Raw genomic sequence first — 72,089 nt, forward strand, 5'->3', positions numbered from 1 at the left:
CTCCCCAAGCTCCTCCCAGTTCCTTCCCACCTTCTTTCCCATCTGAATCCACACAATTTCTGTCTCTTCTTAGGAAATGGGCATCTAAAGATAATAAGATAAACTAAACAAACAAACTAAAGTAGGACGAAATAAACAAAAGGGAAAGAGTCAAAAAAAAGCAAGTGAAACATATAGACACAGAGACATGTCTTTATACACGCAAGAATCCCATAAAAACACAGAACTGGAAGCATATATATCATATATATGTGTACTATATATATATATATATATATATATATATATATATATATATATATATTGCATATAAGGTTAAAAATCATTTTAAAACACGGACAAAACATTGTGAGACAAAGACGTCAGAGTTTATTCTGTGTTGGCCGTCTACCGATGGGCATAGGGCCTGCCCTCAAGAGTGGTGTGTATCGTCAGAAATGGTTAACCCTGACAAGATGAAAAGTTTGCTTTGTCCTTGCTGTGGTTAAAAGAACATGTCTCGACTACTTTCAAATGTTATTTCAAGGTGAATGTATTATACCTGTCTTACTTTGCTTTTATTTTGATTTACCACGGTTTGTTCAGTCATGTTTTCCTGAATTGTCAGGAGTAAATTTGAACAAAAACCTGTGAATAACCTCCTGTAAATGTGTTTTATAACAAGAGTGTGCTAAACTATTTTCTAAAATTACTTGTGCACTTTGGGAATCTTTCTGTAGCTTTGTGTTTTGTACGCTCTGGATTCATAACTGGATTTTGGCAAGTAGTAAACCTGTTATCTTTGTTAAAACCTAAAATTTAAGAGAAAACAGCAGAAATAAAAACAAACAAGAAAACAACAACAACAACAACAAGAGCAGTGTGTGTCGGCAGTAAGATCAGAGATGGAAGTTTGTATCTACTTCTCCTCTCAGCACTGGGTCCCCATCTGGCTTAAATTCATGCAGGTGTGTGCATGTGAGTTCCTGTTTGTCAGTCCTGTCCTATTGATTTAGCAGGCCTTGTTTCCCTGATGTCCTTTGTGTTCTCTGGCTCTTACAATCTTTCTGCCTCCTCTTCCACAGGGTTCCCTGAGCCCTGAGGTGAGGGATCTGATGAAGACATGGCGTTTGGACTGTGCTCTGAGGTCCCTCACTCTCTGTGCATCATCCATCTGCAGGTCTCCGTATTTGTTCCCATCTTCTGTTGATGGCTGAGCAAGGTACTGACCTGAGTATAACAGAATGCCGTTAGAAATCATTTTATGGCCGTGTTCCTTTAGTAGAACAGTAGCATTTGGCTTTCCCTAGGTCCCTGATCTATCTGGTCTCGGTTCTTAGTCACCCAAGCTGTGTGAAGGTTGGGTTTCATCTCATGGAGGGGAGTTTAAAACCAATCGGATATTGTTTGGTTACCCCCAAATACTTTGTGCCACTACTGCACTAGTGCATCTTGCAAGCAGGTTATCATTGTAGTGCACAAGGTTTGTAGCTAGGTAGGTGTTCATCATTTCCTTCAGTAGTGGACCATGAACACTCATCCATGGGGTGAAGGCCCTAGGTAGGAAACAGCTCAATTTCTCCATGTTAAGAGTTGTATAGATATCGCCTTCAGCAAATAGGGCCTTACTGTTAGTTTTTAGAGAGCAGCCAATAGCCTTGGCAATAGCCTGGGGTTTACAGGGGCAAAACAAAACAAAACAAAACAAACACCTTTTCTCAGAGTCCCTTGGTCACCCATTAGTCCTATAGACAATCTCTGTCTCCTTGTCCATATTCTAGCTCTTGTTGCGTGCCCGTGATTGCACAATTATGCTCCAGGAAATTCTTCCAGAGTGTATGGGTTCCTTAAGGGCATGCTTCTGTGTGTGTTTATTAATAAGATCAACCTGAGTCAATTTGGAATCTTCAGGTCGGCTACTGCTTTTATGGTTTTTGGCACTTCCACTTTTAATGGTTTTTCCTGCAGGCTCTGTTATCTGTGGTCTGAGGTAAAAACACAGGCCCTTTCTACTGAAAGGAAAACCGAGTCATGAAGCTAAATGCTTCCAGTTTTATAACAAATAATCAACCTCTGAACCCAATGTAAGGAAAGACTGAAAGTTATTCAAAATATGCATTTGACTCTAACACCAAAACTCCCAGATGTAGCAACCAGGGGTGAAGGAAAAAGTTCTCTGCCAAAATGCCAACATTCTCTCAGGAATGCCAGCTGAGGGGTGATGCTTGGGGTGGAAAGGGTGGTAAGGCTTGGGGAGACAATGCTGAGATTATTGGGAAAGCTTACATCCTCCATCCTTTGAGTAATGCACAATGAAATAATATCAGTTAAGACTGTGTAGCTTTAGACTTTTCGAGATTGTTCTAAGGAGCTACAGATCTACCTGTTTGCACAGAAAAATCACATTCCGCACTTAATACTGTTGTTTCACAGCTAATTTTACCTGAAGTAACTAAAGATTATGTTCTTCCTCGCTTATCTAAAAATAACATTGAAACTCAAAGGATTACAGGTGTAGGGAAATTCTGAATTTCTAGGAATGGTCACCCTGGTGAAAGTTTTAATGGACATAAAAGGTAACTAAAACCCCACATTGTCAGAAGATAACAACTGTAAGAGAAGAAGTCTGTGTCCATAGAGGACTCCCTGACCAGGCCTAGGGGATCTCAGTGGGGATAAATACAGACAAGAATATCTAAATGGAGACTCAAGTTTCTAACAGTACCTGTAACAAAGCAGCAATCACAGAGATAGATGCTCTTGCTTTTGACAGTTAACCTTATTTCATGGTTCAATCCGAGGCTCTCCTATCCATTAGCACCATAACAAAAGCCCTGCAATGTTGAGGTGAAGAGACTAGACCAAGGTCAAACAACTAGCCAAACTTCCAAATAAAACTGATTTAATACACTACACTGTCTTTTTGAATCAGATTGTTTAATAGTTTACAGAGTGGGTTAAGCAAATAGAGAAGTAACCTATTGAGAAGAATCATCAAATGGCACTACAATTTAAAAGCTGATCATATGTTGTATTTTCCTCTTTTTTTATTTATTCTTCTCTCATACAATACATCTGGACCACACCATCTCTACACATACGTATCTTCTCCTTCAGATCCACTGCTCCTCCTTTTCCCTTCAGAAAAGATCAGGCCTCCCAGGGATATCAACTGAACGAAGCAGGGTATTCTACTATACTCATAGATCAGTGCCCAGTTGTCATTAGAGAGGCTTCCTCTGGCAGCCAACCATTATGTTGTGACTTAAGTTATTATTGTATCTAGAAGTCCTTTCCCTTCTAGGTTTTCACGTGACCTTTATTCCTTAAAATTACTAATTCTATTGTTTCACTCTGATTCCTTGAGTTATTAATAAGCACTTTTAGAATGACAGGTCCCTCATCATTTTTCCTATTGATGAAGAATTGGGAGAGAAAAAACTAAAAATTATACACCTTTGTGGTCTTTCTTGACTCCTATATAAAGCATTTTAGACAGGATTCTGGCACATATCACGAGACGTCTTACTCAAACCACTTTCAGCAGGAAGGGTAATTTATTGACTGTTGTCATTTTTAAAAAGAGGTGCTCACACAGCTTGAGTCTGGACTCAAACAATGTGCCACTTTTCACTCTTCATTGCTCAGCCCTTCACCAGTGGTGTTGGTTCCAGATCTGGCCTCCAGGTAGATAAAAAGATAGCATATATGGTCTGGTCCGAGGCCCCTGATGCATATATAGTAGAGGTCAGCCTGGTCTGGCCCCAGTGGGAGATGTGGCTAATCATTGAGAGACTTGAGGTCCCAGGGAAGGGGGAGGCCTGATGTGTGGTGGGGAGCACCCTCTCAGAGGCAAGGGGGAGGAAGAATGGGATGAGGAACTGTGGGAGGGAGGACTGGGGCTGGGCAACTACTAGAATGTAAATAAATAAAATGATTTTAAAATTTTTAAAAATGTATTTAAAAGATAAAGAAAAAATTTCTAATAGGAAGTCCCAATAGGAAGGAGTCCACACACCCCACAAGCTTTTGGAAGAGTCTCATGGGGCATTTTGGCTCATTCTGCATGCTCACCCTTGAAGCAGTCTTTGCTGATAAGGAACAGTGAAAAGCTGGCTGACTTAGAGAATCTTTGCCCACACTGGGACCAGCCCTGCCCATGCCACATAGGCTAAACAAAAGGAAAGCACACAGCAATTGGAAGCAGCATAGGCATCAGAAGTCTAGGCGGTAACACTAACAAAGGCCCACCTCCAAAGAGTCTCAACCATCTCTTTATCATGACAGCTTCCAGAAGAGAAGTGGCAGTAGCTAACAACCCCCAGAATATTCCTGCAGAAAGCATTAGGATTAGAATTGGTGAGCAGTGCTGGAGTGCACTCCAGAACGGCCCCCAGGGAAGTGGAGTTTCTTTCTCATCGAACAGGAATTACATGGCTTCAAAACAAACCAAGGCCCTAGAGGGAAGTTCTCAGCCCCAAATGAAGAGTTATGTTGTTTTAGGCCCGTGTGTGGAAACTGGACCGTATGAGTCATTACTAAAATATTCATAGTGGCCTCAGTGGGCAACTTAGATGAACATTCAGGCTGTCCTCTCTGCAAAAAAAAAAAAAAAACAGACAAAAAGTAAAGTCATTCCAAAATAGAATAATGTCAAGGAGAGAAAAGATGTATCTAGAACATCAGAGTTGCTGTTTAACTAAGGGCTCCCTGGTCCTGAGACCAATGGCAGGAAGTCATCATCCTCAAAGGAAGGCTGTTCTTGCCACACAGATGGCATCAGGATTGGAAAATCTTCCTTAGTGAAGAAACGGTCCAAGGGCTATGAATAGAGACTGTATCCTTGATGGTTGCAAACTCCACCAATTTTAAAGATTTGGAATGCCTTTCAGTCCCTTGAGATAAGATTGAGGTTGTGATGTTTGAGACAGACACTTCTGTGACACCCCCAACACACACACACACACACACACACACACACACATGGATCGATATAACCTACTAAGAGGAACCACAAAACAGCATGTTTGAGATAATGACCTCTAAGCAGAGTGAGAGACCGCCTACAGGACCAATATTTAAATGGAAAGCCAGTGACATATGGTAGGAAGAAAGAGAACCAGAGGCAACTGTGGATTTTAAAACAGGAAATTAGTCATGGGTGAAAAATGAAAAGTTGGGAATTTTCCCCTCAGTGAATGTATAGTATGAAGAAAAACACAAGAGAATGCAACATACTCTAATCTAATCTAAACTGATGACCTTAGGCAAGCCAGCTGGTCCTCCAATTGCTTCATCTGTATAAAATTATATTCGAAACACCCTTCTAAGGAAGAACCACTATGTTCTCTGTAGCAGAGAATCTAAGTTATGAATTCTGTCAGCCATATTACTTATGTGATTTTGGTCAGATTTGAGAGTCATTTTCAAGATGTTTGTTTTTCTAATCATCTTTTTATATTTAGTAATAAATACTTGAATGTGAGACTTGGGCTTGTGTTTGAATTAAGGGAGAAATATGGAGAGGAAACAGAGTAGAAATAACACTAAGGAAAGAGACCAGTGAGTGCTCTGACATTTGTTTTATAAGCACAGAAATGTTGGTACTTAAATTGATCAGATGACTCTCAGGAGAATCTAATAAAAACACTTGCAAATAAATTTTTACCCTAGAATAGCATTAACAGAAACATAAGTTCTAGAGGCTCTGTGCCCCCTGGAGCAAAGCACAGGGGCAGATTTTCTGGAGCTTCCTACCAGTGATGGAAGAGTGCAGTATGTTCATATTGCTTGTCATGAGATACAGGCCTCCCCCACCATGGATGCCCTCCCAACTGCTATGCTTTAAATATAAAAGTGTCCTGTGAAGGTTCACGTGGTAAAGGCTTGGTGGCTGGATGATGAACTTTTGAAATAACTCTTAATTTCATTAATGGATACAGTGGTAAGTTCATAGTTTAATAATCCTCTTAATTGATACATTTTAAATACTCATACCCTTTTGCTTACAAATGAATGGGTTTGGGGGTGAAGGAAGTCTGACATAATCTATTAACTTGCTCTCATTTTGTAATGTTTGCTTTAAATATATACAAAGGCAAGGCTAATATAATGGTCTCCCTTACAAGACCAACTCATTTTAAATCTCAGGCTTGCTACTGGCCATTAACAATTATGTGGACATGGGTAACATGCCTGTATTCTCTGTCTCCACTTCTTTATGAGTATAATGAGAGACAGAAGCAGAAACAAAAATTAAAGTGTCCAAGATTAAAACTGTTAAGGTACCATCTACTAAAAATCCTATAGGAACTACCAACAAAAAAAGACTTAGCAGGTTCTATTACTACACACATGCACACTCATGCATGCATATATATGTAACAAATATAATCAAAGAATATGAGGCTATCAGCTTGAAGGGGGAGCATGGGAGGGGTTTGAGGGAGAGTTACTGGGGGGCTGGAGGAAAGAAATGATATAAGTGATATGATTCCATTTTAATTAGAAACATTTAAACGTTATACTTAACAATGATACATAAGAGGTACTGTATGTAGTAACTGGGGAAATACCAAAGTCCTGAGGTTTGCTAACAAAATCCTTTAGAATTTAAAAAGGTAAATTCAGCTTTGAAAGGATGCTGAACAAATAGCAAGTTTGAAAATGTAAGTGAAGTTTTAAGGTGGAAGCCTGGGGTAAGTCTACCACCCACTGTGACTTCCAGGACAACTGAACTAAATACAGAGCTTCGGCTCACCACTCATACACCCAAACCCCAGTCTGGGCAGGCATCTTGTGCCAATGCAAGAAAGACACCTTGGACAAGCCTTTTTCCATTTTTGTTTTTTTTTTTTTTTCCAAATCAGTGTTGTATCTGTCTCTTTAGCATCTTTATGTTAAAAATGAACTCCAAGAGAGAAACAAGAAGCTTACTACATTTTAGCCAAGCACCATCATTTAACAAATACACATTGAGGTTCTTATAGGTCAGACCCTGTGGAGGACACTAACCTAAGGGGCAGTCTCCATGTGTGACAAGAGCTCGAAATATCGAAGGTGGAGGTGCACTGGTGCTAGGCACAGTCACCCTTCTTCCTCACTTACGTTAACACGGGTCCTTCCATTTTTTCCAGGGCCACCATAGGACAGAAAGCCATGGAAAATCAGAGAGTACTTTGGTGGGGAGGATGAAGATATTTCTGCATAAATCCTCCTTTTTACCCCCTTCCCCCATATGGTGGTTTGAATATGCTTGGCCTGGGGTGTGGCACTATTAGAAGGTGTGACCTTGTTGGAGGAAGTGTGTCACTGTGGAGGTAGGCTTTGAAGCTCCACCCAGTGTGGAAGAAACAGTATGTTCCTGGGTTCCTTTGGATGAAGACGTAGAACTCTCAGCTTCTAGCCCCATGCCTTCCTTTCTGCCATGATGATAATGGACTCTCTGAACCTCTAAGATAGCCCCAATTAAACGTTGTCTTTTATAAGACTCGCCTTGGTCATGGTGTCTCTTCACAGCAATGGAAACTCTAAGATACCCCATTTGGCACTGAATGGGTCACTCTCTGGGAGACACACTTCCCTAGCAAGGACTGAGTAGGCCAGGGTTAGTGAGCACCAAAGTCACTGGAAGGGCATATGTTCGGAGAAGGCAGGTGGATTTTTGTAACTCATGGTGTTTTAACCTACTTTTCCAGCATGTAGTCCCCCTGTTTCTGTTATATATGACCGCCCTTCTCCAGACTCTAAGATTTGCTCTCTTTCAGGCTATGTCCTCCTGACCTCAGTCCTTAAAGAGTCGTCTCAAATGCCTCCCACAGGCATTTCCAACAACTAACTGCAATTTCAAGTTTCCCACTGGAGTTCTCACAGTGCTGAGTCGTCTGTGTCAAGTTAAAGAATCTATCATGTTCTAACTTAGAACAACTAGGGTACTCCTTATTCTCTTTCTTCCGTAAACCAAACTGCTCAGAATACATCTGTGTTGCCTTTGTCTTCTCTCAGTGCATAGCCCAGCAGAAGCCAGGCTAGCCCATATTATTAACTTCATCAAATACTCACTGGACATAAACTAGGTGCCAGATACTGCACTAGGAATTGCACTAGTAACTATAAATTGTTCCTTTGTCTCTGTGGAATTTATATTCTCGTGACTACATAATCAATGACTGATAAATGCCAGGTAAATTAAAAAGAGTGACATTTAAGGACACGGATCTCTCTCGTGAAGGCCAATCTTCTCTGTTTTCTCTTTTAATTGTATCTGAACAGCAACGCTAGGCTTCCTACGTATGTGAAGAAAGACCGACAATGAAGACTCTGACTTAAGACGAGACATACCTCGTGCTTGAAGTACTACAGTTTACTGCAGTTAGTGGTTAAGAAACATGTTTACACCCGACGCTTTGACATTTATGAGCCCTCAAAGGCAAGAAATGTATTCTCCCCAGTGTCTTGTAAAACAGTAAGACTTTGTCTAAGCAAATGATTCTCTCTTCATAAGGAGGATAATAGTAGTCATACATAGGTTGCCTTTGCTGGGCATTTTCCCACCCACAGAAAATACCAAGAAACTGAACATTCTTATAATGGGCTAGCATCAGACAACAACCAGATTAGGTTTAATAAGGAGGCAGGTTAGGCTTTCTCTCCACTCACTCTCCTCAGTAGGAACCTTTCTAAGGCTGGTCCTGACTAACTACCCATGCTCACTAGGGTTGCATCTCTCACTAGCGTTGCATCTCTCACTAGGGTTGCATCTCACACTAGCGTTGCATCTCTCTCTAGGGTTGCATCTCTCACTAGGGTTGCATCTCTCACTAGGGTTGCATCTCTCACTAGGGTTGCATCTCTCACTAGGGTTGCATCTCTCACTAGGGTTGCATCTCTCACTAGGGTTGCATCTCTCACTAGGGTTGCATCTCTCACTAGGGTTGCATCTCTCACTAGCATTGCATCTCTCACTAGGGTTGCATCTCTCACTAGCGTTGCATCTCTCACTAGGGTTGCATCTCTCACTAGGGTTGCATCTCTCACTAGGGTTGCATCTCACATCCTCCTGAGTTATTTTACACGGTTGTGTATAAACTGGAGGCTCCTAGATCTCTATCTTCAGTCCTCCGTCCTTCTGAGAAAGGATTCTATTTCCAGTTGATGCTGTCCTCGCTACCAGGCACAGCACAGGACCTCCCCAGATGGAATGTGTTGGGTTTCCTTCCTCTTTCCTCTCACCTCCTTATCACGTCATTCTTCCCTAGGTTTGGTCTTTACAGTATCGTGTTCTCTCACCATCAGCTACTGGAAGCACTTTCCCAGTCTCAGCCAAAGCTCACCAAAGCCCAGTCTTCTCTAGAATGGTACACGCACGCACACACACATGCGCGCGCGCACACACACACACACACACTATTGAAGACAAAAATAAAAAGAGCTGGATAGTCCTTCTCCTTGTGGCCAGAAATATGCACCAGATTCTGTTCGAGCTCTCAACATGCTGCTCTGCATCTGTGAGTTAATTAACTAAAACTTACTTAAAGCAGCAGTTCCCACCCACCTGCACAGTAGAATCACTTGGGGAGTTTTAAAACTAATAACACATGAATCCTGCTCCACCCCTCAGTTCTACCTCTGAATCTAATTTACTTGTTCTAGGAAATACTGAACAGTGGGGTTTTTTTTTAATATTCACAGATGAATTATTGTAAGTGATGCCTTCTGGGCTTATAGATAATTTTTGCCTGCTTATCTTTGTGTGTTGCATAAGCTAAGTGCTTAATAAGTATTAGTTGAATCAATGAACAATTACAGTATCCACCCTGATTGCACAGTCCTTGTTGGTAGTTAAGTAAACATATATTATGGGATGGGATGATTAGAGTAATGATATCAAGACAAATGTGAAGACTATTTAATGGAAGGATCTACTTGAGGTAATAGAATGGAAACGGACACTCTTGGGAGAACCTAGACTCCTACTGTACAGAAATCTGTTCCCAGTCACAAGTAGCCACAAGCAATGCTATTAGAAGATAGAAAGCCAAAGTCAAGCTTGACTAGCTAATTGTGCCTATGGCCTCTGTTCAGATCGGTTTTTGTCAGCCCAATGCTCCTTACATGAAGTGAACTTCTCCTTAACATAAACACTCTTAGACTTGAGTCTGAACCCATGGGATGTGCATAGGGAAAGCATTGGTCCCTCCATGTTCAAACTGATGTCTACATATACAAAATTAAGTTGCTGCACTGCAGGAACAAGAATTTAAGACTTGAATTCTTTTATTCTCACTTCCAAATGTGTCAAGCATCCTATGATTTGATGAGCAACTTTGCACTTGGGAAATGCTTTCTTCCCAAAGAATAAGCAGAGATGCCTGTTTTTCTAGCACTGAACTAGACAGAGTCAGTCTTACTTGTAGGTGCATGTTTTATTAGAAGGGCACAGGAGGAGTTAGCCCAAGAAGGGTGGGTCATCTTGCCTATAGCACTGGCAACTGGCCTGCCCAGCATGCACCTTTCTATTGTTTTACTTCCTGTCCAGATTCTCCAGGGAGCTAATTATAAAAGAGTGTCTGTGATGATTACATGTTAGGTGTGAACTATATAGTCAGTGATAATTGTGAGGTATTGAAGTGATCATTTGGGTTGATTGACAAAATGCTTGCACCTCTGTGTAAAGCCCGGAGTTTTCCCTGGCATTAAACACTCATATAAGCAAGCAGTGTATTTCTGAGCATACAAAAGAAAGTATGTATAATACCAAGACCTGTCTTTCTGTGGAAAGAGAGGTTATCTCTCCATGAGGTTGTACCCAAGACAGGAGATTTAGGCATGAGAGTCATGGAGTAGGAGGAAGCTCAGACAACTAAGAGTTGTGTTTCAAAACAATTACTAAATTCTCTAAATCAGCTCTGATCCCACTTGAGCCTACAAGGAAAGACAGACAAATATTGCCAACTCTAAAGAATACCCAGGGGAACCAGTGCTCATCTTCTGAAAGTAAATATTAGGAGCTCATTTCTAAACATTACCAAGCATTAATTGTTCAGTTACAAATATTTGAAGGGCTGTCAGTAAAGAGCTTGCCTCACAAGCAAAAGAAGCTGAGTTCAGTTCATACAACACATTTGATGACGTGCCCCTAAAGTCTGATAGAGACAGGTAGATCCTTAAGCTTGATAGCCAGCCAACTTAGCCCACCCATACTTGTGAGCCCCCATGCTACAGTGAAAGAACTCGTTTTGGGTAGCAAAGTAGACAGTTCCAGAGAGACTACACTCAAGGCAATCCTTTGGTTTTTAAACAGACATGCTCATATGTACCTGCATGCATGCAAATACACACACACATACACACACACACACACACACACACACACACACACATTAGATAGTATTCGGACCTATAACTATACATCCAGGCATACAGAGATTATACCACAATAATGACTATTCTCTATAACCTTCACAATAATAAGAAAAATTAGTGTTGTGACTTCCAGGCAGATTCATTATCTGCGATATGGTTCCATGATCAATGCCAATGCAAAATGAAAATAAAAGTTTCTCTCTATGCTGGTGTTTTCTGGTGGCACAGCGTGACACCTGTAGGTGGAAACTGCAGACTACTTGACAATTTCAACTTTGTCCATCATCCTTGCTCATCGACCTTGGTTTTCACCAAATGGTTGTAATGTGGTCTTGTGGTTTCCTAACTTTAAAATTAGAAACTTGAAAATTAGAAAGGAAAAAAAAAGGAAAATTCCCCCGCAAATTTTGCTTCTGCACTACCACTGGGTAGATTAGTTATTTGAACATTATCTACAAAGTTTGTTCACGGTGCTGTGCTACAAGTCACTGTTGCTTACTTCAATATTCTTCCATGAACATAAAGGTCTTGCTTGTTTGTGACTGGACATTCTCATCAGAGTTTCATGAAAAAGGGGCTTTGCAGATCAAAAATACTAAACTTTATACCTTCGTAAATGATCTCTCTTTACCCCCTACCCAAAAATTAACCCTACATGACTACCAAACTGCCACTTCCAAACTAGAATCTCCTTGAGGTTGTGGGAGTGAGATGGGGCACCAGTGTGTACCCCAAGCTGGCCTTGAACTCATGATCATTCTGCCTCTGCCTTCCAAGTTCTAGGATGACTGGCATGTGCCATCGTGCCCAGTCTCTTTCCAGTAACGAGTAACTCTTAAAATAAGCTGTATTCTGGGCAAAAGGTGGGTAAAAAGTAAGAAATTGTACATGCTAGGACATAGCTGAAGCCATCATGATGGAGCATTGTGGCCAGATGAACAGGAAGGCCTAAGCCCAAAGTCCAAATATTCTATTAACCAGGCACAGGTCACCACAATCAGCATTTCTGTCCTTACATTTTCCCGTTTTCAAAATTTCGCCTCTAAATGGAAAATCTCTTACCCATCATTCTTTGACACCTGAGAAAAGAAGAAGTATCCTCAGAGTGGACGTCCATACCCTTCTGGGAACTCATCTTTCAGGTTTGTAATTGAGAATTCAAAATTTGATACTTTCTGTTATTTCTAAGACCTCTTTGGAATTTGATGGCACATTACTGGGAAGGTGTCACCCGTGCCTTCAATGAGTGACATGAAAGAATAAAATAGAAGTCTGTGGTCTAAAACACAGGACTGGTTTAAGGTATAAATCTGCTTAGCAGAACAGGGGAAGCCAACCACACAACAGAAAGAACCTCAAAATCCAGTCATTTTTGTATGAAATCCCACATGCAATTTTTAATGAAGATTTTTTTTTTACTTTTTAATTCATTTTTTGAGAATTTTATACATAAGTGCTGTGTTTACATCATCTCCACCCCATACTCTCCCTACGATCTCCACTCTCTCAACTTCATTACCTCTTCTTTCCTATCAATACATGAGTGCACACATACATGTATGTGTACGTCCATCCTGCTGAATCCATGTGGTTTTTTTAAAAAAATTCTGTTTAATTTAGAATTAGTAAATTCTAAATTCCCTGGGATTCCAAGTTTATATGTGAGGACAATGTCTCCACAGATGAAATGTTGTATCTTAAGAAAGCTTTCTAAACTTTCTATACTGGCGACAGCAAGTGTCAGCTTGTTACGGGTGCTGGGAGCTTCTCTTGATGTTTCCATTATGTAGACTCTAGCTTCTTGTGACGTGTTTGTGAGACTGTTTCAATGGTTCCAATGGTGATGATAGCTGTTCCAGACACCATTCTAAAAAGAAGAGGTGGAGGCAGGGGGAGGGAAGAAGGAAAGAATCGTCATTAATGCAACTTGTTATTCAGTAAACTGACATCCAGATCTAAAGCTGATTTTATTTCTTTTATTTTTAATTGATTGACTTTACATCCCACTATCAGCCCCCTCCTCCCAGTATGTCCTCACATAGATTCTCCACTCTCTTCCTCCTCTTTTTGAAAAGGGGGTTGCCCCGCTAGGTATCCATATCTCACGTCCCACCCCCAAGCCCCCACATCAAGTCACTGCAGGACTAGGCACATCTTCTTCCACTTAAGCCAGACAAGGCAGCCCAGTTAGGGGAATGGAATCCACAGGCATGCAACAGAGTCAGGGGTAGCTCATGTTCCAGGTGTTGGGGACCTGCATAAAGACCAGCATGCTCTTCTGCTATGTATGTGCAGGAGGGAGGGGTTAGGTCCAGCCCATGCTCCCTCTTTGGTTGGTGGTTCAGTCTCTGAACTACCCCCAAAGGATTCTCACAAGGGTCCAGGTTTGTTGACTCTGTTGGTCTTCCTGTGGAGTCTCTGTCCTCTTTGGGTCGTCAGTCCTTTGCCCAACTCTTCCACAAGATGCCCCAAGCTCCATCTAATGTTTGGCTGTGGGTCTCTGCATCTCTTTCCATTGGTCCTAACCCTGAGCCTTTCATAAGACATAGGGTTAGCTGTCTTACATGAGATGGGTCTCAATTTGGGGCAGTCATAGGTCAGCCATTCCCTCTGTCTCTGCTCCATCTTTGTCCCTTCTCATAGGCAGGACAATTTATGGGTCAAAAGTCTTGTGAGTGGGTTTGTGTCCTTAACCCTCCATTGGGAATCCTGCCTGGCTACAAGAGGTATCCACTTCAGTCTTCCTATCCCTACTGCTAGGAGTCTCAGCTAGAGTCACCCTCATACTCCCTGGAGCCTCCCCAATCCCAGGTCTCTGGCAGGTCCTTGAGATTCTCTACCTCCTGCACTCCACCTGCCACCAATTTCTGTTCATTCTCCCTATCTTCTCTCCCTTCTCCCCCACTCCTTCTTCTCCCTTTTCAGTGATACAGGATTGAGCACTTTATTATGTCTTCTTAAATAATTTATTTTATTCTTTGAAACTTTTATACATGTTTACCCTGCAAGTCATTTTGTTCTGACCGTTGAGAAGCATCTCACTATGAAGACAGGGCTCACCTCAATCTCATCCAGATGAGCTTGTCCCCTGAGTGCTTGTTTCTCGGATTAAAGGAAAGCCCCCACCACACCCAGCATATACATTTCTTAATCATATCTACCTATTGCCTCCCTCCAACTCTCTTTTCCTGTAACACACCTGCATCCCAACTTTCTGTCATATGATGATAAAAAAATAAGTCCTTCACATACAGGAAAACCAACAAGAAGCTCCAGCTATTGCCTCTTAGTCAGTTGAGGGTCTACTATTCCAGATGAAGAATGGAGGAGAACTGAAAACAATGAGAATCAGAGGTTCTAAACTTTAGAATGGCCTGATTTCAACACGGGACAAACCCCAGAGATAATACAAATGGAAGGGTTTGTTTGGTTGACTGTTGTCATTGGTTGGTGGTTGTTGCTGTTGTTCACTGTTGTTAGAAAGAAGCTAAGGGAAGAAAATGGGCCCAGGGAACAGACATGTGATGTGCTCATTGCTGACTTTGATATGGCTGAAACTATGAGAGCAAAATCTGATAAGAATGTTATTAGTCTATGGAAGGAAGGAAGGGAGGAAGGAAGGAAAGAAAGAAAGAAAGAAAGAAGGGAGGGAGGGAGGCTATATTTTAAAAAGCTGAAGAAACTAGGAAGTGGAAAGATATATCTGGTTTATGGCTTGAGATCATTCCTGGTGTCAAAATGCCCGTATTGCCAGAAGCAATCTACAAATATATTGCAGCTCCCTCAAAATACCACAAACACCACTCATGTTCTTCATGGGGGGAATAGAGGGAGGGGAGGGAGGGAGAGAGAGGAAGGGAGAGAGGAGAAGGAAGGGAAGGAGGAAGAGAGAGAGAGAGAGAGAGAGAGAGAGAGAGAGAGAGAGAGAGAGGATTGTTGCTGGAACTGTAGAAAAGGGAGCCCTCTGGCACAAAAGAGGAAAGTTAGACAATGTTCTCACTCGATATAATATAGAGATGTTCAAGCTTTAAAAAAAAAAAAAGTCAGAGGCCTAAGGGCAGAAATTACCTCCTGAAGACCTTAGCATGTACTCCAGCTCAACACCCTGAGTTTCTATTTGGAGCCGGATCATGTAGGGAATCAGGGAGAGGTGCAGAGGATACATGAATAGCACTCTCAGTACAGACTTTCTCTACCTTCAGCTGCTCTAGCATCCTGATGTTACAAACCCAGCTGCCATCTGAGTGAAACACATAAGGATGACCGTCCAGATGAATCAGACCCAACGCACTGCATTGTGGGAGAATAATGACTCTTGCTCTTTCAAATTGCATATTACAACAATTTATTACAGAGCAACATAAAACAAATACAATATCCATATGAAACAAATAATAGATTGTTGTCTACATCTTTTCTCCATACAGATGAAATAATATCAACATCATCAAATGGAAACAATACATTATTTTCAATCATTCATTCATGGAACACAGAGGCTGAATAACCAATATAAATAGTCTTTTTGAAGTTTCTCATAGCTACTAATATTTTTCTTCTACAATGTTTACATATATCTATTTGATGTAGTAATGTATGGCAGAGACTACATAAGTTCATTACATCCTGTTTGACTTTCTTCCCTGGCAGATGCTAAGACATCCCTCAGTCTCCTTTATAGACAGGCAGTGGATGATGTGTCCACCCACTGAAGCATCTGTTAGATTAATACTAACCACCTCTGAGCCTGACCCAGGAGAAACCTTTCTCTTCTCAAATGAGCAGCCAGAGGCAAAGGCTCCAGAAGCATTCTCCAAAGCTGAGTGTGAAGGGAGAGCTAGTAGACAAGTGAGCATGGTCCACATGACCACAGGAGCTCCACTCCGCCACACCCTCCCTCAAGCCTAGATTTTATCATGACATAAGCAGGAAAAAAATTTGCACTGTGTTAAGCCATTAAAGCCTTGGAGCCACCCACCACAGCAGTTACCTTGTCCTGACTAATAACTGGAGGTGGGAAAATTGCTGAACTGTACTTCCTCCTGTAATAAAAAAAAATATCAGGAATACCTAACAGGAGAGGCTGCTTTGACTTCAACTGGGCATAACCCTGAGCTCTGCGGTTTAAAGACTCATATAAATATCAGGATACAGCCATTAGGTTGATATTCTAGTTTCCCAAGGTCCCCAATTTCAAGGCACATACTAAATATCTTTTCTTACCCTCCAAAGGTAATATTTTCTCGCCTGTGTTCATATTCTTTTCTTGAATTTATTTCCCTCTTAAATGGGACTCACTTTTCTAAAATAATAATTAGCTTTTCAATTTTTAAAATATTTGACAAAGACCACTGACTCACCTATGTCAGGATTCGGGTTGGCTTGGCCTTGTGTAGGTCTTGTTCAGGTAACCTTGGCTGCTGTGAGATCATGGCCACAGAGCCAAGGCACAGCCAGAAGTCAGTGTTTCATTGTGTGCTTCTCTATCTTCCCTTCCTCAATATTTCCTGAGCCTTCGCTGGGGTTGGGTTTTATTAGTTTCCTATTCTCCATACTTTGACCAGATATATACACACACACATCCATATTAACTGCTGTCTACTGTGTAAAGGAGCCTCTTTGACCAAGGCTGAGAGGAGCCTAGGTCTGTGGATGTAAACAAATATTTAGAAGGCCATTGGCAAATGACCATTTAGTAAACTATGAATAGCAAATTCTACTTTAGGGTATATGACCTCCCTAGCCTTGGGCTTTTGCACAAGATTACAGTACCAGGCATGAAATTCCCTCCTATGAAGCAGGCTATGAATCTAATCAGGAAATGGTTACCTCATAACAGACATGCCACCATTGTACCAGTGGGCACATCTATCCTGACAGGTCATTATTTTAGATGCACGATCCAGCACTAAGTAAGACCACTGATGTCTCTTCTTCCCAGCATCTTTCTGGAATTATGAAAGCTAGTCATCAGGGAGGAAGTTCTTGATTGGTTTGAGATTGATTTCTTTATGCCCCACAGCCAAGGTGTGTGGCATCTTTAGTATCAGGGTGTGGTTAGTTGTGGTGGGTAGTCAAGGCTGTGTTGTTTCATAGACCTCTGGGGCTTCCCTGACTAACACTTGTAGGGAGGGATCCAAGACTCTTTATTCACGGGTCTTCTAGGATCAACCTTCTCCAGTCATGCAGAGTAATTACATTCAAACTTGTTTTTTTCTTTCGTTTGTGTTTTAAAAATGTGTTTATTAACCAGTGTGTTTCCATAAAGCTTTTCAAACATTCATAGTTCTGGGTAACCCACTCATTACCATCTTCCCTCCCTCAACCCCCTACCCCTATCCTGGATTATTTCAACTCATCCTCCCTCTTTCTTTTCACATGTGTTCTAATATCCCTTCCCTGTTGCTGCTGCTGCTGCTGCTGCTGCTGCTGCTGCTGTGTGTGTGTGTGTGTGTGTGTGTGTGTGTGTGTGTGTGTGTGTGTGTGTGTGTTAGTAGGTTTCCATATATGTCATCATACTCCCTCCCTTGGGTTCAGTTCTCCCCTTCGGCCTTTCTTTCCTCCATCCTCCCAATCTCTCTGCTCAAGCATTTCCACCACCATTATTCCACTTCACTATCTTCATATTAGCTTCAATCCACTGTCTCCCCTTCCTTAGCTGGCCTTCCCCAAAAAGTCTCCTTTCTACTTTCCTAGTTTCTCCTTGTGCTCCATGTTAAATACACAAAATAAAAAATTTCAAGCTGGGATCTGTGGATAAGGGAGAGCATACGGTATTTGTCTTTCTGGACCTGAGTTCTTTTACTCACTTTAATTTTTTCAGTTCTATCCACTTACCAGCAACTTTCATGATTTCATTTTTCTAGCTCTATAGCTGAGTCAGATTCCATTGTGTATATGTGCCACCTTTTCTCACCCATCGGGCATCTAGGCTGATCCTATTTCCTTGCTATTCTGCATGGAGCATCAGTGAACACAGATGTGTAAGCATCTCTGTAGTGGGGTATACATTCCATGGGGTATAGACCCAGAAGTGGTATAGCCAGATCAGATGAAAGTTCTATTTCTAGTTTTATGAGAAACCTCCAGTCTGGTTTCCAAGCTTTGGAGATGATTCAACTTTTAGAACCAGTCTTTGAGAAACTTGTTACTGCTATCATGAGGAAGATGCCCCAGCGCACACACCCATGTGTAAATAATTGAAGCCATGGCAGCCATCTCTTCCTAGCCTTTCCAACGTTTATTTTGAATTTGTAAGTTGGTGACATTTATATAAAAACTATGATTATAATTTGAAAAGAGATTATCATTGTATGAACATGTCCATTAAAGTAACATAATGCAGTGCTGATAAGTGGGGGAGGAATTCCTGCACATTTTTGAGGGCTTAGTGATTAGAGAGACGCTTTTGGAACCTAGCCTGTGGCGATGGCTGGTTTATAATGTGTGTGCTCTTCCCATACATCCGGATTTTTTAAATGCCTTATAAAATGCCTTATGATTTGGGAAAGATCGTGGTTGCTTATTCTCAAGACCCTTCACACAATAAACTATGTTTGGCTCATTCCGTGGTGCTGCCTTTTGCCTTTCCTCTTTGTTTGAAGACTCCTGCCTGAAGCAGGAGACTAACTCATAACTGCACTAGAAGTTTTTAAATCTCAAGTCTTCCTGGTTTTCTTATACTATAAAACCAATTCCATAACACAGAAAATAAAATCAATATACACTTATGTTTCCCTGAATAAATGAAACTTCAGGAAAACAGCATGGTAGCATATACCTGGAATAGCAGAATACAAGAGGTGGAGATAGAAGGATCAGGAAGTGAGTGTGTATGGGGGGCGGGAGGAGGATGGTACACGTGTATATGGAGAAGTAAACTCATACCTACCCAGGCAGGGGCTAGAGGAGGATGTTGGATGTCTTTCTCTATTGTTCTGCACCTTGCTTTTTGAGACAGGATCTCTCTATGAAGCTTAAGCTTGTCACTTTGGCCAGGTTGAGTTTGCCAGTGTCTGGTCCCCAGTGTTAGAATTATAGGCAACCACTTGTTTGGCTCTTGTCCTCAAACACGAGGTTATAGAAACACATATCTATCTTTTACATGGGTGCTGGGGTTTGAACTCAAATCCTCTTGCTTTCACAACAGGTGTTCTTGCCCACTAAGTATCAGGAATTTAAGACTAGCTCCATATATGTAATGAATTAGAGGCAAGGGTGAACTACATGAGATCTTGGAGAGAAAAAGAGAGAGAGGGAGAAGAGAGAGAATGATAGCTAAAATCAGGAAGATGCTGAAGGTCTTCATCCAAACAAGCCTTAAAGGGGAAATTATCTCTGACAAACTCCTATAGAACTGGCTGATTTTTAATCAGTTGACACTAGTATGTCCAGTTATTTAATGGATGTCAAACCTTTACTAAGTCAAAACTATTGGAATTTTTAATATGGTTTCTAATCACTAGATTTTAATATGTGGTTGAAGCCTACCCTCATTGCTACTCCTGCCCCTGTGCAACACATACCTCTGCCTCTCCAGGATTCATAGCTCCTGGCTGTGTATCCAAAGATTTGAACAACACTGAAACGAAAACATCACTAAGAATCCCATGTGTGTTGAATGCCTACATTTTTCTTGTAATTTTGCCCTAAGTGGCACAGCACTATTTAAATACCAGTCCCATCCCATCGCTTCAGATGATGTGATTGTGTTGTTTGCTTAGCTTGAGATGACTTCAAGTATGCAGGATGTCAGGTCTGGATGTGAAGTGTCCTCAAAAAGAGCTCATGTGTTGAAAGCTTGTTTCCCAGCTGGCTATTGAGATCCATGATTGAATCATGAACCTGTCAATGGATTTATCCATCATTGAGTTCACAGATAAATGGGCTGTGGAGCCGAGAGAGAGGAAGTAAGTCACTAGTCATATAAATTTAAAAGGCAAATCTTGTCCTCAACACCGCACCTTCCCTTCCATCCCTACTCTCCCTTCCCCACCAATCACCTCCTCTCTTTTTTTCCCCTCCATTTCTTCCAGGTTGCTATAATATGAGGGGGCTTTGCTCTGCCCCACTTCTGCTAACAAGCAAGTAACTTTCTCACTACAGGCCCGGAAACATGGAATAAAATGAGCATGAAACAGAAGCTCTGAATCCATGAGGCAAAATCAACCTTTCTTCCTTTGAAGTTGTTTTACACAGGTATTCTCGTCACCGGGATGTAAGTTGGCTGACACAGAGGAGAACCAAATGGAAGAAGACAGAGATGTTCACCATTTTCCCACCTCTGTGAGGCAGGAGAGATTTAGTAACCACATGAAACACAAAATCAGAAAGACCCAGATCACAATACTAGGAAGGGTGACTCTCCTGTAATGGGAAAGAGAAAAAAAAAGAAGAAGAAAGAAAGGAAGCCCAAGCTGTTTTCACAACCTCAGAACTTGGCACCATCCAAGCCTGCAGTCGGGCAGACAGAAGACCTAGAACCTCCATTTTTAGCAGATTCACAAAGCGCCACAGTTGGGAGCCCTTCTAAGGAGGGTCCTGCAGACCTGATCTTCCTTAGAGATCAGAAGCCGCTGTGTGTATCTTACCATCCATCAGCAGCCTCTCAGCTCCATTGGCGCAGCTGAAAATGCTTTTGTTCAAATGTTTCTCAGCCATTTATAATTCATATTTTGAAAATCCTGTTTTATTCCTTGTTCCACGTTTTAATTGGGTTGTTTCCTTGATGCTTGGTCTTTTAATTCTTCATATATTTTAGATATTAGCCCTCTGTCAGATGTATACTGGTGAAGTATTTTCTTCCCACTCTGTAGGCTGCCTCCCCACTGAAATGATGATGCTCTTTGCTTTAAGGAAGCTCTTTAGTTTCATTTTTTAATCGGTAGTCCCAAATGTTTAATGGGGGTCCTGTTGAGAAAGCGCTTTTCTTTGTCACTGAGTTCAAATGTATTCTCTGCTTTATTCTCTATCTGATTTGGGGTATGTAGTCTTATGTTGAGGTCTATTTGGAGTTAGTTTTATGCAGGGTGAGACATAAGGACCTATTCTCATTCTTCTCCAAAGAGCTGTCCAGTCTGACCAGCTCCTTTTGTTGAAGGGACTATCTTTTAACCAATGTGTCCAGTTGGTCTTATCAAAACTAAGGTGGCTGTATGAGTTGGGACTTACATTGTGGGTCTTCAGTTCTATACCACCGATCAACGGGTCTTGTTCCATACCCTTGACAGTGTGTGCAGTCCTCTGAGGACTTAGATCTTAGCCATTCTGATGGGAGTGAAGTGGAATTTCGGAGTCATTTTGATTTGCATTTCCCTGACGACGACGGATGTTGAACATTTCTTTAAGTGCTTTTCAGTCATTTGAGATTACTCTGCTAAAAATTCTGTTTAACTTTTCTATTTTTTAATTAGGTTATTTGGGTTGTTGGCATCTAACTTCAGAATTCTTTAAATATTTTAGATATTAGCCCACTGTCAGATGTAGGGTCAGTGAAGAACTTTTCCCAATCTGTAGGCTGTCATTTTTGTCCTATTGATTGTATCCTTTGATTTTTAAAAGGATACATGAATTCCAAGGAACACATAAAAACAACTGAAGGAGTAAGGGAGACAGTACATATTATAAATGAGAAATTCAATGATGAAATAGAGCTTTGTAAGAATAACCAAAACATATCTTAGAAAATAAAAGTTTAATAAATGGAGTTAAAACATCAATAAAAGCTTCACCAACTGATTAAATTGAGTTGAAGAAAGAATTCACAGATGACAATTCCAATGAAGTATCAAATTTATATAGTGACTATATTTAATTAATTTTAAAAATGCACTCAAAATATACGGAACCTCTAGGATAAGGCTAAGATACCAGCCTTAAAAATAATAGGTCTAGATAAGAAAGTTTTCTTCGGTAGGGCTTTACTTCTATGAACAGACACCATGACCAAGGCAACTCTTATAAAGGACAACATTTAATTGGGGCTGGCTTACAGGTTAAAGGTTCAGTCTGTTATCATCAAGGCAAGAATATGGCAGCATCCAGGCAGGCTAGGAAGATCTGAGTTTCTACAACTTCATTCAAAGGAAGCCAGGGGCAATCTGTCTTCCAGCTAGGAGGAGGGTCTCAAAGCCTACCCTCACAATGACACACTTCCTCCAACAAGGCCACACCTACTCCAAGTCAGGTGGTAAGAGGTGGGTTAACTCAAATTAGGAATGCCTAAAGAAGCTTTATAAAAAGTCACTGGTTTTTAAGCTAATCAAAAAAAAAAAATAGTTTGAACAGAAGTATCCTGCATGGTTGGATAGTGCTGTTCTCAGAAAATATTAAGTGAAAGTTTCAGTGCCAGCCATAGAAACTCTCTTTATTGATGTTTTGGCCAGGAAAGTGCCAAGGGCACCCAAGACAACACAAACTATTGCTGTTACTTTTTGTGGCCCATCATAACTAGATGGTATGGTTTTGCTGAAGAAGGCACTTACTTTGGATGCAGGACACAGAGAAATCAACACTGTACTGACCAATAAACTCTCTCCCTACTGGCTAACTTACATAGTGGCAGAAGGTGCTATGTGGACTGCTGGGGGAGAAGAGACATTAATAGTTTTACCCAGAAATATGACTGCTCCATCACTGACTTACCTGATAGTATGTGTCTAGTGGTGTAAATGTGGTATGAATGTTAAAGTGATAACAAGCCACTTTCTGTTTGAATATTCGACTTATTCTGCAGAGGAGATTTCATGTTTGATACTGCAAATCTGGTCAAAAGCCTATAACTTGGAAGATCATAGGCCCTAGAGGGGAATATATTATTGTTATATTAAATAGTCAAGCTGTCAAGTGGCCTTCTAAATATTATGATTACACCCAGAGATTTATGTTGCTCTTAACATTGTCAGAAGAATCATACTACAGTGGGTAATGGTTGATGCACAGGCCAGTAACCATTCAAAGTGCCAAGCATGTCTATGTATTAAGTGCTCATTTGTGGATGCGTCACCTTCTCTAACCTCTCCCCACCCAAGGCTCAGGGAACAGGAAGGAAGATTAGGTAGAAAAAAAATTAAAAGCCAGCAGCTGAGGAGGAAAGCAGTAAAATGCTGACTTCTGCACAGATAGCTGTTCCACACAAATCAAAGCAGCCATGGTTACCTACACAAGACCTGTACAAGATCAAGCCAGACAGAATTCCAACATGAATACGAGATGGCCCCCGAGGCCCTACCACTGGAATATGAACCATTAAGAGTTGATAACTGCTGAGAGAGAGAAAGTCACTCTTCTTTGGGAACACGGCTGTTGGTGCCTAGGAGAATAGCCCCACACCCACGAAAGCATGGGCACCACTAACTGGACTAAAAGGTTATTCAAAACAAAAAAGGAAGGTGGAGGCAGGGTTTGGGGTGGTGGGGCAACTGGAGTGAGGCAATGGTGGATAGATATAATTAAAATGGAACTGGAATGCATTTTGTAAATGTCTAAATTTTTCAAAAAATGAATAAAAACACAATATATTTTAAAGACTTGCCAAAGCCTTGGGAATAATATAAACATCTAAGTATAGGATACATTTATAACTCTAAATAGTCATGGCCAAGGGGGGGGGAAACCTCTCCGTGTCATATTAAAGTTAAACTTCTGTGAGTCCAGAACAAGGAGCGAATATTGAAATATGCAAAAAAAAGAATCACCAACTTATAATGCAAACCATTCGGAATAACTGCGAACTTCTCAGCAGAAATATAATAACTTACAATCTAGATGTGCTGGTTTGGATATGAAATGTCCCCACACTTTTGTGTAGTAAATGGTTGGTTGTCTGTCAGCTGGTGGATCTGGGAAGAGGATTAGATATGAAGGATTCAGTCTGAACAATTCTTATTCCCATGATGGACACGTAATTTGTTAGTATGATTGAAAGACGATGGAAAATAGGAAGTGGAGCCATGTAGGAGGAACAAATACATCACTGGGGCCATGCTTTGGAAAGTTCTATCATTTCTCTGTTTTCTCCTCTCTCTCTCCCCTTCCCTCCTGACTTCTATGAGGCAAATATATTTGTTTCTTGCCACATCCTTCTGCAATGATGATGTATTTTACCACAGCCCAGAAAAAAGCAAAGCCAGCTGACCATCAACTGAAACCATGAACCAGAAGAAATGTTTTCTTTTTTAAACTATTTCTGTCAGATATTTGGCCACAGTGCTGAAAAACCTGACTAGTACACACAAAATTGCTATATCCAGTAAGACTACTCTTCAGAGCTTATGGAAAAATAAACACCTTCCAAACTAAGCATGAAGTAAAACAATACATGACCACTAAGCAGCATTATGGAAAATATTTAAAGGGGCCTACACACAGAGGGGAAAGGATGAAGACAATATCTTCTGAAGGTACCTGCATTCACATAAACATGCACACATATGAACATATGTACATTAGGTTAAAATAAATCTTTAAACAAATATATATGTAAACAAAACAAAAATAATTGGTAGTTGAATTCAGAATAATTCTTAGTGAGGTTTACAAAGAAACTTGAAAATAACCCACATTCTTGATGCTCATAAATCTGCAGAACAGACATTGCTAGAGACCTGAATATTGCCTGTCACTCATTGTATGACCATGGAGTTTTACAGTTTGAGGAGTATGGACTCTGGCCTAAGCCTTCCTGCTGCTCATATTCATTGGGATTGCTTCTACACAGACCAATGTCATAGATCATGAAATGTACATCTAGGCCAGTCTGTCCTCCAGCGAACATTTGTAGCTGTGAGTTGGGGACCCATAAGTCTCCCCTGTGCTCTTCTCTCTCTGGGGCTTGGATTGTCCAGGTAGAGCCTGCAGCTAGCCTTCCCATGCTGAATATCTGCATAAGTTAGGGAATGTCCTTTCTTTAAGCACATTATGGTAAACAGAGGCTGTTCTGCTCACTTACTAGACAGACAGACAGACAGATATTAACAGTAACTGCCTTGGCCTACGTAGCTTTAGACTTGATCTCCTGATGGGAATAATGGGTAATGACGAAATGACAAGCATCTCTACAGAAGAGCTGGGACTGGAAGCATCTGATGCAGATGCACAAGTAGCCTGGAAACAGTGCATTTACATATACACAGCTGAGTGAAGACACAGACTTATTGTATGCAGATGAATAAGAGGTTAGCTCATCCTGGTAGGTGTTCTCTATTAGGCTACAGTGTCTGAAGAATCCACACTCATGTCAATAATACACATACACTTGGGACTGAATCTGCTCCCTACAGATACCAGTGGAGCACATATGACATACTATAAGTCTTACCTATGTGAATATTTCAATTCATGGAGAACACTGTGAGTAAAAATGTCCACTGTTTTAAAAAAAAAGAAACTGAATCACAAGGGGACATTAGTAGAATCCCAATTCTCTAGGAGCTAGGTAGAAAGCCCAAATGAGCAGAGAGAGCCCAAGGTGTCGGAGTGACGGCTAAGGCTTAAAAAGCAATATCTAGATTAGAAGCTTTTTTCTAGATTTGACCTTATCATTGTCCGCTGTATAAAAGGACGTTTACAATATAGTGCTGTTATGCTGTACTGGGTACAAGGTAAAGAAAATATTCCAAGGAGCTGATTAAAGAATTCATTTAAAACAATGAAGTAAATGATTTTCTGGGAGAACAAAGCCCCACTGTTTGCCTGCATTCTTAGCCTTGTGAAAATTGCTGTTACAAAATATATTTTTATTAACGATATTATCAAGTTACCCATAGACTCTCTTTATCCAGTCACTGCTAAGGAGAATTTGTGTTCCCAACCGGAAGTGAACTTTAAAAAAAACAGATTTATTTTTATGTATATGTTTTTGGGGCTGTGTTTGTATGCCACACGAGTGCAGGTGTTCATGGAGACCAGTAGAGGGCATCAGGTACCCTGGAAGCAGTTACAGGTGCTTATGAGCCACCAGATGTGGGTGCTGGGAAGGGAACGCATGTCCTCTGGGAGCAGCAAGTGCTCTTAACCACTGAGTTATCTCCCCAGCTCCCAAGAGCTTTTTTTTTTTTTTAAATCTACTCATTTGTAAATTTCTCAGACTATGGCTTTGGTAATACTGAAGTGGAAAGGCCTTTCTCAAAGCAGCTAGGCACTCAGTAAGGAAGTCCCAAGAGTGCATCTGGTCCGTGATAAATAAATGTGCTTTAAAAACATTAAAAACAGTGATCACTGCAACCGTTCCTTATCTTGTGCATCTAGTTTTAAGATCATCTGGAAGGCTAACGTGTGGTTAAAACTCACATAGATTGACTAAATTAATAAAGCAGCTGTTGTCTTTAAAACACAGCAGAGATTTCAATCGCGTGGAAGGCTTGCTTTCTGCCACAGCTAATAAATTTTCTAGCTCACGTATCATCAAGCTTTAGCTGAGATTAAATAGCAGCTTCACCGTTGTTGAACTAAACACGCTTTGGACATCACCTTTGAACTCCTGCCTGGAGAAGTCTGTTCCAGCTGTAGCTTAATCCCCCATTCTTGTTCTTTGCAGTATTGATGTACTGGGAGGTACGTGGGACGAATAAGAGATCTGTGCTCCGCTCAGTTCGCCATGTGAGCATTCAGAAGAAACAGACATGGAAGCTAGGCAGCCATGGGAATGAGCACTGTATTCCCTAGCAACGTGTCAGTCACCTAACTGCTGACTCAAATCGCAATACCGCTTTGCAAGATTATGACCTTTCGTTTATGCTGGAGATCAGCCCAGAAGTATTCCCTCACCTGTGTGTCAACCCTGAATATCTCCTCTACTGCGCAGCCGCCTCCCCTTCAGCGCAGCCGCCTCCCCTTCAGCGCAGCCACCTCCTCTTCAGCACACCTCTTTTTGGTACAACCTGGCTAGAAAACAATGGAAAAAATACTTAAGTGTGATGCGTAAGTAGCATAGAAGGTTACTGGTAGGGTAAAGAGATTTCTGTTCTGGGTGTCTGATTCCATTACTAGCTTGTTGCTGGTAAGCACTTTCTCACAGGTCTTATCTGGCCTGGGGATTTTCTGTGACTTCAGGTTCCTTCCCTAAGTCCCTTTACAAGAAGTATCACAATTACAAAATGATAAATATGTCCCCCAAGGAGTATTTGAATATAGATGGCAGATTCTAAATTTGGGGTTTTGTTGTTTTCTTGTAAGTTTTTCATAGATTTCTGAACACTCGGGCCCTGACAGGTTTAAATGCTTGAAGTCCTGAGATTGCTGCCAAAGGAATGGTTTCTCCATTAAATTTGGGGTCTGGACACATAAAGGCCACCGATGTCTATTCTGAGTTAAAGACACACAGAGAGTAGTTTAAAAGTCAAACTACTTGAGTTCATGTCCTGCTTTGTTCCTTGCTAACTATGTGCCTTTGAGAAAACCAGATAAGCCCCTTGTTTAAAGGCTGTGACAGGAGCAATTCTGCAAAGAGATGTTTCAGGTAGGACAATGTTACTGAGAAAAGATTTTAGGTGGAGATTTTAGCTGGCAACAGCAGGCACCCTCTGGTCCCCTTCAGTATGCCACAACTATCACAGGATTACAAAAATTTTGTAGCTCTCCACTCCTTCATCCTCACAGTACTTCAAAATCCACCCCTCCCCATTCCCTCTCCTTCCTTCAAACCTCTGAACTAAAAAGTCCTAGAATCCTTAAAACGTCGCAAATCATTCATACTTTGGTGTGAACATAGGTCTGTCCTATCTAAGACGTATGTCACTTTATCAAAGGAAAGCTCACTAACCAAATAACCCAACTGTCAAATTCAAGAGGAATTATATTAGCCAGAGCCCTGTGAAAGAGTGAAAAAAAGGAAATGTTCAATTTAAGGTAATTAAGAAAGAATTCTTCACAGTGGGACCAATTACAAAGCTGTGCAAATGAACAATTAGACCCCCCTGGGGTAACAACTGAAGGGCAGCCACCATCCCTAGGCCCAAAGGGACAATGGAAAGCAAAGAGTCTCAGAATCTAGAAGGAGTCACATAGGGTCAGCTTCTTCAGAGGATAGAGAGCAAGCTGCCCGATGCTAAGCCAGATCATCCAATCCAATCCAACAACCTGAGATAGAACAACTTCCTTCCTCTTTTCTTCCCAAGTTCCTAATGGTTTCCCACTCCGCTCTTTGGAACAAGAGGGATCCAGAGCCCATCCTTGTAAGCCAAACAGATAGCCTTGAAGCAGAAAGCAGACTGCAGAAGGTGAATTGGGAAACAGCTTTTTAAAGGGGACTGTTTCTACCAGGGGGTTAGGGTTAAGTGTTCTTGGGTTGCAGCATTTATGTATCCTCCCCACTTCTTGTATTTCTGCCCTGTCACAGCTCCCAGTGGGTTAGAAATCAGTGCCCTTCCCAAGAATTCCGGAAGATTTTGAGTTCCCATAAGAGTAAAATCCTGCACACCCTCCCCTTCCCCCTCCCACCATGCACCTTCCTCAGTGCTTAAAAAAAGAAACTGGTTCCGAACATCACGCAGGCAATGTAGCTGGGCAACACTGCTTTCAAAGGTATTTCCTACCCAGACCTAGGTCTGCAGCCTTTGGGTGGGAACAAGGAAACAAGCAGAACATAAATTTAACAGAGAAAAGGAACCTGAGAGCCTGACTCAGATCTCAGGAAAAGGAATTGGAGACCCGTGACTCACACTTCAGGCAGGATATGCAAGTGGAGAAAAAGACCCAACTGGAGCACACACCATGTAAATCCTGCTTTACTGTCAGTTCACATGGAAAGGCCAGTGCCAAATGAATTTTGCACACAGCACACCGTGAGGGAACAATGCCGAAGGCAAAAGAAAGGAGTTGGCAGCCTGCTCCTTGCAGCCGTCAGCACTACCGTTGTGGAGATGTGTCCCCAATGTCCTGGACTCACAGAGGCACAGAGGGTAATACAAGCACCCTGTCCTTGCAGGAGACGAAGCTAATCATCTGAGCCATGGCTGATGTGCCTCAGTGCAGGGAGATGAAGCCTCCAGAGTGCAGTGAGGCTGAGGCCTGAGGAAATGAACAAAAAATGTTTTTCAAAGGCTTCAACATTCACTGGGTATGAGAGACAGTGAAAATGCATTGGTATTCCTAGAAAACTGTTCTGTTAGGGTATATTTGTTTATTTCAGCTTCTCTGATAGGGCAGAAAATAGAAAATTATATAAATGTAAAATATATGTTCATAATCTAGAACAAGACCGACACATCGTGAATCTGTGAGCAGCATTCAAGCTCCGCTTGGACATTCTCTGTTTCTTTTTGTTGCAGGTTGCAGTGCTACAGAGGGATATACATTCCCAGAAATGTGAGTCTCAGACAGTCTCACATTAGAGAGACTCAAATTTCTTGAATTGTTCCTAGGAATATTTGTATTTCAGTATAGCAACAACAACAGCCCACAACACTCATTTGAGATAAAGCACCCCAGCGCTGGGCATGGAGACTGGTAGATCTTGTGAGTTCTCTGGCCCATCATCCTAACCTAACCTTAACAACACACTTCTGGCTCAATGAAAGACTCCGTCTCAAACCTATAATGCAGAGTGATAAAGGAGGATACCCAGTGTCCTGCTCTGTCCTCTGCTTGGGCACGCATAGGCACATGCACCTACACAATCACGTGTATATACCAAACACATACAATTAAAAAAAAAAAAAAGAGGACAAGAAAGCCATTCAAATCATCACACACTACACCTAAGTTTTAGTTCCAGGAAAATTAATCAACTAAGTGTGTCGAGTTTAAGATTGTAAGATGAACAAACTTTAGGAAAGAGCCTAAGATCAGTGGGTTAGTGAATATTCCATCAACGTTTTGCTGGATTTCCCTACAGGAGCAGTGAATTTCATGCATGCCTATTTGAGAATGGTCCTGGCAGTCAAGCTGCATCAGAGGAAGCAATGAGAGACAAATGACCAGACTAAAACAGGAATAGGAAACAACCAGTTCTCCAACATTACAAAAACAGGTAGTTAATTCTCATTTCTTTTCAGCCTCTTATTAACTATGACCTGTGCATTCATTTTTTTTCCTGCTTCTTGGTACCATGGGGATATGCTTTAGCAAAACTAGAAGTATTTGCCCTAATAAAGGTCCACCATAGCCTCATTGCAAGCAGGTGTTTTTAATATTGAACTAGAGGACCCGGAGATGTCCTCAAGGACGGATTTCCTGTTCTTGATTACACAGCGAGGTTTATAAGCCTAGATTAAGAGATTTAATCGTTTTTTGTTTTTAAAAGAGAAGAAAGGAACCAAATCACACTTCTCTTCCTACTCAATTTAAGATCACAGAATATTTACAATATTTGCAAAACAGCCTCGCATTCCTGGAGCTTTTAGGGTCAAAGCCTGGGCTCTACCAGTGACAAAGCTAGGCTCAGCCAGGCATCCAAAACATTGCACTTAAAACCAAGTCATTGTCAAGGCAGAGATGAAAGACTTACTCAGTGTGGTCCCATTAGTTAGGAAGAGGGACAAGTAAGCAGGTCCAGTGCCCCCCCCCCAAATCCATCTCTAGTGTACTGCCTTGAAATTTAGCTTACATAGAGTGCCAGGATAGGTACAGCCCAGTGTTCCTGGTCAGTGAGTGGTCTCAGCCATCACTGGCACACCGCCTTGTCTCCAGTCTCTCCTGGAGATAGTCTGACTCATCAGACTGAGAAATAGCTTCCTAAAAGGCAAGTTTCTCTTATGCCTGGAACCAGGGCTTCAGCCTTTATGGGCCTCCAGTATGGAATTCCTGGGGAAATTTTAATTCTTGGGGGTCCTTTGTTTTATTTGTCTGACAAGAAATTTGTTAATATTTCTCTTTAAAATGCTTTGTGGTTAGGAAGTTGTACATGAATTCCATACATTTTGTAAGAGCCAAATACCTTAATTCCACAATCCACGACTGTCTCACAGCTTGAGTATGAATATGGGAAGGATTCAAGGGCACACAAAAAAATGTTATGACAGTCACCCCCCAAAAATGCATGTTTTGGAAATTTAGATGGAGTCGATATTGTACCATTTAAGGTGAAATTTTCCATTTCTCCCCGCTCCATCTGTATCACAGGCCTCCAGTTTCCAGAACTTAGAATACAGTATGTGGCCACTGAGAACTTCCATTAGGAATATTCCACCAGATTGGTCTAAAAATTAAAACTGCATCCATAACATTTGTGAAAAGATCATTAAAAGCTCCAGCCAATTCATTTATATATGAACCTTTGGAATGCAATTTATTCGTAAAGTAGATTCAATCGATGTAAATCAAACTATCCCACAGCCATTATGAAAAGTCTACAAGTATCTAACAATTGTTACAGCTAGCTGAATTCTGGAGAAAAAAAGAGCTCAATTTAAAAGCTTATATACTTCCTTCAAAGTCCAACATTTTTTTTTCCATCACAAGTAACCAGTGAAACAGCAAGTGGACAATGGGGAAAGATAATCAGTGAAGGGGGGCGTCCACAAGCCAGAGAAGGGAGATCATTGGCCAAGTAAACTAAAAAGAAGCACGAAAGAGCCTATGTCTCCCTCCCATCGCCTGCGTTAGGTCCGGAATGGTTGACTGGGAGTATCCCAGAATGCTGCTGGCTTGCGCGTACTGCTTATCATGAAAGATTTCACCATCTCCTTCAATAACTCTTATAATTATCAAGGTGTGCATTTTCAAGTTCATCAGCTTCATCTAGAAAAAATGATGAGACAATTACTAGGTGCTTGCCACATGCCAGGCAACACAGTAAAGCGTAACGCGTATGCAAGTGTTAGATATACAGGCAGTTAATTAACTCCTAGAATTTTCTGGAATTCCGAGGGAGTAAGTAATTACAAATAAGAATAATCGCATAAACTTTGAGCCACGTTAGAACTGAAATTTCAGAAAGTGGGATTACAGACCTCGTTTTCATAACCCCTCGTCTATGCTGCCCAGAATCAAGGGTGTGAAGGATTGCTGGTTCCCTGAGTATGCATTCCCATCATGCACCACGAGTGACCATCGTCCTGTAAGACTTCTCAGCCTCACCCCAAGCTTGTTAACTTTCTATGAGCTAGAACTATATCAGCTGCTTCAGACTTCAAGTGTAGAGGTCCCAAGGCCTAAAAGATATGGATGGTGGATTCTACCCAGGACAAAAAGTTGGAATCAAAGTATCACAAAGGGACAACAAAACAATGAGATGTAACACTGTCCCTTACCTTCCATCCACATAGATACATCTCTATATATGAAGCATTACATATGCTCTACCTTCCTACTAGTGCCGAGCCAAAGGGAGAAGACAGAAGTTGCCATAGCCGTCAGCAACAGCTAACTTAAAGCACGTTTGTTTAAATTCTGCATCCTTCATTCTTCAGAGCCTAACTAAAGGCCTTTCTACTCACTAAAGATGACATCTCCATGAATACCTTCCCGTTGCCTCTCAATATAGATCCTTTACATTCAAGAATTAATTTTCAAATATGTTTTAAATGTCATAATACATAAAAGCCTTAAGAAGAAACCATAAAGAGGACTGCTGGCCAGCCAGGACTCTCACATTTATACCCTCTCAAGAGTCCCCAGAATTAAACCATCTGCAGCTGGCAAAAGTCACGTCCCACTAGAGCACTAGACAGACAAGCATAGTTAACGGCTGTGGACAAACTGAACTAGCCCCATATCCCACACCTGGGATTAAAACCAAAACATATTCACATAATACAACTGGGTTTTTTAAGGAAACCAAGACTCTCACTACACCATTAAGCCTGAGAACATTTAGATGCTCTCAGTAGACACTGTGACTCTGATGAAAATATTACTTGAGAGACCTAGTTTTCATTATTTGTCACCCTCAACAATGTTTGCCAAGGGAATGGTCTCTGATTCTAGGAATCCTCTTATATCTCTGCATGTGAGGAAAACCGGGTAAAATGTTTTATAAAAACTTTCTACTGTGTTGATCAAAGATAGGAAGAGCTGCCATAGAGACCTGGACTAGGTAGCTCATAGTCTACTGTCACATGCTCAGTCAAAGTTATTTTTCTCGTCATTTTAGACTCTCACTTGAAGATCCCAATGCTACCTTTTTGGCTACAACAGAGCAAGCACCACATGTGGCTTTCTAGAAACTTCAGCATGCTGAAAAATGGCAGACCTTTGTCTGCTACAGCTTCACAAGAGTGTACAGAAGAAAGTCAAAGAACAAAAGGATCATTGGATATAAAGTGTCATCTAAGACGACATTGTGACAGCTAGAGGCAGCAAAAGGCTTGAGCCAAAGCAACAAAGTTACTTGCCCATCACAAAAAACTTCAGGGGTTATATTCCTTTTTTTACCTTTTCAGAGAATAAAATGAAAAACTAACTCTTTCACTCTCATACACACACATATACACAACACCACCACCACTGCGACCATCAACAACAATTTATTCTACCTAAATTAAGATGAGCACAGTGCCTTCTCAATTTTTTCACTGTTTTGCTCATTCACGTGTCCACAGATAACTACTTTGAAGATACAAGTATACTGACTGTGTCAGGATACTATGGCCACCTGGTTTACATGGTGGCACAGCCACCCGAGAAAGCAGAAAGTGAAACTGCCTCCATTTCAGCAGGACCCAGAGAAAGGCAAGCTATGGGAAAGCCTTCAAGCTCTTAGCCAGCGGGCTCACTACAAAACTCCCCAGCAACTCCTCAGTGGCAACACTATCCGTGTTCCTTTCACCAGATGCAAGCTTGGCCAAAACCTGGACTGAGGTTATTTCCTATCAACTGTTAAGTTAAACTAACTATACCCTTCCTGGCTCCCTCTTTTCTTAGCTGCTTTTCTGTCTTTCTTTTAAAAGTCCATAACTGGATCTTTTCTACAGCTTGATCTTTAAACCAGGCAGGCGATGGGTTGGCAGGCAAAGAAAGGCTTTTCAACCATCCAGCCCAGAGCACATGCGCACCAGGATCTCTCGACTTGGAAAAGAACAGAAGTCAGAATTTGGCTTACCGCTGACTTGCTCCCCAGAGAACTTTCTTATTCTTTTATCCAGAACTGCTCGTCCAACCTCAGAGTTTGCTTTCTTCCACCTCCACTTCACCCCTCGGCTGAAATTCAGCAGGCTTTGTGCCTTTGACACTTGGGACACTTTCTTCCTTTACGACTCCAACTTTCAGACTTGAAAACTGAGCAGTGAACACCATTCCTATGCCCAGAATGAATCTTTGTTTCCTTTATTTTATGCTTTATGTCAGAAACACTGCACAGAACAATGATTTTGAGTTTTGTTTATTTCTAAGATTCTGGCTAATTATAGGTTTGTTTATCCCTCCCCCTTTTCTTCTTCTTTCTCCACAGCATCATCAAAACTGAAAGACAAAATTGCCAACAACCATGTTAAATGCTCCATCATTTGACACTCCAAATTCAGGAACTCTAAAACACTGCGGAATTCTTTTTCTGAAGTTTAATCAAAATAAAAGCCAACATTTTCTTCCCTCATCCATGAATACCTTTTGATGATCCTTTTGTTACTGTATATGAAACTGAAGCAGTGGAGGAGGATAAAGGGTGTGGGGGAAAGAAGGAAGAAGCAGGGGATAGAAAAGAGGGAAGGCAACTGACATGTAAGAAACAATGCATATTGGTCATCAGCAGGGGAATGCCTACAGATCTGGGAAACAGTAAGCCGGAAACCCTTGACTGATCCAGTCTAATGGAGGAAACCCAAAAGTCTCAAGACCTGGGGACATCTGGTATTTCTGAAAAACAGAATCCGGGATGAGGTATAAAACCTGAAAGTTTTGGTTAGGTAGTCATTTAGAAAGTAGATGACTCTTTCCCTTCATGTCAACATTACATTAGAGTCTTGTTTGATGGAGAAGTTCTTTGAAATTCTGGACTTCAACATTCCAGGTACAGTTAAGAGTAGATGATAAATAAACAAGGAGTTTCAGCAAAGTCTGAAATTCTGAATACAGAAATTTCTGATCTTTTGTTTCTACTTGGCTGCCAAGTTATCAACTTCTAGGCACGGAATTCTACCCTGAAGATGGATACTCCTCCCTGAATAATCTAACCATGTCAGGGACAAAGGCCTGAAGATACTAGCATGAAGGCTTCCAACAACCCAGAAGTCCTTCTGCAACAAAGTCTATCAGTAACACCCACCAGGAGCACAGGGTTCATTAGCTTTTCAGAGCCCCACTGTTACATTCACTAGGTCAGCTAGTCAGATGTCAGTCAGAAGGGACCTCTCAAGGTTGCCACACTGTGTGCTCCCTGCAACCCCAGCTCTTGGGTCAAAGAAGAGGATCAGGAATTCAAGATTACCTGAAGCAACGTGGGAGTCTGAGACCTCCTGTCTCAAACACACACACACACACACACACACACACACACACACACATGATAAAAATAAAATAAGGATCCAGTGCCAGAAAGTAGGGAGGGGATGAAACCAGCATGAAGTCATTGAAAAAATGAGAAAAAAATATCAAACATATTAAACAAGAACAGGTCACTATTTTTTTTATTTTTTGAAGGAAATATTCAACTAATGAGTGAAATTAACAGCCTAGTAATACAAATGAAAATTAAAACTTGGTAGGGAATTTTGAAAAAAAAAAAAACAGAAAGCACATCAAAAATATCAAAAAAAAAAAGATAAAAGAAAAAGCAATATAAAGAATGTCCTTGGAAATCTACCATCCATCCAAACAATAACAGTTTCAGAAGGAGGAGAACAGAAAGGGAATCCCTGAAGAAAGCTTTCCAGAACCAAAAGAGAAGTTCCCAAATTTAGAAAACCATGTTCCCACCACAGTGGATGAAAATAAACCCACTCACTCAAATATATCATCATGAAAGCTCAGAACCCTGTGGTCAAAGGGAAGAACACAGGCTTCTGGGTGACACAGGTCTCCACCAATGGACAAAGAACTTAACTAGCATCAAAATTCTCCATCCCATCACCTCAGTACTAAGACTTCAGAGCAAGGGCTTGGAAAGTCAAAGGAAAAAAGTATTCCCAACGATTTCCAGTTGCTTTCTGTTGTACTAATAGGACCAAAAGCTACTTAGAGAAGGAACAGGTTTATTTGTCTTACCTTCCATTACTGAGGGAAGCCAAGGCTTGACAGGAACCTTGGCAGGAGCCCAGTAGTAGGAACTGGAGCAGATGCACTGCCTACTGACTTACTTCCCATGGTTTGTTCAGCTTGCTTTTTTTTTTTTTTTTTTTTTTTACACAACTCAAGACCACCTTTCCACGATGGATTGGCCCTCCCATATTAATTATTAATTTAAAAAAAAAACTCACAGATATGCTCACAGGCCAATCAGGTGGAGGCAATTTCCAAATGAAGTGTCCTCTTCCCACGTGACTAGTTTCTGAGAATTTGACAAAAACTAACAAATTCTATACGAAGATAAACATGGTTAGGTGTGAGCCATGTTCTCGTCCACTCGTTATGTAATTCCCTTTTCAGAATATTTGCTTTTCATTTACCTTCTCTCGGAAAAAGTCGTGATTAGCAAAAATGACAGATAAGGTCTATTCAGAAAAGAAATACATATTAGTAAGAGTGAGTGAACTTCAGCTCCAAGCAGCAGCAAGAGAGAATCATGGGAGCATAATGTCAACTGGAAAACCAACCAAAAATAACATTGTAATTATGCAGGGTGAGAGGCTAGATGCATTTATGACAGCTACAGTCGCGTGTGTCCTAGATATACTGAGAGCTTTCCCCGAAGCAGATTTCAGTTTTCACTGAGATAGCAAAGAAAGAGAAGGAGGGAAGGGGGGCGGGAAAAGGAGGGGAGAGGGGAAGGAAGAGCAGGAGGGAGGGAGAGAAAGGAATGTTAGCTCTGGGAGGGGATGAATATGTTCATTTGCTTCACTGCAATTATTTCATTAACTATATGTATACCAAACGCCATCTTATATACCTTAAATACATAAAAATATTTACAAAAAACAAATAGCCACAAAGAAAACCAAGTATATATGCATGGTTCATTTATATGAAGTTCTAATATGAGAAAGTAAATACGATTTTTAGAATCAGTCTATAGCAAAACTCTAAAATGAAGCAAAGATGGAATGTCGCCATTCAGAATGGCACTTGCCCTTGGCAGAGAAAGGAAAGCAATGAGATGAGAAAGCTGCACATGGGAGGAGAGACTGATGCTCCTCCCAGCTGCTGGGGCAAGTGCTCCTGCTGAACTATGCTAACAGTTAGACCTCTGCTTGGTTCATAGTAACAGTTAGTCTCCTGTGAGTTTATAAGACAGTTTACCCATAGACATATTAAGCGGATAATGACTTTTGAGGTGATCTATCTCAGGCAGTTCTTTTCTATTTGTATAAGCACACAACTGTCATGAAACCCAGCCTCATGTGTGACCCATCCTGAAGCAACAAAGCACTCAGTGAGTGTAGCTCACTAGCCAAAGGAATTGAAAAGGAATCCTGTGTCCTGTTTCTAGAGGACAAGGATCCCATTTCAAAGTCCAGCATAGCCTTAAATCCCCATTGTGTCCAGGTTCCCTTCCTGCAGCTCTGCTTTTAGCTGGACCATCAGACCTCTCTCCCACCTGGTTGAAGTGGGAGAGAACTTGGCCTGAGCACTACCATTGTAGAGAACTTTTGCCACCATAAATTAATGTACTAATTGTATAAAAGATAGTACAACAACATCCAAGATGTTATGAAGCATGAGTGGCCATATTTAAGATACACTAGTCAAAGAGGCCATCCTACCACCATGAGGCATGGGTGGGTGGAAGACATCCAGAGACCTGTTTATCTTATAGTCTGCACACACACTACAATGTGCAGGTATTGTGGTGGATGGATTGGAGAGAAAGAGAAGCACTATGAAGAGAGGCAGAACTAGAGACTTGAGAGTACATGGTGAAGCCCTGGCCCAGGCTGCCACTGAGGGCCACATCTGGGTCCATGGCCATGCAGAAGCAGGGGGTCTGTGTCAATGTTACCACCGAAGGCCATGCAGATATCCTTACTCTGGGCTCCCACCTGGGACCATGTTGATGTTCAAGTGCTGTGCAGAGTTGGTCCCACCCCTTATTGGCTTCAGCACTTGGAAGAGTGGGCCCCGCACATCACCTGGACAGCACAGTAGAGCTGGCTTTGGTGGCATGGGTGTGGATGAGCTGGCCCTGAGGGTATGAGAGCAAGAGAGTTGGTCCTGCTCCTTGCTAGCTGCAGCATTGGGTGAGCTAGCTGGGACGGTGCTGGAGAGCTTACCCTGGTGGTGGGGGTGTCAGGGAGCTGACAGACTGACCAAGTCACTCAGGCCCAGCTCCAGGCTTTGAGGTGGCCCACCACAGCATCTATCCCACCTGTGAACCTCTGGAGAGCTTGAAAGGGCCCATCCTACAGATCCAAAGCTACAGAATCTCTATGGCACAGGGCAACAGGATAGATATCCAAGAGGAATCCCAGTGAAAATCCAGTATTGTTAGTGTAGCAGAAGCCAGAGGCCTTAAATCAGACAGATGGCTTATTGCAAAGAACATTAGCAAGTAAAGATGTTTAAACAAAATGGTATACTCTGCGACACACTATGACACACTGCAGCTTCCACAAGATGTTGTTGTTGTTGTTGTTGTTGATGATGATGATGATGATGACGACGACGACGGTGTTTTCTTCGAGGGGAAGATGCAAGAGCAGAGAGCAGATATGAAGGCAGATAGGAAGGAACAGAGAGGTGGGTGGGATTGAGGTATAGCATATGAAATTCACAAATAATCATAAAAAGTTTAAAAAAAAAAAACACTAGTCAATATCCAAATGTTATCTCCAGTCAATCGATTTAGGAACATTAGAGACAAAGTTTAATTCCTATCTAAAGGTATGAAATAATTCATTTGGGGGAAATTTGTAATAAGAAGGAAATATCTAGATTAACTAATACGTTTTGAGTGAGTGTTTCAGATTTTAGACTTAAGTCCCAGTACAAAATATGAACTTTTAATACCAAGTCACCGTTTTAAAAACGTTCCTTATTCCTAACAAGTGGGCTGCAATTTCATCAGCTCACACATTAGTATTCTTGTGTGCTCTGTAGTTTTTTAAAAATGAGCCCCTGATTACAATTCACTATCCAAAATTTTACGGCTAGAACTTGAAGAAAATAGAGTTTCTGCCAAAATAGCTTCCTGCCCAGGTGCTGAACCAATTAACTCTCAAGCAATCAGGCAGTAAATGCAGTAATGGTGATTTCTTTCTGCAGTGCTATATGTAAGGAGACAGCTTGGAAAAATAAAGCTGAAAATTTGTTTTCATAACCAAGAGTGTTTAAAATCCTACGAGACTGCTTTGAATGCTCAGTGGAGTGCACGGAACCTGTAAACTCCCCAGTGTTCTGAGAGTTAAAAGTCTACCCAGTCAACACCAATTTTTTTCTTAAATGTAAAAAGAAAAAGGAAAAAAAAGGAAAAAAAGTTTTCTATTATAATGAATAATTTGTCTGTCCATACATAGTTAACTGAATAAATATTCACCCTTGTAAGAGGAATTATTTAAACGTAACATTTAGCTACTGAAATATTTCATCTAACTAGAATACAATTACAACCATAACTTCTTTTAAGAATAAATAAGAGGCTGGCACGATGGCTCAGTGGTTAAGAGCACTTGCTGCTCTTACAGGGCAGGGTTCACTTCCCAGCACACACACAGTGGCTCACAACTATCTGTAACTCCAGTTCTTGTGAATCCAGTGCCCTCTTCTGATCTCCATGGGCACCAGGGACACGTGTGGTGCACATACATGCAGGTAAAATGCTCATACACATAAAATAAAAATAAGTGAATCTCTTAGAAGCCTTTCAAAAAATAAGAAACTTGTCAACTCCTAGCAGTGTTCCAAATTAGACAAGGTAACATAGTAGGGTTTTTCCTAACCTTATGTATATAATATTTTGATTAACTTTTCAGAATTTCATACATTTACACAATGTCTTCTGAACACATTCATTCCCTCCCCCTCTCCCATCCTCCCTCCCCCCAGATATATCTTTCATCTCCCCATCTCTTCCCTTCTTTTTTTTTCTTTGTTTTTTCTTTGTTGTTTTTATTAACCCGCTGAGTTTAATTTGTGTTGCCGCTATACTCACAGATATGGGGCTATCCACTGGAGTGTGATCAACATAAATCTGATACCATTTTAATAATGTCACAAGGTATTACTTTACATTTTTTACAAACAATGACTTCATGTTTACAGAAAGGAGGAAGAATGTAAAATACGATGGTCATAGGGAACATTTGGATTCTGAAGCAAAAGTTCCAGGCTTCTGTAAAACTGAGCATCCAGATCTGCCAGTCATAGGAAACACCCCCAAAATGACCCCATTTATGGCCTGGGTCCCAAGCTCAACCGTTAGTCATTGGTTGGCTCCCATAATTTCTGTGCCATTTGAAGAAATGTTCAATATCCTTAGCCACCAGTTCCCTGATGCAAAGCAAAATGACTCTAAGATTCTACCTTCACCTGTTAGAATGCTTAAAGATCAAAAACACAAGTGACAGTTCATGTTGGTGATGATATAGAGGAAGGAAACACTCTTTCATTGCTGGTTAGAGTACAAACTTGTACAACCATTTTGCAAATCAATATGATGACTTCCTAAAAAATGTGAATCAATCTACCTCAAAACCCAGCTATACCACTCCTGAGCATATAGCCAAAGGACACTTCATCACATCACAAGGACTCTTTTTCAACTGTGTTCATTGCACCTTTATTCATAATAGCCAGAAACTGGGAACAACCTAGATGTCCCTCAACTGAAGAATGGATAAAGAAAAAGTGGTACATTTATACAATGGAGTATTACTCAGTTATTAAAAACAATGGCATCATGAAATTTGCAGGAAAATGGATGGAAGTAGAGAAAAATCATCCTGAGTGAGGTAACCCAGACCCAGAAAGACAAAAATTATATGTACTCACTTGTAAATAGATATTAGCTGTAAAGTTAAGGATAACCATGCTACGATCCACAGATCAAGAGAATCTAAGTAACAAGAAGAACTCAAGTGGGCACACATGAATCTCCCTGGAAAGAGAAAATAGAATATATATAAGTAGAGGAGTTTGGGGGGGGATGGGAACAGGAGGATCAGGTGGTATGAGGAAGGGAAGAGAGAGTACTTCAAGAGACAACTGGAATCGGGAGAGGGGGCATCTCAGGGACTAGCTAGAAATCTAGTTAATGGAAATTCCCAGGAATCTGTCAAGATGATCCTAGCTAAAACTCCTAGCAATGGGGGCTATAAGGCCTGAACTGGCTATCTCCTGTAACCAGACAAGATTTCCGTTGGAGGGATTAGGACACCAAGCCAGCCATATGACCTTTGACCTACAATTGGTACTGCCTACAAGATGTGCTGGGGGAAAGGTGGCACAGAAATTGTGGGAGTGGCTAACCAATGGCTAGTCCAGCCTGAGACACATGCCATAAGAGGAAGCCCACCTCTGGCACTGTCTGAAGAATCTGGATACCCAGAATCTGGATAGTCCAGAGACCTAGGATAGAACCAAACACACTGGGAAAAAAAATAATAAAGAAAAGTTTAGGCCTCAAATAACACAGTTATCCAAACACTGGGTAAGACTCCTTATTTTGCTGTGTTTTCTCAGAGCTGCCTTTGTGGCCTGAGATAAATACTTGTTTTGCCTATGCACAAGGAAATCTGAGATTGGTGTTAAAACCCACCCGTTCTTTCACAGGAAATTAACAAGCACTATCAAGTTTTGTTGTGTATTATGATTGGTTCTGATTGGACAGAAACTACATCAGGAGTATAGCTCTAACCAACACTTGAAGTCTGAAGGAGAAAATTCTAGTGGATAATTAAGCAATGTGAGACAATCTGGAAACTTCTAAGAAAATCTAGATGCCCCTGCTGTAATTTTGGCATTGCAGTGGGATTGGAAACAATAGGTGGACATCCACATGAGAAGCAGTGTTGGCAAACAGATTTGTATGGAGTGATTACAACAATGGGTTTTGTGGGTCATCAGGCAGGATGGCAGCAGAAGGTTTGAGATACTGAAAACCAGAAGAGATAGAAGGACGGAGGGTTTATGCTTGCACCTGCACCCACTACTCAACAGCATTTGCTCAGTAATCGTCAGGCAGTCCCTCTGTTCCTTCTTTGCATTGGCAAAGTCCCAGGTGCTGCTTATGAAGGCTGAGAAGGAGTGAAGAGAACAGCGCGCAGGCAGGTTCGTGGTTCTGAAGTAATTTTACACTGATGGTAAAAATAGGAAATGCCCAGGAAGCAAGGGAAAAAGTTAATCCATTAGCAAGGGTTAACAGAAGTCATGAGAGTACGTTACAAATACTTAACCCACAATTTTGTCAGCACAAAGCATGACCATTTGAGATCATACTCATTTTCATATTTCTCACATTTTCTATATAATGCAAAAAGCTACTGTGCACAGTAACTACAAACTTCAGCTTCCACAGGCTTCAGATGGCATAAACGAAGTCTTCTGCTCCACCTGGGCGCACATTGGATTGGATTCAGTAGTCAAGTCAAACTGCCTTCTCTCCAGTTTAGTTTTTTTTTTTTTTAACGAGTTAAATTCTGAAGCAAAGGCTAAACTGGAAGATACTGACCACTCAAAAACATGCGAAGTACAAAGTTGGAAATACCTTGGATTCTAATGTGTATTGATCCTGTAAACAGTTTAGACAAGACTAGTGTAGCTTTCTCTTTCACCGTATAGCATGCTGACAGGCATGAAAGACAGCCCGAGATTCTGAAAGGACTATTTAATCCTTTGACTCTAACAAATTAAAACTTTTACGGTGGATGATCACGTAAGCGAGAGCTCAGTCTGACTCAGGGTCACTCTATCTGTGCTCTCACTATGCTGATGACGGAGTCCCAAGGGAACATGATCGCTAATTGGAAAGCACTCTCAGGCCTGCTGGGTCATGGGGCTGACCTCCTGCACAGACAGTGAATGTCCTACCAACCTTCAGCTCCCTCCACAGCAATCTACCAAAACTCTCCTCTCTCTGAGGGTCAAGCCCTTCTTGTCACCCTAAAGTAACTGAGATGGTAGGAGATCAGAAAAAGCAGGATCATTGGAAGGGATGGGAGTGATTTAGATAAAGTGCTTGTGTATGAATCTCATACACACACACATACACACACACGTGCACGCACACACGCATGTGCACATGCATGCACATGCACACACGCACGCTTTCAGAGGCACACACACGTGCACAAAAGAAAATTTAAAAAGAAAACTACTCCCTATACTTCTTGAAGGCTTCTTTGCATTATTACTGTCACCTGGAGTGAATAAGAATACGTTTGGAAAGTTTTAAGTGGAAAAGTTAATAACATCAAATTTCTCCCTCCGTCTCTACCTGGGGCCCCAGCTCTAATTCCCAGTCACCTCCTTTCCTGGGTTGTCTGACTGATCAGAACTGTCACTTCTACAAGCCAAAACGAAGGGAGGCAGGAGCTAACCCCTCCCCGAGGCCAGGTCATGGCACCCTCCCCATTCACTGAGGTGTCTATCCAATCTGGCCAGATCTCAGCTCCACAGGAGAAGGCCTGACCTAGCAATCACAGAATTAATATCTTCATTCTTCTAACTGGATGTAATAGCTAGCATCCCATTTATAGCCAGGGTTGATTTGAAGGACATGGCTTGCCAGCCCAGTGTCCCTTTCCTCTTTCACTGTTGCATGTGAGACCTCTAGACCTTCTCAGACAGAAGGGGATCCTTAGGTAGAGTGTACGTCCATAGCAGCAGTCTCCAACCAGGACCTCAAAACAAACTGACTCGAGTCGCTTAAAGAAACCTGTTGATCATTTCCTAGTCAGCCCAAGTCCAATATTACAAAAGCCAGGCTTAACAATAAAAACCTTCATAAAATAAATTAATATAAAAATAGCTACAACAAACATGTTAGTTTCTATATAGTTTTCCCAGAGATACCATTCAACTGGGAGTAGAGAGATGGCTCAGCAGGTTAGAACATTTGTTGTACAAACATGAGGATCTGAGTTCAAATCCCCAGCACACATGTAAGACATTAAATGTGGCCAAATGCACACTTATAATTCAAGTGCTGTGAGGAGCTCAGGCAGCTGAAGCACTTTGGCACTTATGGGCTCTAGTAAGCTCAGTGAGTGACCCTGTCTCAAGGGAGGCCTCCTCTGGCTTTCAGATGTGCTTTTCTCTCTCTCTCTCTCTCTCCTCTCTCTCTCCTCTCTCTGTGTCTCTCTGTGTATGTGTCTGTCTCTGTCTCTTTCTCTGTGTGTGTCTCTATATATATGTGCATGTGTCTTTGTCTCAGTATGTGTGCCTGTCTCTCTGTCTGTCTGTCTCTGTCTCTCTCTGTCCTCTGTGTGTGTATCTGTCTCTGTCTCTTTCTTTGTGTGTGTCTATATATGTGTGTCTCTTTGTCTCAGTATGTGTGCCTATCTGTCTCTCTGTCTGTCTCTCTTTGTCTCCGTCTCTCTGTCTCTCTGCGTATGTGTCTGTCTCTGTCTCTGTGTGTGTCTCTCTATATATGTGTGTCTCTTTGTCTCAGTATGTGTGCCTATCTCTCTCTCTCTCTCTCTCTCACACACACACACACACACACACACACACACACACACACACACACTGCTCTATCTCCTTACCCGCAGCCACTACCACAACGAAAGCCATTCAAATCTTTACCAATGTTTTAGCTAGAAGAAGCTGGTCGATGTTTCTCCATGCACCCACTGCAACTGGAAATTGATTTGTGCCAAAAGCATTACAAAATTTGGACTTCACAACTCCAGCAATTGCCTCTTAATGCTTCCTAACTGCCTGCCCTCCTTGTCGGAACACAGGGATTGGGAGTGTTTAAACCTAGCTTGCCTGACTCGGTGCTCTCTTGAAATACAAATTTACAGCTGTCATTTCTGAGGCTCCATACAGCCAAGCCAGTTTCCACATAGGATCTTTGCTCTCAGAGCCACAAGCCAGCGTGTGTTGAAAGAATAGACAACTGCTCAACTTCAGTCTTTCCTTCTCTCAAATGTGACAGGTCCTAGAGACATAACAGTGAGTAAAGAGACCTGGAGCCTAAACTCCAGTCCCTGCACTGACAGCAAGAGGTGGGGCTTGGAAGCATTAAAACTTGATGAGTTTTGGACAGTATAGACAAACCTGGAGGGCATTAACTAAGTGACATAAGCCAGGCACAGAAAGCCAAGGACCGAATGATCTCAATTTTATGAGCAATCTAAAAATTGAACTCTGAGAAGCAGAAAGTAGGTGCTAGTTCCCAGAGCCTGAGGTGCGTAGAGGCTGGGGAATGGGGAGATTGTCATCAAAGGTACAAAGTCCAATTAGACAGAAAAAAAAGTCTCAGAGATCTATAAAACCCTGTGGTCACCATTGGTGACAGTAATAGTATGTCTTTCAAAACTGCCAAAAGATTTAAATGTTCTCACTACAGAAAGACATGGTTTGTGAGGTGAGGTGTGTAAGGAGCTTGACAATTCCTCTAGATTGTGTCTGGTTTTGTTGTATTTGTTGTATAGACAAGCACCACATCACAACCCAGGAACATATTTAATAATTCTTGTCAATTAAATAAATTTAATAATCGTTGCCCCATAAAAAATGAGGAGAAACATGTAGCTTGGAATGGAATATTGTTACGTTTGGCTGTGTGTATGTTGAATCTAAAGAAACAAGGATGGGGTGAGGGAGCACATCCAAGGGGAGCCATCCCTACAAGTCTCTCTCTGTGTCTCTCTCTGTCTCTCTCTGTCTCTCTGTCTCTCTGTCCCTCTGTCTCTCTCTCTCTCCGTGTGTGTGTGTGTGTGTGTGTGTGTGTGCTATATATCAATGGATATATTAATCTGGCCATTATCACTGGCATGATGACTATGAATGATCACCATTAAAATTCCTTCAAAGACTCCTCCAAGCCAGGCTCTGTGCTGAGATCTTCACATGGACATAGGCATTGGCCAATAGGTATCCATGTATCCATTAAAATATGTGTGATTGCAGTTATAGCATAACACTATAATATTATGCTAATTGAAGTGTGACGGGATACAGGGTACATAAAGACTGGCCTGCTTGTTTTCCTGACTTCTGGCTAAGCCTGCTGACCAGTCTCTTAGGCAGCAGCCTTGAGGGAAGTAGCTTCCCACAGAGCCTCCCATGGGTCCCCTCCACAGTCTTCTTGGGATTGCTTTGGCCAGTTGCTTCCTTGCACCTTACCCACTTGGGGCCAGCTAGCCGGTGGCTCTCTTTGACCTCCCTTACTTGCTTGCAGGCCCTCCCTTTTCAGCTCCTTCAGAACTAGAGCCATGCCTAATTCCAACAATAGACTCCTTTCTGCTACCATGCTCACAGGAGCACTGCTCCTCTGAATGAATCCGACAGAAACTGAACATCTCATCTCTTCACACTGATCATCAACAAATCCAAGTGTCCCCAGAAGCAAAGAGATGCCTTACACTAACTAGAACAAAGTCCATGGTTAACAAAACCAAAGCAAACAGCACACTGATCATTAATTGAAAGATAGTTGACATTCAAAAGAGCTTTCGTCCAGGCTCAGTGATGGTTTGAATGAGACTGGCCTCATTGACTCATAGATCTGAATGCTTACTTACAAAGGGGTGGAACTGTTTGAGAAGAATTAGGGGGTATGGCCTTGGTAAAGGAGGTGTGGCCTTGTTGGAAGAGGTATGTTACTTTGAATAGGCTTTAAGGTTCTGAAAGCTCATGCCCCTTCCTTCTCTCCCTACTACCTAAAAATCAGAATATAAAGCTTTCAGCTATCACTCCAGTGCCATGCCTGACTGCTTCCTGCCATAATGATCATGGGCTAATTCCCAAAAATTGCAAACAAGCTCCCAATTAAATATTTCTTTATATAAATTGCCTTGGTCATGACAAGTATGCTCATCATAGCAATAGAACAGTAACTAATATACTCGGTAATGTGCTTTCAACAAGAATAATTCCTAACTAAGTAGAATGCCACAGGGCTTTAAAGGGAACACAACCGAACTCAAGAAATGACTCAGGTAGTAAAGTCACTGCTACTAAGCCTGGGGAATTGAGTCTGATCATCAAAACACACATGATGTAGGAAGAACTAACTTCCAAAAGTTGTCCTCTAACCTACACATATATCATGGTACATGTTTACATGCATGCACATACACACACACATTAATGGTAAATGTGTATACATTCATGCACACACAACATGGTGCATTTGTACATTTAAAACGCGCACATACACCATAGTACACGTACACACACATACACACACAATACATAGAAATTTAAGAAATTTAAAAAGCAAAAGAAAGATGCAAGTGGTAACTGAGAAAGACTAACTGCTATGGAACATTTCAAATGAGCTCAGGGTTGCCAAACTTACAAGTTCACAGAGAATCACCATCCAAAACTAGTTTAGCGAACTACATCACAATGCTTTACTGTGTCTGTGAGACCATGACTAAAGCAAAAGCTGAAAGTAAAAAGTCATTAGTCACAGATAAAATAGAATACGACTACCATCTCTAACAAATAACAGTGCACTGAAGACAAAGATATTCACAAATGATGATCTTTCATCCCTCTACCTCCAAGCTGCCACATTCATAGAGGGCGATATGAGCTTTCTAAAAAGATTCAGGACCAGAGTCAACCTGAGAGAACCTGGTACAGGAAATATCTCTGCCCTCACAAACATTCTCTGGGAAGGAAGTTCTCTACAGTTTTCCACAGGAGTGGGTCGAGATCCTTAAGAGTGCAAACACCACAGGAGGATCTGTTATCAAGCTCATATCTCGGGCCTAACGTCTTTCAAGAAGCAATTGGCCCTGTGCCAGAAAAAAATGATGCTTATCCAGACAAGAAGAAAAATGAGCTGTTTCTGAATTCCTCTCTGAGTCTCCTGGTTGTATAAAAGGTTGCTTCTGGCCCTTAGAAAGAAGCTCTCTTGAGACCTTTGTACCGGCCTTACCGCTGTTCCCTGACCCTCAGTTTGGAGTTGGACCAGAACAAGCAGTTAACAGTTCTTTCCCAGTTTCCATGCACGTGCACCCACACAGGTTCTCCCTGTCACACGTCGCCTCTTGCTCACCCACTCAACCAGCTGACATCAGTGGTCTAAGGATCACTTCCCTTCAAATCTGTCCCACCTGCACAGAAAAAAAAGTAGCAGTTACATTTGTTTTCCTAGAATCCTGAGTTATCTCAACAAATGGGGTAATATTTGAAAGGAACCCATAGTTCAAAGATAAAGACAGTACTGTTTCAACAAACCCATATAAATAAATATTTCCAAAAGTCAATTCCAAAGAGCAAGTTCAGTTGTCTCTTGTAGCCCCATCATTAAACTACTTCAATTCAATAGAAGATTATTTCCCTTATAAACACACTGAGCCATTAACAAGGCTTTATATGAAAAGGGTTTGTACCACTCTATGTGCATAAGGCTCAAAAGATTGTAGTAACTGCCAGTATGATCTACAAGATTCCAACAGCAGGTTTCACACAGAGAGAACAACCCTAGAATGTACACAGAATCACAAAGGATAGCAAGCAGCCAGGGCGATCTTGACTTTCAAAAAAGGTTTAGGGTTTAACTTTCTGATTTCAAATTATGTGTACTTACAGCTCAGAAACAGAGAGGGTGTTTGCTTTTATGCACAAGGCCCTGGGTTCAAGCTCCAGCACTGGAAATGGAAATGAAAGAGAGAGAGAGAAGAAGGAAGAGGAGGAGGAGGAGGAGGAGAGAGACAGACAGACAGAGAGAGAGAGAGAGAGAGAGAGAGAGAGAGAGAGAGAGAGACTATAATAGTAAATATTAAAGGAGTAATATTGTGTTATCATAAAAGCAAAGAGAGCTCAAAAATAAACCCAAGCATATATTGTTAAATAATTTTTTTGTCAAGGGTTCCAGGAATATGCATTAGAAAAAAGAACTGTCACAGCCACTGCCAACCAAGATAACCAAAGCTGTACAAGCACCACTAAATGCCCAGAACAGACAAGGAAGAACTCCACCCAAAGGAACAGTGGACAAGCTGACAGCTTGATTTTTTAGCTTCCTGCCTCCAGAAGTTTGAGAGAATAAACTTGTAGCTTTAAGACATTCGTGATGGAAAGGAGCCTACTGAACTGAAACCACACATGTCCTGAAATGATACAGGTCCACTCTGTTTCATGATGCTACCTTCTGCATGTTTGTTAGCCACAGAGAGTTAACAGGCAGAGCAGAAAACCCTGCTCACTCCAAGGATAAAAGACTAAGTCAGGAGACAGACTTATTTTCTGTTATTTTTTCAAAATATGCCAACATCGCAAATGATATCACCATGGGTATTCAGCAGGCTCATTACTCTCAGAGATAAAAAGGCTTGCATTCGGATGGAGGCATGGGACAGAACCAGACACGAGTAGGGAATTGCCAGTTCTGACACCTTCGGAGTGATGTGTTCAAATATCACCTCAATATCAAATCCAGATAAGCCGGGAGGTTCTCCCTCTCCCCAGAGGCAGGCATGGAGAAGCATGCTTTTCCAGTTAGATGCCAAGGTCACCCATGAGTACTTTGGCAGAGCTGTGTGGAGAAGTTTCACAGCACCTGCCTACATGTGTTTGGCCCAGTGCCCTCTCCCCTCCCCTCTGATCTGAAGTATATTCAGCTGCAGCTTTTGTAAAGCAGAACAATCGAGCCAGACTACTTCTACTTTGTAAAGCCAGTTAGTTCCAGACCATACTCAACATTGTGGTTGATCCTCAACTATGACATCCTATCAAATTTATCTTCTCAGATGGACACAACGGGGAATTCATAGGTAGCTATTAACATATCTTACTCCAAAACTGATTTCTTTTCTTATTTCTTTCTGCTTCCCTGTAAGAACAGAGAAGCCCCTCTGGTTTGAACCATTTTTTCTCTCTTTTTCTAAGTTTTTTCTCTGCTCCTTCTCTCGGGTTTGGCTCTCTCCTATGACCTGGGTTGTTGTCTTACTGGCTCAGTCTTTTCCATCTCTACCTCCCCTGACTAGCAGTGAACATTGGCACCAGCACAAGACCATCCATGACATGAGAGACTTTGTTCTTTTGAACACCATATTCCTTGGGTATTCTATTTTTCATGTCACCACTATGGGCCTCACTATGAACTGTGAGGGTTGTAAATATTTGTGTACTGGCTTATGGCTAGCCATGTAACCATGAGTGAGGTTTTCAGTCTTTCTATGCTTTGGTGTGTACTTTCCATTTATAAAATTAAAACAATGATGCTGCCTCCCTGTAAGGGTTTGTAGTTCTTAAAATGCACAAAAGTCTCATACTGTGGGCTGAGCTTACCTGCCTCGCCCACCCCGCCCCTTCCCTGCTCTCCATGCTGAGACCTGACACTGACAGTGAACTATAGTATGATTGATTGATCGATTGATTGATCCTTTTCTCATACATTACATCCCAACTACAGTTTTCCTTCCTCTTCTCCTTCCACCACCATCCCATGCCCAGATCCACTCCTCCCCTATATTTTTCAGAAAAGAGCAGGAGAGAAAGACAGAGACCTGACAAGTGCCATACCATGTAGTGCAGGCTGAGAAAGACTCATACAGATCTACCCTACCTCTTGAAGCACGGGTAGACCATAGACAGAGCCTAGCCCACTACCACACAACCTGGGACAAGAAGAGAGAGATGTCCACTAACCTACCTGCCATGTCATACAGGTGGGCCATAAACACCCAGAGGTCCGCTAACTGCCATGCCACACAGCAGTCAGAGGAGGTCACCCAGAGTCCCACCGGTCACATGGACTACTATAATATGAAGATGGGAGAGAAAGAGGAGCAGAATGGTTTGAGCATCATGAAGAGAGACAGAACTGGAGACACAAGAATGGAGAGTGATAGCTACCTGTTGTGAGTATCCATTCCTGTCATCTGAGGCCATGGTGAAGTCCCAACTGGTGCTGCTGCTGAGGGCCATGTCTGGGTCCCTGGCTATGCAGTGGCAGGGGGTCAGTGTGAATGTCTGTGGTGCATATTACAACTAGAGATCCTTGAGACTTCTCTGGTCTGGGTACCTGCCAAGGATCAATTGGATGTTTGGGGGCTGAGCAGAACTGGCCCCGCCCCTCACTGACTATAGGGCTCTGGGCATGGATGAGCCAGGAGGCCTAAAGGTGTGAGCACAGGAGAGCTGGCTCTGCCACTCATGAAGTGCCTGGGTGGAGTTGGGGGGTGCCATCCACCTCCCCACCCTTCCTCACCACCTGAGGCAGTCAGGAGAGCTGGTCATAGGGTCATGAGAACAGAAGAACTATCCCTGCCTAGAGCTGCCCCTGATGGCAAAGGCATGGATGATCCGGACTGGAGGTTGTGAGAGCTGGAGAACCGGCCCGACCCCTTGAGAGAGTAGGCTTTTCACCTTGACTGGGAAGCACAGTGGTGCTGGCTCTAGAGGCCTGGGTTCGGCTGAGCTGGCCCCAAGAGCATGAGAACAGAAGAGCTGACACTGCCTCTGGCCGATGGAAGCATTGGGAGGCCTAGCTGGAGCAGTACTGGAAAGCTTGCCCTGGTAGTGCAGCTAAGGGAGAGCCTGCGGACTGACCTTCTCAGCTGCCACCCACGCCCAGACCGGAGGCTTTGACTTGGCCCACCTTAAAATCTACCTCATCTGTGAACTCTTGGGACACATGAAAGGGCCAGTCCTGCCACTCCAAAACTCCAGGATCTCCATGACACAGGGAAACAACAGGATAACTGGGAGGAGTTCCAGTGAAGATCCAATACTGACAGTGTCACAGAAGCCAGAGACCATTACAATGAACATTTGAAAGTGAAGGTGTGTGAACAAGAGAGGTATACTGTGGGACACACTGACACACCACCATTTCAACTATGACATGTTTTCAATGTTTTGGATCTCGTTTGGTTGGTTTGGGATTTTTGTTTTGTTTGTTGGTTTGTTTGTTTGGTCTGTTTGTCTGGTTTTATTTGGTGGGGTAAGATTGCAAGGGTAGAGATAAGGCAGATAACAGAGGATGGAGAGATGAGTGGGACTCGGGTACATGATGTGAAATTCACAAAGAATCAATAAAAAGGTTCTATTTTTCAACAGTGTAACAAGTTACAATAAGACTAGACACATACCCTCATATCAAGGCTGGATGAGGCAACCCAGTGGGAAGAAAAGGGTCCCAAAAGCAGGCAAAAGAGTCAGAGACAGCATCCACTCCCACTGTTAGGAGTCCCACAAGAGCACCAAGCTACACAACCATAACATATGTGCATATAGGTCAGACCCATACAGGCTCCCTGATTGTCCCTTCAGTCTCTGTGAGCCCCTATGAGCCCAGGTTAGTTAATGCTGTGGGCCATAATCTTTTTTTTAAATTATCAAATCATAATTTTTACTTTTTAACACAGGGGTTATAAACACGAAAATACAGGATGTGGGGAAGGGGATGACACAGGAGCATAGGTGTTCAGGGGGGTACAGATATCTTTCAGAACAAGGTATCAGCTGGGTGAAGGTTCAGGGGCCAGGTCACTATGACTCTGCCTATGATTCACTTGTCCTTATCTAAGTTGGTACTATCTGCAAGGCTGCCTATTTACAAGGTCTATGACTACTCAGGCTGGTAAATTTCCACAAAAGCTACCTGTTTACAATAGCTTACAGCCATCTGTTTCAGTGGTTTTTTTCCACAGAGACCCAAGACTTTGTGTTAGCAGGCATGTATGTCAGGCCTATTGCTGATTTTAGGCTTATGGCTGATTTTAGGCCTTCAGTGTATAAGAAGGGCTGCCCCTGACATCTCCTCCTTTCTCCAAGTATAGAAGGGCTGTGGTGATTCTAATCTTGCCAAGGCGGAGATAGAGGCCTGACCTCCAATAATTAAAGGGGACCTTGTAATGGCTCCGGTCCTCCTGTTGTTGTCCAGTGAGGCATGAGGGCCATACCCATCCCAATGTCTTTTTCCTGGATAGGGGATACTTTTGACATCAACCCCTATGCAGTCAGGCTTGTCCCTCAGGGAACCCAGAAACATATTTTTAACTTTTATTTATATTCCCTTGCAGTGCTTAGTCTCGCAGCCTAAGCAAGAATTCAGATCGCCAGTCAGAGGGGTTCTGGGTGGCCCCTCTCTGCTTGGTCTAGGGGCATGTTGCAGCCCTCTCCACTTCACGCTTGGCGGCCACTGTTTCCCCGGCCCAAGCAGCCGCTCCAGTCTGCAGGTCAGGGTCTAGCAAGAGAGAATGTTGAGATAAAGCGGAAGAGACGTGAAGAATGGAGACAAGACAGAGGTTCTGATCAAGTCTCAAGTCTCATTTATTGTGTCTCTCTCCTTTATTGTCTCTCTCATTGTCTCCTGTATTCTCTCGTCTCCCCTATTGAAGGGAAATCTGGGGTATTTATAAGCTTTTGCCATGTGCCTTGTAGGTACGTGGATATCTCATGCCTTACAGGTGTGGATATGACGTAAGCCTTACAGGCATGTATAGCGTAGATAGCACGGGCACAGTGAGCCTTGCAGGCTTGGATACCACGTGCGCCTTACAGGCATGTATGGCGTGGATAGCATGTGGACAGCATGTGAACCGAATGCCTTGCAGGCGTGGATACCATCTGCACCTTGCAGCTGGGGGCAGTAAACAGCAAAACAAGATGTGTGGGATATCAGAGTGTGCTTCAGCTGTTGTAGGATGTTGAAAAACAAGTCTCATGTCAGGGTATATGGCTCAAGATGGCTGCAAAGCTGATAGCCGCTTTCTGCTAAAAGTCGGCTCCCAACAGGGGCAAAAGTCCCCTCTTTTAGGTTGGGTGGAGATGGGATTTGGGAACACCCTGGATAGAGTAACAACCTCGTGTTGAGTCTTGTGGTCCTCCATAGCTAACTTATAATATATCTGAATAGATTTTGCTATCAGATTGTCTATCTGTAGTTTCACAAAGTTAGTCACCCTATTTAAGGCCCAGGGACCAAAAGAAATAAGCAAAAATAACCCAATTAATGGTCCCAAGATGGAAGGAAGTAGGGTTGACAACCATGGAGAGGTTGAAAACCAATTCTTGTACCAGCTCTCATCTTTCTCTTTCTCTCTCTGTCTTTTCTCAAGACCTTCTCTGGCCTTTTTCATGCTCTCTTTAATCATCCCTGTTTTGTGGGCCATGATCTTATGGCCTTGACCCCTCTGGCTCCTACAACCCTTCCTCTCTCCCTCTTCTATAGGATTTTAAACAGAGATTGAGCTGCTTTCTGGAGAACTGTTTGGGGGCTTTATTTCTTATTGGCAAAGCAGCAGTTTCTGAAGCCTGATTTCAAGTTTTCTGGGGATGAATATGTAGAAATAGGAAGATCAAAAAGATAAGCATAGGGCTGGAGAGGTAGCTCAGTGGTTTAGAGCATTGACTCCTTTTCCAGAGGTCCTGAGTTCAATTACCAGCAACCACATGGTGACTCACAACCATCTGTAATGGGATCCAATGCCCTCTTCTGGTGTGTCAGAAGACAGCAACAGTGTAGCTATACATAAAATAAATAAATCCTTAAAAAAAAAAGATAAGCATATCCTTTGCCCAGGGAAAATATTAGCCCAGTCAACACCATAACTTCATGGCCACTTTATTTTCTCCATGATGAATTGTCCTCATGAGAAAGATATGCAAGCACGTGATGGGTCACAACCCAGCTTTTCTAGTATCTGTGAGTTACCCTGTTGTTCCCTGCATCCTACTACCCTAAAACTCAGTAATCAGAATTGTCTCTATCTGCTAACTGCACTTGAGTATGTCCTAACTTAGGCTCCATTAAAAAAAAAAAGATATAAACTTTAGCCTCTCTCATTGTATTGTGGGAGTGAAGGTCTTTATGTATGACTGCCTCAAAGGCTACCAAAGCATGCTGTTTCATATCAACGACCCTGCGGACTCCAGACAATGTCATCTCTGGCTTCCCTAGCCCTCAAAGACTGCATACACATGACTAAAGTCCTGGTCAATATCATATTCTGTGGCAATCAAAACCTTCCTGTAGGTTCTAAAAATCAACTAGTGCTTGCTTCCTTCGAGTCTTTTCCAGTTTTGCATTTGATATAAGAAAAGTTGTCCCTGTTTCACCCAGTGTGATGGCTATTCCTGGTTGTAAACTTGACTACATCTAGGATGAACTACAATCCAGAAATGGAGGGCACACCTGTGATCCAGATCTTGCTGAGGAAGACACGGACTTCTGACCTGGATTTTAACACGGAGATCTTGAAGCACAGTGGCCATGAAAACCTTAGGCCTAGGCAAGGTATTACATGCCTTTAATCCCAGGAGACTAAGGCAAAGAGATCTCTGAGTTCAAGGTCAGCCTGGGATAAAGCAAGTTCTAGATCTAGGCATGGTGGTGCACATCTTCAGTCTGAGCCAAATATTCTGCTGGAGGCCTATACAAGGACATTGGAAGAAGGAAGACTCACTCTTCTTTACCTGCTTGCACTTACTTACCAGCACATCTCTTGATACCTACCTCTTCAGGATTCCAGCTTCTACAGTCACAGAAGACTAGATGAAACAACTAGCCTCCTGAGCAATTGCTAGGCTTTTGGACTTCCCATTCACAGCTGCGCATTGTTGGGTTAGTTGGACTACAAATTGTAAGTCATTATAATAAATTCCCTTAATACAGAAAGACATTCCATAAGTTCTGTGACTCTAGAGAACTCTGACTAATACACCCAGACTCAGCCCACCAGACTACTCAGGCTCTGTTCTAGTTCACAGCAAAAAAATAAATAAATAAATCCAGCTTTGCAAGATGCTCCATGAGTTTATCATTCCTCCAAGATGTTCAGACAAGGGTTAGTTATGCCTCTGCACTGCTGTTCAGCATCCTATTACTCCGTGACACTTTGCAATGCTGGGACCTATACAAAAGTCTTTCTTGTTGCTTCACAGAAGAGCTTCACCCTTGTCTTTGAAGCTTTGATCGCAGCCAGCAGCCGGACTCCAAGAGAATGAGACCGTTTAAGAAATGATTGCTAGGAGAGCAAATGTTCTCATGTGCAAAGACAGGAGATTTTGTGTAAGCAAATGATAAAAAAAAAGAGAGAGAGAGAGCTCAAGGACATTGGATTATTTCAGATGCTGGCCCAGAACAAGATGTTGACTAGTGGAGAAAATGCAGTCAAGGATGGAGGAAGGAACAGTGGAAACAAGAAGGAGAGCTTGGGGGGGTGAGGGGATGCATAACCGTGAGAGGCTGAGGGTCAGTCAAGGCGCATGCCACATTTCTGCCCTTGGTTTTGTTTTTTCTTTCTCAGGATGCAGTGGATGCTCATGTTCTCTTAACCAGTATTTAAGGTTGAAGCCAGTTCTTCCAAAGCAAAGGTATTATGTATAATACATTTGGAAATTTTCAAAAAGGCATCAACACTTTTACCACACTAAGACACTGATTAATCAACTCAACTGGGCTAATATAACAAAAAGTGTTCCAGAGAGCAAATGGCAGCATAACTCATCACACTGACGCAATTATCAGCCCCAGCTGATTCAGTGGGCCAAACTGGATTCATATGTGAGGGAACCATGGCAACCCTCTCTAAACAGAAGGGACAATTCCCCAACTTCAAGCATAGCGATAGTAGTGTTTGCTAACATACATTTCCCAGAACAGTTTGTAGCAAGAGAACATTCACATTTATCTTGGAATGAATATGTTTACCAAAACTGGCATACCCAAGTTGATCTTTTCTACAGCCCTTTGTCCCTTTGCTAGTAAAACCACTTGCCTCTTTCCAATGAATGATAGAGAAATGGGTGAAGGCATAGGAGTGGGGAACTAACATTTCATTACTACATTTAGGATTCTAGCTTCGAGCAGAACTTTAAAAAAGGGTAAGTTATCAAATTGGCCAATATTTCTCCTGTTATGAATTAGTATAGCTAAGATGGATAAAATTGGAATTTGACAAAGAGAGAGAAGGGGGTGCATAAAGGACACTGCTTCAGTCCTAGAAGCCTTGGAATCTGGGCTCCCTAGGAAAAGTTAAATGTCCAGAGACTGAATGAAGAGCTGACAAGGCATAGATTGACACACCTTTAGATAAAGTGTCAACTATGAGACCTATGCTGTGACTTAAATGGGAATGCAGCCTATATAGTCTAAGTGTCCTCCTTCAAGAATCCAGGCTGTGCTGTGACCATAAGCTCAACTTCTTTGTTGCTACAGAGGGAAACGAAGGAGAGAGAAGCAAAGTGGGAGAGGAAACATTGAGAAGTGCCTCTGTACTGAGAATTTTTCATTATTATATAACTGAGGTATGATGAACATTTTTTAAAAACCTGTAGATACTAAACATGTACAACCTGTTGAGTTTGGAAGTGGGGGACGTTAACCTGGGAAAATGATCCTTACAAGCCGTATCAGGTACATAGGCATCAGCTCCTAAAATTGCCTGACTCTGATTTAATGTTATATGAGCATTTAACTCAACAGGGCTGGAGGTCAGCTCAGTCAGTGATGTGCTTGGCTTGCATATATGAGGACCTGAGTTTGATCCCCAGAACCATGTGAACAAAAGCTAGGCATGATAAGATAAGCTTGTAATCTCAGCACTGGGAAAGCAAAGACAGGCAGATTTTTAGGGCTCCCTGGCCAATCAACCTAACCTATCTAGATAGTCCCAGGTCAATGGGACCCCATCTGAAAAAGAGAAAGAAAGAAGGAAAGAAAGAAAGAAAGAAAGAAAGAGAGAGAGAGAGAGAGGGAGGGAGGGAGGGAGGGAGGGAGGGAGGGAGGGAGGGAGAGAGAGAGAGAGAGAGAGAGAGAGAGAGAGAGAAAGAAAGAATAAAGTTGGCTGAGGAATGATACCTGAGACTGTCCTCTACACACACATGAGCAAGGAAGGGGACATTTAGTACAAGCTCTGCCCTCTTCGCAGATTTTTAAGTAAACAATTCAGAATTGTTAACCATACACAATACTGTCCAGTAGAAGCTCCAGGACCCATTTGTCTTCTGTGACTGAATCGCTGTGCCCTTTGACCCACACCTCCCCAGCACAGCTTGTTAAAGTGAATTTTCTATGTGGATTACTTAAGAGCACTTGCCTTCCAAAAGAAAGAAGAGAAGGGCAAAGGAGAAAGAGAAGTCCGAGTATCAATGTCAAATGAAGAACCATTCTCCATCTCTATTTATCCTACAGCAAGTCAGGGTGCCAACAACACCAAAAATCTAGAGAAAACTTTAAAAAACAAAACAAACAAGCAAAACATAAGACTAGTGGTTGGAACTTTGTTCTGAAAAAAAAATACAAGACATTTCTCTCCAAAAAAAAAAAAAAAAAAAAAAAAAAACCACAGTATACCGAAAGACCCACGTAAAAGTTCAGAACAGCTTGACACCAGAAAGCTTCTCCAGCGACAACATCAGAGTTATCCAGGCTATAAATGCACATCCAGGTTCCGACATCTGCAGTTTGTGTTTGAGAAATTGAAAAATGCAGAGGCAGAAGGTGGAAGAGAAACACAGCTCATTGCCAAGATCCAGACATGAGTTGCCAAAAACAAACACACTCAGCCTCCTGGGAGGTTCCGTCCTGCCAGAGTGCTGGGTAATGTGATGGCAGGATATAGAGCTAACATACTTCTCGAAGACTTTTATTAAAACTACAGCAATACATTACCTTCAGTAATGTGTCTCCTTGATGTCAGTCACAACATCAGATCAAACTGTAAGCTGACTAACCTTGCTCCTATGATGTGGGGGACTCCTGAGTTTTTCTGAACAGGAGTTAAGTAGATGTTTTCCATGAGGGATTAAGAAGTAAATATTCCATGTCTTACAGGCCATTTCATCTGTCAAAAGTATTCAACACTGGTATTGTGATACAAAAAAATTCATATATCACATATATGATAGAACATGGCTGTTTCAGTAAGTCTTTATTTATGAGGACATAAAGCCAGATCTAACTTACATGCTAAAGTTTAGACATTAGTTACTAGCTCAAACTTGCCCCTAAGCAAGCTTACCCATGATTTACAATGAGCATGGTTATAAGCAAGGACTTTAGAATCATGTCATATACACATAATCACTCATATCAACTCTCAAACATAACACTTATGCTATAAATTCTTTGAAACACTTCCCATAGAAGACTTGAGGTCCAGCCTCTTCTCGTGGATGGGCATGTCCTCTATGACTGCTTGTCCAATAGAGCACAGCAAACAGGGTAATACACTGGGCTGCTATTGGCTGCCAACTTCAACGGTTTAGGAGACCATTTGTTCACGGACTCCGTGCTGTGATGACATCTAAGCGGCAAGTTCATCAAGAGGAAATGAAGCTTCTGGAGCCACCACAAACTGAACTGTCCACATGTTCCTTGAATAAGTTCTCAGGAGATCTTCAACAAATTCTACTATTTGCTGTCCAGATGTAGATCAGAGTACTGAAGGTCCTGAGCAATGGCCAAAGTACTCAAGAAAAACAGCCTGTGTCTCTGAGGACCCAAGTAGAACAGAGACATCCCTCCTGGTCCACACTCCCACCCATTCTAACCTACCTCTAACACTGCCAATCTGCATCTAAAGTTTATATCCAAAATTGGCATAATCCAAAATATAGAGAAGTTAAGAAAACAAGCCACTCTGAACAATCATGTCAGCAAGATGCTTAGATTCTAGAAAAGGAAAGAATTCATGGTGTTTCATGGGACAAATCAGGGGTGTTCCTTTGTTGACTCACTGTGAATCCAAGTTCTCTATATTCTAAAGCTTCTCTAAGTACAGATTATTTATACAACTGAGCTTAAATGCGCTGAATAGATGCACTTGTCAAAATGAGGCTCTTTCCAGAGCTGGCATTAAGGAAAGCAAACAGGCAGGCATTCAGCTCTGTATGAGCACTTGAGAGGGCTTCTCCACTGTCTCCACTGAATATACTGTCTAGGACTGGCAATGACTCCTTTTGGTAGGGAGGAGTCAGACCAGAGTTTCTCTGTGTAGCCCTGGCTGTCCTGGAGCTCACTCTGTAGACCAGGAAGGTCTCAAATTCAGAGATCCGATTGCCTCTGCCTCCTGGATGCTGGGATTAATGGTATGGACAACCTTTCATTTTTAAAACTATGTATAAATGGGTGTCTATGTGGGCAAATACACACATGTGAGGGCCAGTGCCTATGGAGTCCAGAAGAGGGTACAGGATCCCCTGCAAATGGAGTGATGTTCTTGTAAGCCATGCAGTGTTGGTAATGGGAACCCACCCTGAGTCCTTTGCAGAGTAGTAACCACCAAAGCATCTCTCCAACTCCTACTTCTATTTTAAACCAATTTGATGCCTCAGTATTCACATGGAAACACATAAGAGAGGGCTTATATTTTACACTTCTGTCAATAAACCGTGACCCCAAACCAAATCAATTCTGCTATTTATTTCCATATGTTTCTTGAGCTAAGACTGGTTTTCACATTTGTAAATGGTTGAAATTAAATGAAAAAAATGATAAGTAAAACTGTGCAAAATTTATATTTCAGTTGTCTCTGGTGCTCTAGAATATAGTGATACACAAACAATGAACAGATGTCCATGGGTGCAACAGATAACATATAGTGCACACAGTCTAAAGTGCTCTCACTATCAGAACTTTACAAAACAGCTTGCTGACGATTGCTTTAGATCGATTTGCTTCGTTAACCCTTTACCCCCAGTTAACTTATCAAATCAGCCCCTCTCATAACAAACCCTCCAGTGTGCAGAGATGGGGTGGCCCAGGGAACATACTACCCAGGGAGTGAGTTACAGTGCATGGTCTCAGGAAATGACCAGAGCAATTGAGAGTACAGAACTCACTCAAAGCATCATGAGTGAGGACCACTCGTCACTTAGGAGAAGGTTATTGGCCCGTGGATGCAACTTGGAGTAGAGATTTTTTTTAATGAGAATATAAAACAAAATTTGAAATGTTCCTTAAACTACCCTCAATTTGTAAGCACATCTGGTGGCTTTAGTCTTATGTTAAAGCAAAACAAACTGATAAAATGGGTTATTGTAGAGTTTTGTTTTTTTTTTTTTTTTTAAATGTCTTGAGAAAAGAAATCTAAAGGATAAACATGTCATTTCATCTCAGGACAACATGTCCAGATTTGTGAAATTTACTAATTTAGCCCAACGTTCCTATAGATTTAGATGACCTTCCCCACGTCTGTTCCCTCAGTGAAGAGAACGGTTATTGCTGCTTCTGTGAGTAGTACTGGGGGCCCCTCCTCCTTACCTGCTGTTTTGTGGGGAGCCAGTGTTTCATTTTAGACCTCCATGAAGTAGAAACAACAGGAAAACACTCCACAACTTCAAAGACTCTTCACTTGGAGCTTGAATTTGGCTTCAGTGAGGCTCCGGGAGGGGTGCAGCTGCAGACTAAGAAAAGCCTTTGTTCTTCTATCTTTCTCCAACTAGACACTAGCCTAGATCTGTGGCCTAGACAGTTGGCACATGCTGGCACACTTGGAACCAGGTAAATTAAATTGACTTCTAGATTTGTTCTTGGTAATCTTTATGCTTAAACATTTGAAGAAAGCTTCAAAGTAACAATAATAATTCAAGCCTTTTTACTAAAATAATAACACAAATATTTGGCATCTATTCAGATTTTAACCATGGAGACAAGCAAGGAAATAACTAAGGAATATTCTTCCTCTCCAACCTCTCTTTAAATACAGCCCAATGTTCTTGCATGAAACATCCTCCAACCCAGGGTCTGCTCTCACTGAGCCCCAACACAACAATTGCTTCCAACAAATCGCTCAGTCACAGCCTCTCTAGAGAACCCTGAGAGGGGCTGGAAAGAACACAGAGATTAAGAGCATTGGCTGTTCTTCTAGAGGACACAGGTTCAAGCTGCAGCACCCACATGGCAGCTCACAACTGTCTATATCTCCAGTTCCAAGGTATTGGACACCCTCATACAGACATACATGCAGGCAAAACACCAATGCACAGAAAATAAAAATAAATTTAAAAAAATTTAAACCTGAAAGGGGCTGGAAAGATGGCTCAGCAGCTGAGAGCACTTGCTGTTCTTGCAGAGGACCAAAGTTAGGTTCCCAGCAACCACCTGGTAGCTTATAGCTGTCTGTAACTCTAGGACCGGGGGATATGGTTCTCTCTGCCAGTCTCCTTCAGCATCAGGTATGTCAGCACCAGGTATGCACACAGTACATATATACAAATGCAGGCAAAACACTCATACACATAAAACAAAAATAAATAAATAAATAAATCTTAAAAACAAGAATCTTGAAAAGACTCCAAACACATATTCTTGACAAAAATGAACAAGTTGGTAATCATTTCAAACCATCAAGAATTTTAATAGGAAGTGACTGCTTCCAGTGAGATGAATATTTAAGATGATAATAAAAGCTGGCCTTGATCATAAAAGGTGATCAATGACACAAAATACAGCATGTAGGATCTAGTGATGGGAAGGGTATGCTTTTAGGACTGGGGAAAAAAACTGGTGTAACCATTGCCACCGGGTTATTTGTCCAATAGCAGAATCACCTTTTAGTTGTTTGCAAACTCCCAGTCTGGTGACACCTCAGATCCTTCCTAGGGATCTTTCTGCCATCCTCGCCCTCCCTAGAATAGGAACCAACAAAAACATTTTACCTGATACCCATGATAAAAAGCACTGATTCTAAGATTTTCTTAGACAGGACCAGACTGGTATTTATTCTAGAAATTACGCCTCTTGCAGACAAGTTTTCCATATTCTAGATGGTGGATTGGAAATGAAGTTTCCCATCATGGTTGGTAAGATCTGAAAGAATCTATGGTTCTCTGTGAGCCTCAGAACCCTCATCACAAGGATGGTCCATTCACTAGCCCATAGTCTTTCTTATGCAGCTAGTAAGAAGGCGGAAGCTCACAAGAAAGCTTTTGAAGAACCCAAGTGCTGTGTGTCTACAGTTGTCTCTTCTCTGCAGCTGTACCCCTGAGAACTCTGATTGCTTGATCTCCCTTAGCTCCTGCTTTATTTCCTCATTCTCAGAAGCTCATGGTCACAGGCACTCCCCCTGAGAGCAAAAGCAAACACAGAATTTATGATCTCCTTACTGGTACCATGGTCTTGGCTGCTTTGTCCAGTTTGGGTTTTCCAAGTAAAGAGACTCCACCTTTGGCTATATGATCACTGAATTTTGTAATGAAATATGGACCCACTGACCAAGATATCTCAGATATGAAATTTCTGCAAGTCTACCATCTAAATCAGTTCCGGCTTTAAGTAAATACAGGCTTATACTGAAGTCTGCCCAATGCAACAAAAAGAAAGTGACCACCCTGTAACCTATTCCAAAATATGCTCATTTGGCAAAGCAATTATTGCTATGGGTGGAATTGTATCCCACAAAATGATATGTTGAAGTCCTAGTTCAAAAAAGGTACAGAATTAGATCACTAGGTTAGTTTGTCATTGTATACAAACACTTCAGAAAGCATAACTATATTAGATAGATTGGCATGTACATTCTGTCAAAAAGAAACACAAGTTTTGGTCTAGTAAAGGGTTAGATGGTGATGTGGGTTAGATATTTTCACTATAGAATCACTGAACTTCCTGTATATTATATTTAAACATATACCATAACTTATATTGCATACCACTGACTGACAGCAAACCAAGTAAGCCATAAAAAACTGACTCAAATCAGAGAAAAATGAAATGAGCCCTAAGTAGCGGCCAGTGTGCCTGTTCTAATTGCCTAGTGTGTGATAATACCCTAGATCTTTCTGCTTAGTTTTCAACATAAGCTGCACAATAATTGTTTAGGAACAGTTGGGTTTTTTTTTTTTTTTAATACAAGTGAGCAGGGCCCAACACAGCTCAATTAAATCCAGAATTCAAGAGTAAACCTTCAGGCTGTTACATTTGGAGACCTCTTTTAGAGATTCTAACATGGAGCCAGAGTTGATAACCAATGACTCTGATTCACTGGAAGAGACTTTCCAATGTCCAAAATTCTCAAGTGGGAAAAGATCAACAGCAAGGTACCCAGGGCAGTCCCAGTAGCTATAAAAACTAGTTCTGTATTTGTCATTGTTCCAACAACCAGACTTCCCACAAAATATTCCTGAGTCACCAACTGCTTGTTCCCACTGTTACATGTTTTCCCTATCACACTTTTTGGTAAGTTCACCATGGAAGACCATTACTATTCATGAGAAAATAAATGTCTAATAGAGATCTGAGACCCATCAAAGCTCAACAGTGCTAAGTGTGCAATTATTAAAGCAAACTCTTCACTTACACCATGCCTATGCTGAAGTATGTGCCAAGTTACCCAAGGTTGTTGGGTTTTCTCTATGAAACATCATTAGAACTTTTTTTATTAGAGTCATTCTATACGTCCTTGTGAGGGAATCTGGAAGCTCCATTTCAGTGTTTTCTTTTCTACAGCCGAATTCATAAAAAAGTAAAGAATTCAAAATAATATTCCTTAAATATACCATATTTTCAGTCTTTTAGACACATACATTGAAGATCTGCTAACCATCAACAGATGTGTTACACAGTGGTTTTCTCTGGACAAAAATTTAAGCTATTTATTCCCCAAAGCCTTTGCTACTTTAAAGTGTCAAGAGCCCAGTGCCTAGTTCATGTTAGCACTTTTGCTGCTATGGTTATTTTAAATATGATTTAGATGGCTTAGCACATTTTCCCATGAAACGTGCCTCCTGGGGATGGTCCTTTCTGTCCTTTCTTCTCATTTCTGCCATTCACCCAACAATGATATTATCTGACAAATTATGATTCAGGGCTACTGAGATGGCTTGTTGGGTGGAGGTGCTTGCCACCAGACCTCAATACCTGAACTCCATCCCCAGAAACCACATAAAGGTGAAAGAAGAAAATCAATTCTGCAAAAATGTCCATACATACACACACACATGCACACACATGCACACACACACACACACACACACACGCACACTCACACATGCACATGCACAGGCGCACCAATAAGAGTAGAAGTAATTTTTAAAAGATAACAGGAAGCTCAATGCAGGGAGGCAGCTGTCTAGTTGGAATGCAATACTGACTCTTATTTATTCTTCTGAAGAGAGTTATGGCTCAAGTGTCCTTTCATTTTTGTCTGTAGAGAACTAAGCTTTAAGCCTGAACTGAAGCTTCCCAGCACACTTCCTCCCTCAGACAGGCATGCAGGTGGATAACACAAGGCTAAATTCAAGTTGAGTCACAAGCTTCTGGACATTGTTTTCACGAAATAATCCTGTAGCCAGCCCATCTAATGAAAATCAGATCTCATTCAGAGCTGGGAAATTTGCTTTCCTGGATGAAACTAAATTAGTCCCATAAGATCTATTACTCCAAGCAGTAAAGGTCTCATTGACACAGCACTAAATGAAGTGGTCAAAGGATTTTGCCAAAATCCCTAATTTAAAATACATATATATATGAATCCTGGAAAGGGATTGGTAGCAACTGGTGGGGGGGTAGGAATAAGATGTAATCAGACAAGAATGTAATCAGAATATATTATATACATGCATAAATGCATCAAAAAACAAAAATAAAATGTTCATTCAGAATTCAACTCATTTTATGGAACATATTGGGTAAGCTGTCTCATTTACTAATGAGTTTTAGAGATGCCAGGCTGTTAACAAACAGAAAAGTTTGAGGCTCAGTCAGAACTCTAAGGAATATCCAGAAAGGATATCTGGAAGATCTGGAAGACTGGCACCAAAGAAACAAGGTCTCACATCAGTTCTGCTTTCAATTACAAGTTATGACACAATGTAATACATATGTGTCTTGAATATTTTGAGTTTTTCTCTTTTGCTGCCAAACAAAAAGGTAAAAGTCAAAATCATCTCTCTTTTAGTTACCAGACCAAGTATGATGATTTGCACATATTAGGTGCTCAGTGGGAGCCCTGGTTTGCTCTCTACTGCTGTTGTAAAGACCTTGACCAAACCCAACTTAATAAGGAAAAGCTCACATGTCCTGATCACAGTCCATCACTGAGGGAAACCAAGACAGTAACTTATGCTGGGCAGAAACGTGGAGGTAGGAACTGAAGCAGAGGCCATGGAGGAGTGTTCATTACTACCTTGCTCTCCATGGCTTTCTCAGAAGGCTTTTGTTATACACCTCAAGACCACCTGCCTTAGGTAACATCATCCATAGTGGTCCAGGCCCTTCCCCATCAATCATTAATCAAGAAAATGTCCCTGCAGACTCGACTACGGTCCAATCTGATAAAGGCATCTCCATTAAGATTTCTTCTCACTACATGGCACACTACCTTGTGTCAAATTGACAAAAAACTAACCGTTACTCTCAGTAGACTATAAAAAAGCAAGTGAATGAGAGAATGTTTTTGAGCCTAAAACTCGGTAGATCAAGAAGCCACAGTAATAATAAACACGCTTTCCTAACTACCATACTTGAAACCATACTTGAAACGTCTCAATTTGTCACCAACATCAGTGTTTTGTTCTTCACAAGCACACAATTAATCCCCATTTTCAGTCTCTCTTGTATCAGATGTAGCCTTGTAGTAATAGAATATGGTATTGAGTGGTTCAAGCCACTTCCGCATCTTACTCATGAAATTGTCTGTGCTTGGCCATTTCCAAAGAACTGGAAGTCTGCACCATGCTTTCTAAAATAATGGTTGTTGGGTGAATCACAGAGTTGAGAAGAAGAGAAGAAAGAAATGAAACTTTCTAAGGGGGAAAAGTTGCAAGGGAGAACATGCTAAGCCATCTAAGGCATGTTTTAATTAGCCACACAGGGACAAGCAGTAAATGAACTACACTTGAAGCTTAAAGGTCTCATGTGTGCTTGCAAGTGCTCATCAACTTGAGCTGTAAATGACAGTGAAGACGTCTTACCAGGCCAGAAGAGGATTGCCCCAGTCTTACAGAAGAGAAGACAGAGTAACTGAAATTAATCAGAAACAGTAGGAGCCATTAGGGATCTGAACTGCCCACCCCACCAAAAGTTTGAAATGAGCATAAGAGAGTAGGTCTTTAAACACTCCCATGGGCCATGTCCACATGGTTCATTAGTGAAGTCCTGATCAACCTGACCCACACAGCAATAAGCTCTCCCAGTTTGCAATTTTCTAGAACCCTCCTTGTATTTATTGTTTTACCCCAAAAGATCCATGATGCTTGCCAGCATATGCTGTGGTAGCACATCCACTCAGTAGACTCTGTCAGACCTGCCAGTACTTTTTGCCTTACATTGGTGACTGGCGACCTTTGTCAAACAGTGCCATATTGCCTGTTCATGAGTAGATTTCTAACACTGATATAGAATAAAAATTCAGGCAAATCCAAAAAGTATCTTTTATTAAAAAGTTAAAAACACAACCAAATACTGTAGATGATTGACAAGCAGCCACTAATAGCTTTCATTTGTTTTAATACGAAATGCATACATTTTAGTGTTTTATAAACAGATATGCTGACTATGGAATTCACTTAAAGTTATATACAATAATAAAATAGTCCTATAACTTACAGTGAAACCAAAGGTGACAGGTATGATTCAGAAATCAGAATGTTCATGGGCTAGAGATACAGCTGACTTGATGGAGTACTTACCAAGCATGCTCAAAAGTCTAAGTTTGATCTTCAGAAGCACAGACTACTGGACATGGTGGTGCATGCAAGCTGGTGTCGCCATTCTAATATCAAATAACATCTAATAATAACAAAATAGACTTCCTACCAAAAATAATCAAAAGAGATAGGGAAAGAAATGTCATACTGGTCAAAGGAAAAATCCACCAAGATGATGTCTCAAGTCTATTCCCCAAATACAAGGACACCCACAGTAGTAAAAAGAAACATTACTAAAGCTTAAATCTTACATCAAACCTCACACATTGATAGTGGGAGACTTCAATACCCCACGCTCACTGATAAACAGATCATATAGACAAAAACTAAACAGAGAAATAATGAAGCAAACAGATAGTATAATCCAAATAGATAGACCAAACAGATATCTGCAGAACATTTCACCCAACCACAAAATAATATATCTTCTTCTCAGCATCTCACAGAATTTTCTCTAAAATTGACCACATACTTGGTCACAAAGTAAGTCTCAAGAAAGTTGAAATAACCCCCTATATCCATCCTATCAGACAACCATGAATTAAAGCTGATTTCAACAACAGAAAGCCTACAAACGCATGGAAACTGAACTCTACCTTACGACTACTAGGTCAAGGCAGAAATAAACAAGGAAATTAAAGCCCTCCTAGAATTCAACAAAAAAAGAATGCACAACTTATTGGACACAGTAAAGTGGTGCTAAGAGAAATGTTCATACCAATAAGTGTCTTCATAAAGAAACTGATGAGATCTCATACTAGGAACTTAACAGCACGTCTGAAAGCTCTAGAACAAAAAGAGGCAAACACGGCCAAGAGGAGCAGACTGCAAGAAATAATCAAACTGAGGCTGAAACCTGTAAAATAGAAATAAAGAGAAACGTACAAAGAATCCATGAAATGAAGAGTTGGTTCTTTGAGAAAAATCAATAAGATAGACAAACCCTTATCCAAACTAACTAAAATGCAGAGAGACAATACCAAATCAGCACTCTTGAGTTGAAGGCACAAGGACCCAAAGCTCAAGATCATCTCAGCAACATAGAAGTTTAAACCTGTCCTACACTGGCTGAGACACTGTCTCAAAAAAAAATATTTTTTCTTAATTAAGACATCCACCTAGCTGAGCAATAATTCATTCATCCAACCAAATTTCCCAGGGGAGAAAAGCATCTAAGCTGGAAACATGGACTAAACCTCAGGCCACCAATTCAAATGCCAGTGTAGATAAAGTTTTCTCCACCCTAATTCTAATAATGGTTCTTAAATGCTTTAACCTCCCTTCTAGCCCACCACCCAGCAGAGGTAGTGGAAAAGAAAGGTTATTAGGATAGAGAGGAGAGTGGATCTGTTTAGCAATTGTTCTTTAGAGCAAATCCCACCTGCGTTGTCAGAAAATCAGCAGTTCAGTTCATAGGACTCGGCGGCGGCAGCTCGATCCATTCACAAACACTTCGTGGATATACCAACAGTCCAGTTCAGTAGAGTCGGGATAGCAGCAGCAATGGCACTACCTAACAGGAGCAGCCAGGCCCCCGCCAATGTCCATTGAGTCCTGTGTCCTCCATGGGTCCTGCCTCACCACACCTCTTGCCTTAGCATGCGAGTCTGTCTTAGCAAAACTCCACGTGAGCATTAGTCTGTATCAGCTAACATCACTCTGCCATTCAACCAGAGTCTGTGGAAGCAGCAAGAAGCCACCAGAACACCACCAGTGTGCTCATGTGTTTCTCTCAATGGAGACCTGACAAAGGAAGCTACACAATGTAACATGTCCTTTCACTTGCTTGCTTGAACATCCTTTCACCTGTGTCCACTTCAGGAAAACATTCCTTCTTCATGTGCTTGCCCCAGCAAAACCCCATCCGACACAAGTGACTTTTTAAAGAACCCTTAAGTTTCCACTTCATGCCTGGGTCTTAAACGCCTGCTTATCTAAGGCTGGGGAATGGAACTCAGTTGATAACGTGCCTGTCTAGCAAGTGTGGCATCCTGAGTTCAGTCCCTAGCACAGAGCAAAAAGCCAAGGCCAGGTTTAAACCTTGCTGGTTTGACTCCACAACTTAGCATTTCGTGATACTGCCTGGGAAGTTATTCAGTGTAAGCACTCTAAGCCTGACATGTCAGCATTCTAATCCTGCCTCCATCACCTCCCACCTCTATAAACCTAACACTAACTGCCCAGCCGCTCTGAGCCTCCATTTACACAATTTGATCATCACATGGGATTATTATAAAATACAAAGGAGATAGTGCCTATCCAGACAAATCAGAACTTCACAGTAAGTCAGGGTCAGTTCTGTGAAGGTATCAGCCCTTTGCAGCTAGATCTGCAGTTTCAATTCAACTCCAGCCTGGCATGCTGGCACACTCCTTTAATTTTAGAAGTCAGGAGGCAGATGCAGGGGAAATTCTGAGTTAGAGGACAGTCTGGTCTTCAGAGGGTGTTCCAGAACAGCCAAGTCTACACAGGTAAACCCTGTCTCAAAAAAATCAAAACAAAACAGCAACGAAAATCAATTCGTCTTCAAACAAAATCTTGGGATTTTTTTTTTTAAATTATAATATAATTCTATCATTTCTCCCTTTCTTTTCTCTAAACCCTCCCATATACCTGTCCTTGGTCTTGTTCAAATTCATGGCATTTTTTACATTAATTGTTTATATATATATATATATATATATATATATATATATATCCCAAAATATAACTTGCTCAGAATGCATACTGTCCCTTGTGTGCATAAGTGTTCAGGACTGACCATTTGGTGTTTGATAACCAATTGGTGTGCTCTTCCCTGGAGAGGACCTATTTCTCCGTCTCTGAGCATTTCTGAGTGATCTGTAGTTCTTTGTACAGGGTTGAGGCCTCACAATTGTTCTCCACAATCAAAATCTTTGTCAGATATTTTGCGTATGTCAACAAATGGATTTTAAAGTTTATATGAAAAGGCAAAAATATCCAGCATAGCCTACACAATTTTTAAAATAAGCAAGTCACACTAGAGCATTGACATTTCTTGAGTTTAAGACTCGATAAAAAGTTGTATCAATCAAGACAGTTTCAGGCAGGACACAGTGGCTCCAATATTTAATTCCAGCACTTGGGAAACAGAGGTAGGTGGATCTCTGTGAGTCTGAGGACAGCCTGATCTATACAGTGAGGTCCAGAACAGCCAGTGCTACACAGTGATACTGTTGGGAGCCGACTTTAGTAGAAAGCGGCTAGATCAACTTTGCAGCCATCTGGAACCATATACCCTGATGAAAGACTTGGTTTTCAAAAGCCTTTAACAGCTGAAGCACACTCTGATAAATATATTGTTTATCCCACATAGCTTGTTTTGCTGTTTAGTGACCTCAGCTGTATGGTGCACGTGGTAAAGTGTTTTCACCTGTGTTCTCCTACTTGTGTATATAAATACCTCAGAATTCCCTTCAATAAGAGAGACTTAAGAGAGACTTGAGAAAATAGAAGAGACTGAATCACACCCTGTCTTGTCTCCATTCTTCCAGTCTCCTGCCCCAAGAGCCACACTCTCTCTCTTGACCAGAGCACTTAGCACCAAAGTGTTGAGGCAGAGTGTGGGCCTCAACAGATACCATCTCTTAAGAGACAAACAAACAAACAAACAAAGTTTCATAATGGCAATAGGCCAGATATCTAGCTCTGAAACAAAATTGGGAGCCTAGGCATAGACCCTCATACATGTAGTCAGTTGACATTTGACAAAGACACAAAGGCAATACGAAAAAGAGGAGTTTTGTAAATTCTGTTCAATTTTGCTGTGGATCCAAAACTTTTCTAGAACAAAAAATTGTGCTTAGAAGATGAAAGCAAGCCAGGTAGGCTTGGAGCTGAGATAGGAAGAACATTCAGGAGAGCAGGCCTGCCTTGCAACACACAATTCAAAGAATTTTCAGACCCCTAGATGTTGAGAGGATTCAGGCAAGAGCACCACCATCCAGGCCACTAGGGAGCACCATGACAAGAACAGGGGAAAGGACCGGAGGTGTCTAGGTTGACCAGATGTCCTAGTAACCCAGGGACTTAAGATT

The 72,089-nt window shown here is 41.6% G+C and overlaps 1 long non-coding RNA gene across 1 annotated transcript; it reads right to left on the bottom strand.

Annotated features, from left to right (window-relative positions):
• Positions 1-17,708: 17,708 nt before the first annotated feature.
• LOC143435329 (uncharacterized) lies at positions 17,709-45,090 on the bottom strand. The gene is made up of 4 exons (XR_013105531.1): positions 45,052-45,090; positions 41,299-41,404; positions 27,109-27,225; positions 17,709-20,230 (listed from the first exon to the last, which is right to left on the bottom strand). It is a non-coding gene; the product is annotated as an uncharacterized LOC143435329 (long non-coding RNA).
• Positions 45,091-72,089: the final 26,999 nt, after the last annotated feature.

Source organism: Arvicanthis niloticus, chromosome 21, assembly GCF_011762505.2.
Source record: "Arvicanthis niloticus isolate mArvNil1 chromosome 21, mArvNil1.pat.X, whole genome shotgun sequence".
NCBI classification, from domain to species: domain Eukaryota; kingdom Metazoa; phylum Chordata; class Mammalia; order Rodentia; family Muridae; genus Arvicanthis; species Arvicanthis niloticus.